The sequence below is a fragment of the Nicotiana tabacum genome, chromosome 7, assembly GCF_000715075.1.
Source record: "Nicotiana tabacum cultivar K326 chromosome 7, ASM71507v2, whole genome shotgun sequence".
NCBI lineage: Eukaryota > Viridiplantae > Streptophyta > Magnoliopsida > Solanales > Solanaceae > Nicotiana > Nicotiana tabacum.
The window spans coordinates 177,338,632-177,410,720 of record NC_134086.1 but is presented as its reverse complement, the minus strand read 5'-3'; the positions used below and the strand labels follow the sequence as shown (position 1 = coordinate 177,410,720).

The window sequence follows — 72,089 nt, the reverse complement described above, 5'->3', positions numbered from 1 at the left end:
TTTTATGATTTTTCAATGGTAGCAGGCTCATGCTTTAATGAAGAGGCATTGTCTGCTTGTGCTGCATTTTCTTTTGCCCCCTTAAGAATGGATGGTTGGACTAAATGCTCGTGCAATTATGTCACAACCGTATAATGCTTCTATTTTTCTGCTGCTCATGCACATTTTCTCTCATTTTTTTATTCTTCATTTGGATAACATTAGGTTCTTCTTTGGTGTTTTAGCACAGTATGGTAAGTAACTTCCTCTCCTAGTGTTGAAGACCATTTTGGTGCATTCTATCCTTCATGTTTGGCATGTCAAATTTCATCGTGGTGCTGTCCCTATTGGTTAGAGGCGTTTGGTATAGGTGTCTTTCTGTTGATATTAAGTAAGAACAGTTCTATATCTCCTTTCTTTTTTATAAAAAAAAAATTATCCTGAATTATCGATGTCTCAGTTGAGTTGTTTTTGGTTAGCATTAGCTGGGAATTGATAGAATTGCTGTTCTGGTTGCAATGCTAGTTTCATGAGAGACGTTAAGACTTTTGATAATGTATTGCTTCACGAGCCATCTCCTTTCCATGATATGGGAACTTGTGAGTTGCACGATACCGGCTTGCTAAAAAAGATGGAACAAAAGTTGGAGACTGAAGGCTAGAAGATGTCAACAGACTGCGTAAATGTGTTGAATAATGGGCTCGATGTATCCTTGAAGTGATTAATCAAGAGATTTTTTCTTTCCTATACCATATATGAAACCTTATTACCAAAAGTGTGCATAATTTCTAATTTACCCATCCTGTTCACATTTTTTCTACAATTATTATATCAATCATTAAATACTAATTAATAGTAGCTGAATCTTCCTAATTTGTCGAGCTAAAATTCAGGAACAGAATCTTCTAAAAAAATTTGGCGTAAATCAGATCAAATCATATCACGGAAATCCTTTATCTTCAATTTATAATCAAATTCTCTTCTTCGATATTTTCACAATCGCTACAAATCAAAATCCCAGTTCGTCATTAAATCAAAATCGCTACAAATCTACCATTGACAACCATTAAAAAGCTTGAAAGCTTTGAATTCAAATTTGGGTTTTCAAAAATCATTATTTGTTTGGATTGGATGTTGTTGAAAATAATTGGGAATATGTTTTGGAGTTTATATCTCAATTTTGAGGGGTTTTGGTGAAGATTAGACTTGGTTTTGACTGAATTTCAAATTGAAACTCGAAGAAGAAGAAGACATATTGCAGAAATTGTAGATAAATTGTAGATATTTTGTAGATAAATTGTAGATTATTTGTATTCTGATTGTAGATGCTTTATTTTCTGTTTTGACAAATAAAAAACGACTAAAACTTCTACAAATCTTCTGAAAAAACGCAATTATATCAAAATTCCCAATTATGCTATAATTGAATGGGAATTGAGACATTAAAATTCAATGTACCCAGTTTGTAGATATTTTGTAAATAATTTGTAGATTTTCAACATAGATTGTAGTTTAATTGTAGTATAAATGTAGTAATTATGTAGATACCCTTACAAATAATACTGCTTTATACATACTTAAACTGATTTGTAGTATATTTGTAGAATTTTTGTAGATGAAGAGAAAAATTTTGTAGTCAACGGATTGTAATTTAATTGTAGTATAAATATAGTAATTTTGTAGATATTTATGAAAATAATATTGCTTTATACATCCTAACACTGATGTGTAGTTTATTTGTAGATAAATGTATGAATTTTATAGATATTACCGTAAAATCAGATTTCCATAGAATTTGAAATATATGTGGCATAGGAATATAAAAATTTCTTTTATTTATTTCAAATTTTGATCAATCCAACTATAACTACTTCATATTTTTGCTGTATCAAATGTGTGTATAAAGTGTGCGAAATCAAGAAACTCAGATTAGAAATAGAAAACGTAAAACAAAAGTAAAAATAAGAAATAGAGAATGGAGAAGTAGAGAACAAAGGAGTTTCCTCGTCGGAAACCGTCAACGGCGGTGAAGGTGTATTTAGTTCAAATTCTGGTCAATCCAACTGTAACTATAATTTATCTACAATTTCTGCAATATGTCTTTTTCTTCTTCTTCTTCTTCTTCGAGTTTCAATCTGAAATTCAGCCAAAACCAAGTCTAAATCTTCACCAAAACCCCTCAAAATTGAGATATAAACTCCAAAACATTCCCAATTATTTACAACAACACTCAATCAAAACAAATAATGATTTTTGAAAACTCAAATTTGAATTCAAAGCTTCAAAGCTTTTTAATGGTTGTCAATGGTGGAATTGCTGCTCTCTTATCTCTTTGAAGGTTTGTTCTTCTTCATTGAGAAAATTTGAAGCTGAAGGTAAATGTGTGTATGAACTTTGAAGAGTTGACTTCAATTTTGATGAACTTTGTTGTTCTTCATTGATGAACTTCCACTGGAGTAAAATGGGGAACCAACTTTGTTGAAGGGTTTCTTTAATTTTCTGTGAATTTAGAGGGAGAATTTGATTTCAGAAGATGGAAAAAGGTAAAAAGAACGTGGGTATAGGTAAAACATGGGTGGGACTGAGGGGTTAGGAGAGAGAAACGTGCAAATTTCTTTAATTAAGGAGTAAAAAATGTACAATTAATTATACCCTTAATTAATTATGTTATAGAATTGGTAATTTGGTATACTAAATGTAATTAAGTCAAACCTTAAACATTGAGGGTAATAAGGTTTCCTATGTGGCATAGAAATGTAAAAATTCCATTAATCAAGCCTTGTTTGGGCTTAGCAGGCTCACGGGAGAAGAAAATAACAAATAGCTACTTTTAATACCGGTAAGCAAAATTCATTTATTGTCACTCGGGCAAAACTTATAACACCCGATAGCCCTAAATTACAATATACATTTTATAGCCCAAAAGTAATTCTAGTGGCTAGCTACCGAATTATTCATCTGACCCACAAGCACCTGATAGATCTTAAAAGGGAAATTTTCATAAAACACTATTTTTTAGTAGTAATTAGCCATTTATAGATATCATTTGCTATATTACGGATTATAGATACCTTTTATGTGGTTATTAGATGTATTTGATGTATTTAAGTTATTGTATTCATGAATACAACAACAAAAATAGCCGTGAAACAAGGAAGTCCAGCTAATTAGTTGTTGTATTCGAGTGTATTTGACTGTATTCATGAAGTGAAACATGGGATTACAGCTGGACAGATTATTGTATTCGACTGTATTCACGGCATGAAATAGGGGATTACACTGTTTTTAAAAGGGAAAGTGAATCAATTAACATAATAGACTCCTAATATAACTCAACAAACTCAATTATAACACATAAATTTTGTTTTTTCAGTTGTAAAAAAGATTTTCAATCGAAAAATACCCCAAAAACATAGCAATCTTCAGAGAAATTATATAATACATTTGAATACATAAATTATATTAATTAAAAAAAAACTTATGAATACATTCATGGGATATAGCGAGACAGTGGATACAATAAAATACAGAGAATACAACGGGATACATTGAAATACAATGAGAAAAAAAGATAGTGAATATAATGAAATACATGGAATATAACGAGATACATTGAATTATAATGAAAAAAAAGACAATGAATACAATGAAATACATGAAAATACATTGACATATATTAACAGAAAATCATCCGACAACATCCATATCTCAATTTTTTCAATTGGCAGGGACGGTATTCACGAAGCTAGTGGAGCCGGCTTATACAGCAGTGAGGAACGAGTTTAGGAGGAGAATGGGAAGGAAAACAACAGTGACAAGCCTTGGCGATTCGACACTTGCTACACAGTCCCCATTACAATTCCAACAATAACGCTAATGTTTGCGGGCATGAACGTAACGCTGTTGCAAGACAACGTCTTGATCCGTAGCAGTTCACGCAGTACCACTCTTTTATTTCAACATTGCCTCCTTCAGTACCATCATAAGCCTCCCCCATCTTCCACCACCTAACCCCATTTATTTGACCCACATTGCTGTGTAAACAACCAATTGCCGAAAATTTTTACTACACACCAAATCCAACAATGTAAAAAAGAAAACTTCATTAACGTTTGAAAGAAATTCAATTAAAGAAAGGAAGAAAAGAAAAGAAAGAAGGTTGAATAGTACCGAATAGAGATAAAGAAAAAGAACTAGATAGAGAAGAGGAAGAAACAGCCACCAACTTACTCCACGATCGATTCCGATTATGCACTATTTCCATTGTTGAAGCCGAGGGTATTTTCTTTTAATCAAAACACATACAGTAATTTCTGAAGTGGACTTTCCACAAATCCGGTAGAAAGAGGAGGAGATCGAAAATTTTAATGGGATGGAGGAAGAGAATGTGATGTATCAAAATACAGAGAAAGAAAATAGTGTAACTGATTAGCGTATTTAGTGGCTTAGGGCTAGGAGGTAACCACAATTGACTATTTTGCTATAAACCTTAAAAATATCTATAAAATATAATATTTTTAAATGGTATTTATTTAAAATAAATATGGTGTTAACCTTTGCTATAGGAGGTAAAAACTCCATCTTAAAAAGGAGATTAAATCTCCAGCATAACAAATTCATAGTAACAACAATCCACAAACAAACAGAGGTTCACTGGAGAAATGATTTCCAGCCCGAAAAGGTTTAGCCGGAAAACTTCATCGGTCGCAGCAGTGGCCGAAAAATTTACGGTAGCTGAAAAAGCTATATACTGGCCAGATCTGCCGAAACCCAAATAGCAAGCAAACCATCTTTTAGATCTAGATTTTCATAATATCAAAAGCCCCCAAAATAGTAAATAAAATAAGAAGTCGTCAGAATGGATCAATAATGACAATAATAAAATCTGAGCCGGTGTTTTCCTTAACTGCTCCCTAATGGAATAGTCCTGCACTTTCATCTTTCTCAAGAACTCCTCTGCTTCTTCCTCGGTCATGGCTTTTTTCACCAACACTGGGTTATCTTTTGAAGTCTTAGCTTTCCTCAACTCTTCGGGGGAAAAACATCTTTCTGATCGAGTTAAACCATGGGCCTCACACACTTCTTCTTTAACCTCTTTCCCCTCGTAAGTTACTGTCACTCGTTCATAATTCCACGGGACTGCCTTGCTGTCAACTATCGATAATTGAGTTACCGGTTTGATAACAACAAGCTTTGTGCGAGCACCCTTCACGACCACAACAGGTTTACTTGTAACCCCAGGTACCACCACTTTAGCTTTCTCTGGTTTCACTGTGACAGCACTTGACGACCCTTTCCCGGCTACCACTGCTGGCTTATTGTCTACCCCTTTCAACTAGACCACTGATTTCCCACTGGTTACCTTTTCCTTTGAACTGGTTTCACTGGAGCAGATCATCATTACCATCTGTGAGGGTTTCTTAGCCTCTCCTCTCTTGTGTATCAACTCAATCATATGGGTCTCATGGTGAGCTGGCAACAGATTCTGGTTGATATTTGGTGCTTCTGGGGCCTGAACCTCGACCGATGAGTATTAATGAGCTCTTGTACAACTGTTTTCAGTTTCCAGCATTTCTCTATGTCATGGCCCGGGGCCCCTGAACAATACTCACAAATCACCGAGCAATCAAGATTTCTAGGAAGGGGATTCAACATTTTGGCATCGATCGAATTCAACATACCCAACTGTCTCAGTCTGTGGAATAGGCTGGTATATGATTCTCCCAATGGAGTGAAAGTCTTCTGCTTCTGCAATCTCTCATTCTTAAAAGCTTGATTGGGCCGAAAACCTTTTCCAGGAGGATTTCTGTAGGCTTTTGGAGGTGGATGGGTATTTTGTGGAGCTTGGTAGGGACTCTGTGAAGCTGGCACATGCCATTGTGCATGAGCGGGGGGTTGGGTATAGGTTTGTGCGTGATGGACAGAAAAATGGGGATCTGGCGGTAGGTAATAGTGTTGTGGTGGGCTATATGGTGTGTGGGGGTAAGTTTGGGGATAGGGTTGAGGCTGGTTGTAGTAACGGGGAAGGTTCCTAGATCCGACCCAAGTTGCCGACTCGATTGTCGCAATATCCTCTTTCTTCTTCTTCTCGAGCACACCCCCAGTACTATTTTGAATGGCTTGGGTGGTTGCTTTGATTGCTGAATAACTCATGATCTTATTGGACTTGAGTCCCTCCTAAACCATGCCTCCCATTGCCGGATTTAATGAAGGATCGCTGATATTTGAGTTTTCGTCCAGATCTAAAGCCAACAAGATCGAGCACATTGGGTTAGACTAACTGGGTTTTGATTTCGATTTCATGATTAGTGGTGAGGTCGAGGCTGGAGCTTGGACACCATTATTATTAATACTACAACTGCTGAGATTTGACAAATCTTGTATTCAATTCTTGAAACCTTGAACTTAAAGGCGAGAAAAAAAATCACTCCAAATCAAGTAGTAGTCTCAAAAGTTTGACCAATGTAGAGGTAGACCCCACGTCTTACATTTTTAGATTATGTATTAGACTAGAGAGCATTTTTTTGAATATTGGTATATTACGACCAAGAGGTTGTGAGTTCGAGTCTCCCCAAGAGCAAGGTGAGAAGTTCTTGGAGGGAAGGATGCCGAGGGTCTATTGGAAACATAGGGTAGAGATAAGGTCTGCGTACACACTACCCTCCCCAGACCCCACTAGGTGGGATTATACTGGGTTGTTGTTGTTGTTATTGTATATTACAAAATATATACAAAATAGGTTGTCACTATACAAAAATTATACAAAATACACTGTTACTATACAATTTGTATATAATAGACTATCACTATACATAATATATACAAAAATAGATTGTCATTATATAAAAATATACTATATAGACTGCCACTATATAATTTATATATAATATATTGTCATTATACAAAATATATACAAAATAGACTGCCACTATATAAACTATATACTAAATAGACTATCACTATACAAAAATTTATACAAAATAGACTATCACTATACAAAAAATATATAAAATAGACAGTCACTATATAAAAAAAATTATACAAAATAGACATTTCGATCTATTAGATGTAATATGTTTGGGACGGAGGGTCATTTCATGTCAATGCAGAAAAACATTGGCTATTAAAATTTTGAGGGGCTACAGAGGGTCATTTTCTCATGAGAAAATGGCACCACGTGACAACACATGACAGGAATTGGTAATTGTTTTAGCATTATATTAGGTTTGACAAAGATAACCCCAAATAATTGGCATTATATAGCCATATCCTAAAAAAAACTACTCTCTTATTGTCTCTCAAACAATTGGCCCCAAACCGTCTGCTCCCCCCTCGCTGTTCAATTCTCTTCACTACTTCATTCTCCCTTTTTACAAATTATGCAAAAAAAATCAGTTGATAAAAAGGTAAGGTTGATCTCACATAAAAAAAATCAAAAGCAAAAACTAAGAGAGAAAAAATATATTTCAACTTTATTTTTCTTCTCTCTTCATTTTTTGGTTAGATTAAACGAGTAGGTGTGATTGAAATTAGTTGAAAATACCTAAATGAGGCTATATACAAAATTTGAGCAAGATTAGAAGTGATTTAGACTAGTTTCAAGTAAAAATCAAACCTAAAAATCCAACTGCGACATGTGTATTTTACGTTGTATATCGTGTAAATCAGTGTATATCACACAATTCTTTAAGGACGTCTGTGTATATCACTTTGTATATCGTGTATACAACATAATTATTGTTACATCCCGCATTTTTGAACGTTAAAGTTTTGTCGTAAGTTAATCGACGTAAGCTCAAGGATGAGATTTTCTTGAGATTATAAGCATTTATACTATTTATAACAAGCAATAAGTAAGTGTTGTGAAGGTTGTCGATTTGGGATAAAATACGATCCGAGCTATAATACCCGATATTTATGAACTAATGCCATATAAGTTACCACATGACCATGATAGTAGGGTATATAAAATGTGTCAAGTCAGTAGTATTTTAAGTAATTTGAGATAATTCTAAATTATGTGGGTAAGTGGTTAATTATTGGATTAATGGGAAATTAATAAGTTGATTAAGGAGTTGATGGATGATTAATTAAGGTCTTTGGATAAAGATTAAGGAACCTAACGTGGCAGCGAATCTTGTCCAAATTATGACTCTTATATTCTAAGTGAAAGGTGGCACATTTAAGTAGTATGTGGCTTAGTCATTAGTAAGTGGACCCACACTATTTAAAGCCTGAAACCTCTCTAATTCAAAGAAAGGTCTTATATCAAAGTGTTAGGCAACGAATATTCAAGCAAGAATTCAAAATTTCAAGCAAAAAAATTCCTTAAGCATCTTAGCAACGTGACTCTAAAGAAGCCTGGTATAATCTTTCTCAAGAATATCATACGGATTTTTTCCTACTCCGATCTTGCCGTTACGAGTTTTGTTGCAATTGTCGTGTGTTAGAAGGATTGTCCAGAGAACCGGCTTAGGTATGTTAAGGCTAAGCCCTTCCTTCATTTTGGCATGATCTCGTAATTACACGAGTTTGATAACGAGGCATAAAGAGAAGCTCGTATTCCTGAATTTATATACATTATCTCAGTCTCATAAGTTACAGTATTCTCCCTTATTAGGACATTATATTCAATTGAGTATTGTCTTCTTCCAATCAAGAAAGAAGTCTCTCTCTCTCTCTCTCTCTCTCTCTCTCTCTATATATATATATATATATATATATATATATATATATATATATATATATATATATATTGAGCAACCTCTGATCAGATGGTAAGTTATATACCGAGCTTATTATGGCCGAGCTCCTATGAGCGAGCCCAACATGGTCGAGATACAGAGCCTACTATGCCCAAGAGCCTATGAGCAAGCTTACTACGGTAGAACAGTTACACGTTCCGAGCCTTATAGGGCTGAACATTTATTTTACTTACTATATATATAGAGTTGAGTCAGTATCAGCAGGTAAGTATATCTCCAGATCATCTTTGACTCCAGTTACTTTCAGTTATTATATTATCAGTTTAGTTTCAGATTTCAGTTATTTTATTGCCTTGCATACTCGGTGCATTATTTCGTACTGACGTCCCTTTTTATGGGGACGCCGCATTTCATGCATGTAGGTTTAGACAGACAGACGGGTAGACCTCCTCAATAGCTGTTGCCCGAGTTCAGCTTTATCAGTAAGCTTCACGTCCTTTGGAGTTGTCGGGTCCAGAGTTTTGTGTACATATTGTGTATATATGTATATAGGTTATAGGTAGGTCTGGGCCCTGTTCCGATCACAGTACATCCATCAGTAAAGGCTTGTAGACATATCCTGCCAGTTAGTGCAGTATGTTGGGCTTGTAGGCGTTGTATATATATTTGGTTGGTTTATTAGCAGTAGTAATTATGACGGGCTTGTCGTCCCAACTTTATATTGATGTTTAGTCAGCATTAGTTTCCATTCAGTTTAATAATTTGCTTTGCAAATTGTTTTACAATGTGAACCATGGTCAAAGTATGACATTATATGTTCAGAGTCACTTAGTTGCAAGTTGGCACGCAAGGATAGGTGAGGCACCGGGTGCCGGTCTTGCCCCACCGGTTCAGGGCGTGACAGAAGTGGTATCAGAGCAGTTCTATCCTAGGGAGTCTACAAGCCGTGTCTAGTAGGGTCTTGTTTATATATGTGTGGTGCACCACATTATATAAGTAGGGGGACTACAGGGCATTTAGGAGTTGGTTACCCTTCTTTCAAATCTAAATCGTGCTGTAGAACTGAGTTATAGGAAACTTGACTTAAACTTATGTATTGGCATTTGCATGCACATATGACGGTGACTAGGAAGACTACGGCTAGCCATATGAAAGATACAACAGTAGGTGAGGGTAATAATAGGGTACCCCAGTAGATGGGGCCCAATTTGAGGCCCAGGAAGAGACCCCTACTCGGCCATTACCGGCTTCTCTACCACCACTTCCATTATATCAGGACTTGAGGAGTGCGGTGTATTTGTTGACACAGTTGGTAGCTACCCAGCAACAGGCTAGGGCATCTGCTAGTGCAGGATCTTCTGAGGGGTATGGAAGTTCAAGGGTCCGAAAGTTTATTGCTTTGAGTCCCTAAGAGTTCACGGGGACATATCAGATGGAGGACCCACATGATTTCATAGATCAACTTCACAGGATCTTCGGGTTATGCATGCCATAGAGAAAGAGGCAATTGAGCTACCAGCTTTTCGACTCTGAGATATAGCCATCTTCAGATGCCTTCCTTGATCAGTACTTACCGCGGGATATCCAACAGGATCGGGTCGATCAATTTCTAGCCCTCAAGCAGGGCAATATGAGTGTTCGAGAGTATAGTCTCCGTTTTGACTCATTGGCTAGATATGCACCATTCATAGTTGCTACTATACGGGCCAGGATTCACAGGTTTATAGCAAGGTCGGACCTAGAGTTGACCAAGGCATGTGCCACTACTGCATTGCAGGATAGTATGGATATATCCCGGATTTAGGCTTTCGCCTAGAATATAAGAGGGGTAGGCATCAGCAGCAGGGTACAGAGAGGACTGAATCAGGGCAGCATAAGAGGATGAGATTTGCTAGGTCTCAAGAGCAGTCTCAAGGTAGTTACATGCCATAGTACTTCGAATGGCCACCTTAGTTACAGGGTTACAGGTATGAATGCTATACTCAGCCATGTCCAGGTGAGAGCTCACGTGCATCGGGTTTGCAGTGACGGCGAGGTTTAGGGAAGATATGGTTATTTATGTTACGGTGTGACATATGTGGTAGAGGACGCTTAGGCCAATGCCAAGATGGTTCCGATGCTTGTTATACATGTGGAAGTCCATGGCATATGATACGAGATTGCCCAAATAGAGATTATGGGGGTATGGCACAACCAACGAATTCAGCAACATGATCATCTATGTCCATGCATCCTTCAGGGCGCGAGTCTTAGTCTTCGACTGTTAGAGATCGAGGCAGAGGTAGAGGTTCTTGTTCAGGTGGTAACCAGAATCGTATCTATGCTTTAGCGGGTTGACAGGACCAGGATACTTCACTAGACGTTGTGACATGTATGTTGACCATTTGCTCTCACGTTGCTTATGCCTTGATAGATCCATGATCAACTTTATCGTGTTTTACCCCATTTGTCGCAGGAAAGTTTGGTATAGTGCCTGAAATACTAAGTGATCTTTTTGTGATATCTACACAGGTCGGAGAATCAATTATTGCTAGACGGGTTTACCGCGGTTGTAGGGTGACAATTTGTAGTCGTCAGACCTCAGCCGACCTAGTTGAGCTTGAGATGTTGGATTTTGATACTATCATGGGCATGGACTGGTTGGCAGCTTGCTATGCCATTGTTGATTGTCGAGCAAAGACAACCAGATTTCATTTTCTGGGTAAGCTAGTCCTTGAATGGGTAGGTAATACAGTGACACCTAGAGGTAGGTTTATTTCCTATCTGAAGGCGAGGAAAATGATTGCAAACAGGTGCATTTATAATATTATGCAAGTTAGAGATACAGATGCTGAGATACCTACACTTCAGTCTATTCCTATTACACCCCATATTTTTGTACATGGAAGTATGCCATAAGTAAATTGATATAAAATCGAAAATGAGATGTTACGTCTCACCTTTTTTTGTACGTTGATGTTTCGTCGTAAGTTAATCGGCGTAAGCGCGAGAATGAGATTATTTTGGAATTTTAAGTATTATGCTATTTCAAACAAGTGATGAGTAAATTCATGAAGGTGAAAGGGGAAGCAAGTCAAAGAAATGAATTTTCGGCCAAGTTTGGCATTTTGGGGTAAAATACGGGCCGAATTAAAATACCTGATATTTATGGACTAGTACCATACAAGATACCATATGGCCATGATAGTAAGGTATATAAGGTATGTGAAAGTGAGTAATATTTTAAGTAAGTGAAAATAATTCTCAATTATGTGAGTAATTGGTTAATTAGGACATTACCTAGTTAATTAATAACTAGTGGTAGATTAATTAATAACTTTGGATAAGGACCCAAAACAATGACGTGGCAACCACCAATTCAAGACTTGTGACTCATATGTCACTAGGCTAGGTGGTAAGTCTTAACAATATGTGTCATTTCTGTTTTAATAAAGGAAAGACACATATAATGTTGTCTTATCTATCCTTAAAAAACATATTACAGACATACATTCTTATGCATTTAAAAATAAATAAAGGTATGTTACATATTCACCAATGTGAGTAGTATTTTAATGAAGGTATAAACTTCATTAGCAATGTGAGTTGCTTAACTCTCACTCAAATGGGATTTAGTAATATAACAACAATGTAGGATTTGCGATTCTAAGGGAGTACGAAATAATCCTTCTCAAGAATATCATATGGATTTATTCTTACTTCAACGCATCATTACGTGTTCGTCACACAAGACATGTGTTAGAGTAATTGTCAAGAAAATTGGTCCAGGTACGTTAAGGCTATCCCTTCTTTCTTTTGACATGATCTATACTGTGAGGTCCCGTGAAAATTTCCACTCAAAACCTGAATCTCGTAGTGCCAAGTTAGGGGCAAGTGTTAGCAACTCATAAAAATTCTTCATGGCGAGCTTGCGAGCCACAGTTCGGACCCTTTGAGTTGATCACATCATTAAGAAGTCAAGAAATAATATTTTCCAGAAAAGCGCGATTCTGCGGCCGAGAATGCGGTCGCATTTCAGGTATGCGAACCGCATAGTCACCGCAAAGTGGGTCAGTTGGTCAAATTTGAGGTCGAATATGCGGTTAAATATGTGATCGCATAATCGATATGCGAACCGCATAATCGTCGCATAATTCCCTTAGGTTTTTGTGAAGAGCAGTTTTGCGGTGCAATATGCGACCGCAAAATGGGTAGGCGGACCACATTTCTATCGCATACCCAGACAGAATGTTCAGATTTTTGGGAGCCTTTTTGCGGTCCATTCTGCAGGCCGCATTTCCACTTTGCGATCGCAGATCCGACTCGGGGCTCTAATTTTCTAAATTTTAAACCCGACCCCCTATCCTTATATTCGGTATAATAGTTCATTTTGAGCATAACTCCTGAAGCTTTTATGGAGAGAGAGAGAGAGAGAGAGAGAGAGAGAGAGAGAGAGTCTTAGAGAGGGGAAGTGCCTTTTATCAATATCAACCCATAAATCCTTGTTAGAGCATTGAAGATAATCAAGTGAAGGCACCTAAATCTTCATCCCAAGAGGTAAGACTTCTTCACCTCAATTCTTATTTCTATACTCAGCTATAAGGGGTCACTAGTGAGCTAATTCATGGGTATAAGAATGGATTCCTTGCATGCATATCAAACCTTAGAGTATTGGGAGATAGTGAACTAAAAAGAAAGCAACTGGGGTATATAATGATAGAAATTTCTCTCAAAAAGGACCTAAGATCACAATGCACCTTTAGTGTTTGATAATATGCTCGAAACAAGCTAGAATCTCAATCTCGTCTCTAATTCTTGATTTAATTTGTAATTCTTACACAATAAATCGAAGTGCTAAGAGTTCCAGAATTTTGTAAAGAGTAAGGAAAGCTATATTGAGGTATGTACGGCTAAAGCCCCCTTTTATTAGAATCTGAGCTCCGTTGGCGTTTACGCAAAAGTGGTGAGACTAGAATTTGTTGATGTACCGATTGTCATTTCCCATGAATTGGTTTGCAATTACATATATATATGCATGAAGGACGTGCCTCAATGTGTGTAATAAAATATCCTTGATACTTAAAGATGTGTGAAGAATACAAATCATGTGTTGACATGCCTAGGCTATAAGCCAAGATTAAAACAGATATTGTCATGCTAACTATGTGAAACCTTACTTATGTTTGCAACTCGAATTACTTCTGTATGTGCCTATGATCACAAATTGCAAGATTGAGATTGAAAATGGAAAAGATGTGATAATTGTGGCCCTAAGTGCCAATGAATTGATATGATATATGTGAAATAAAGATTCAAGTGAGATGATTGATGAGAAAGGAAAAATGCCTAGGTAAGGTGGCTTAGCCAATCGGGCTGTGATCGGATACCATGCCATACACATGGTGGTAATGTGCTAATATTGAATTTCGGAAGAAGGGAAAATGGTAATTGAGTTATATGTCTCAAATGAGGCAACCTAGCCGATTGGGTCGTGATCGGACTTCGCTCAAGGTAGCGGTGATATTGAGAACGGTTATGAACATATGAATGAAATGCCCCAAGCTACGTTATGGAAATTGTGTGAAAGATTATATGGTTCGTCTATTTGATGATGTGGTGTCCGGTTAAAACCTTTGATTTACTCTTGTGATTTTCTTGTTCTTGCTTGAAAGTTCTTTCTAAGTAGATGGTGTTTAGTTATACATACTAGTACTATTCCATGGTACTAATGTCCCTTTTGCCGGGGGCGCTACATTTTTAAATAGGTGTCAGTGGCTCCATAGCGGATAGTGCCGATCATGTGTAGCAGAGCATCCTTCTTCTCATGATCTTTGTGAGCCCCTTTCTCCTTCAAGGGGCTATATTGCACATCTTTTTATTGTGGACTTTCACTTTTAAGGTATAGCCGGGGCCTTGTCACCGGCATTGTCATACTTATCTTTTGTATCCTTAGAGGCTCCGTAGACATATGTGTGGGTTATGTGCGGATGTTGGATGGGTGTACTAACTATGTTTTAATTCTAGCTCTCGCTTCTCTAAAGTATAAATGTATGGAATCTTGGAACTTATCTACGGTTTAAAATGTGAACTAACAATGTAGAATGTACTATCTTTCCTCGTCTAAATAAATGTATGAAATCATAGTTTCCTTATTCATATTGAGTTGGTTAGGTAGTGGTTGATAAGGCTTGCTCAGTTGGGTTCACTCGATTGAGCACCGGTCGCGCCTCCCGAAGTTGGGGCGTGACATATACGACACAATGAAATGAGCAAAATACGCAACTTTCATAAATGACTCTATTCATAGAAATACTAGGGTTGACTATATTCTTGATTCCCCGTGTGTCATATTATTCTATTATCTGTTCATGGATCTAAAAAATACGTAAGATGGTAAAGTTTATTTTATAGGATTAATCAGAGGCATAATGGTCTTATGACGTACCGGGAGATTTTTTATTAACGTATTTCATATGCATTTCATGAATTTATACATGCACATTGACCCATGACCAGATAGCGTTATATACGTGTATATATGTATTTTATATGTATATGGGATATGGGAAAAGGTTACGACGTTATATACGCACCACCACCTGATCAGCTGGTATACGTTGATGATTTTGCCCACAGTGGCCGAGATGATATGATGAGATGCCCTCAGAGTCTTGATGATGTTATGAACACATGTACCTATGCACGACATGACATTCATACACATATGCATGATATTATAATTAGTTCATGATTTTCAAAGTTATTCAGACTTACAGGTGGAGTCATTTACTCTATATTTCCTCCATATCTGTTATGTACATATTTATGTGCCTTACATACTCAGTACATTATTTGTACTGACATCCTTTTTTGCCAGAGGATGCTGGTTTTCATGCCCGCAGTTAAGGAATTCTGATTTCAAACGGGTAGAATACAATTAAGGAAAGAAATTTGATTGAAAACTTTTCAAAGTAGCATAAGAAGAGTAAATACATAGAGTTTATTTAAGGTAAAAGTCCATTGGTACTCGGTTTGTAAAAAAAAAAAGAAATGGAATCAATTAGACAGCTAGTAAAATCAAAGTGACAGGCTCTGTTCGAATGAACCAAGTCGAGAAAAGGTAAAGAAGGCTCAATTAGAGAAAATCAGTAACAATCAGTCAAGACTTATTAAAAGGAATCTGAAGTCAATCAATTAGTTGGTAAAGACCTTTTGAAAGAAGAGTTCTCATATATAAAGCACACAAACATGTGAATCAGGAAGTTATTTAGAAGAGTGTTTAATCAAAGAGAGTTTCAGAATCATAAGCAAGAAAGGGTACAAGTCCAGTTTGCAGACTCACAATGAGTCTGAGAGTCCAGGGTCCCAAAGTGGAGCCCTATCTCAAAATTGCCCAAGGAAACCCTAACTACCGAGGTTTCAAAATTAATCAGACATAGAGACGAGAAGGCAAGTCACTTGGTAGAGGCTCAGAAGTCTTTTCCAAAGACTTATGAGAAACAAACAGACATGATACAAAAAAAGAAAACTGATTCAATGGTCATGGAGACCATGTTTGAGAAAACTCGAAACTTAAACAAGTTCAGAAGAAAGAGGTGATACAAACTTAAACAAACGTAGATGAAACACGTTAATCAAGAACACGAACAGAGTCTAGTAAAGCAAACAAAAATCAAAGAACTCAACGGTAAACACATATAGTAGAAGAGTAAGGAAAACCTAACACGGATTAACGTGTGAGCACATGTATAGTAGAAAAAGAAAAGTAGAAGGACAAGCAAAAGAAGACATACGAGCATAACTCAGACAAACACACATAAAGAAAGAATCAGAAAGATCTTTTTGAAAACTTTTTTTCAGAAATGATTTTGAAAAGAAAATTTGGGGAAAACACTTTAGAAGCTTAGTAGAACACAAACATACCATAGATCTAAGAAAATAAACAAAGGAGAACCTTGAACAGATTAGGGTTGAGAAACCCTAGAAATGAGAAAGTCTTGGAAGAAAAATCAGATCCTGAGTCGAAGAGGTCAGGAATCAGGCTCCTGAGGCTTGAATATGCCGGAGCATGGCCGGAGAAGCCCTAGAACTGAAGATTTGAGGAGATTTGAAAGAAAAACCATCAAAGTCAGCCTTCAAAACCTCGAACACCCAAGGTTTAATGGTGGAGAGGGGTGAGTACGGACCGTCCATGGCATGAGAAGCCATGGATTCCAGTGAAAACACGGTGAAATAAGGTAGTAGGAGGCTAGGGTTTCGAAGAGCTGTTGAGAGGATTTGAGAGAGTTTGGGATTCAAAGGCGGCGGGCCAGGTGATAATGAGGGAGATTAGGGTAGGTTGTTTGGTTTAATTATGGAAGGGTGAGTTATGGCCGTTGATCTTGAGTGATCAACGGCCCAGATTTAAGGGTAGGTGGGAACCGGGTAGGGTCATTTGGATTGGGTTGTGGGTTGGGTTAAGTTAAAGATTGGACTGGTCCAGATGGGGTTAATATTGGGTCAAATAATGGTTAAAATTGAAAGGTAAAAGGGGTTGTAATTGAAATAAAGTGAGGCTAAATGTTAAATAGCCATTTTTTTCCTTTTTCATTTTATAGAAATAATAATAATAATTTTAAAAGTAAATTAAAAGTACTGAGCCAACAAACAATATATAAATATTAATTTAAAAATATTGAAACAAATTTTACAATTATAGAGTACTATTAACCGTAAAATAGGCTATAATTATAATTATACGCAATTTAGTCTTTTAAATACCAAATAAACTTGTAAAAAATGTACAAAAAATCACCTCAACTATATTTTGGTATAAATATAAGAATAAAATAAGTTATTCACCAAAATGATAAAGACTAATAGGCAATCTCTATACTCCTTCCTAAAGTAAAAGTCGATCTTGAATCTTTTATTTTCGCGTAATGAAAGATTTTAGTCATGGGCATTGCTTCCCCTTTTGTAAAATATCTTCTTTCTATAAAATCAACACTCTAATGAATATTTATTCCACAATATAGTAGTTCTTTGACAAGAGGGGTTGCTTTGATGGTAAGTAATCTTCACTTCCAACCAAGAGGTTGTTAGTTCGAGTCTCCCCAAGAGCAAGGTGAGAAGTTCTTGGAGGGAAGGATGTCGGGGGTCTTTTTGGAAATAGCCTCTCTACCCCAGTATAGGAGTAAGGTCTGCGTACACACTACCCTCCCCAGACCCCACTAAGTAGGATTATACTGGGTTGTTGTTGTTGTTGTTGTTGTTGTTGTAATGTAGTAGTTCTTTATTGTAGTAAATATCTCCTTGCTAGATTATGTAGTCCTTGCTAGATTATTTCCGTATAGTCTTTTACTTATTTGTCCTTTGAATTTGAATTCCCAAGATTGCTTCCCTTTCACGATCTTTTAATTTACCAAAAGTATGCTTCCAGCCTTTCCCTACTTATATAGCAAAATTTAAATATTGTAATTATAAGTTCGGAATATGCAATTCTAACAGATTTTTTTCTTCAATTATTAATTAGATCCAAAAGAGTATCAGTTAATAAATATTTTCAATGTTATACAAATTGCATCCAACAAATAGATTCCATAAAATTGCCAAGTGCCATTTTCTTAACATACCACTTGACTTAACCTCATACTTCACTACCTACCTTTTAATATAATATAGAAGATTTACTAGTATTCATTTTAACCTAACCTAATTATAGTAAATATTTTTATACCACAAGGCAACATTATAATAAGCAGGTACGGGTGGGAAGTGGCCAAGTCGTAAAAATAGCACGGGCTAGTCAGTTTTCGGACTAGTTATTCAAAAATAGCTAACGTTTGCAAAGTCATTAAAAATAGTCACTATTTTGCTGCAATACGGAAAGTTCTAGCATAATATACTGGAGATTGGTATATCTGTGTATGAACTTGCAGCATATTATGTTGGAACTCCAACACGCGGAAAGTTCCAGTATAATATACTGGAGATTGAAGTACATGTGTATGAACTTCCAGCATATTATCCTGGATCAGTATATTATACCGAAACTCCAGTATATTATACAGGAAGTTCAGTATATTATACTAGAGTTCCAGTATACTTATGCTGAAACTCCAGTATACTCCAGTATGTTATACTGGAATTCCAGTATATTATGCTGGAGTATTTGTCATATTTTAAACAATATTTTCGTTCAAATTTATCTTTACATAAAAAGTGGCTAAATTTCGACTACTTTTAAAACTATAGCTATTTTTGAAGGATCACTTATAAATCTGGCTATTTTGAATTTCTCTCGCTACCGGCCAGCCCACCAAAAATAGGGGCTGAGTTGGGCTTTTTAATCTTAAGATTTATGCCGCTTCAGGGCCTGGTAGCCAGGACTGGCCAGCACACATAGTGGTATATCGGGCGGCCCAACACACTAATTTAAGGTTTTGAACTTTCTAGGGCTTTTTCTTCAAATTTTATGGAGTAATTCATTAGGCTATTGTGGAAAGTGGAATGTCCTACTTATTCATTAGGCTACTGTTCAGTAGTTGTTCAGCATATAAAAAGGGGGAAAAAGTTGCCATACAGTTCGGTAATTTTTAAGCACGTCGTGCCAAATCTAAATTCCCAGAAATAGTAATATCATCGCCAAGAATTGTGGTAGAGTAGTAAATACTCTTTTATCCTTAATCAAAGGTTCTGACTTTGAGTTTTGGAAAAAAAATCGCCTTTAATAAAAAATATTTTACCCTAGTGTGAAACTTTTCGATGCAAACTACGATTAATTGAACCTCAAAGCAGGTACACAATATTGAATGGTAATAAGGAAAAAAGAAAAAAAAGAAGTATTAGACTATCAGTATCCTGTGGAAGTGAAAATTAATCAGGTGGTTTCTATAATGGACCTTTCTTTGTGTATCATTGTGCTAACATATTCATTCCATCTTTAAAATGAGTGCTTAAACGAATTATTTTTTACAAACTGTGGATCATCATAGATTGGCCCTAGTTTACAATTATAACCATTTCTCACGCCTGCTTTTCTAATAGATTTCGGTTTCCAGTTCTCAATCATCAGGCTAATCCAATAACTCCCCTTTAATTGAAAATGAATCATGAAATTTTCCCCCTAAAGGAACCCACATATGGCCTAAATTAAAGTTTTAAAGTTCTTGGCGTATATATATTACTGATTTTGTCAGTCTATATTAAAGGCCAACTTAACTCATAATTTTTGTTGCTCACTCAGATCCTCTCAAGCAAACATATTGTTTAACTTCATGATTCAACAACGATAATAATTAACAGTTAATCCTGAGACCAACTTTCACAGGCGCTGGCTTTCACGTCTGACAAAAATAGATTGTCACAACCCTAGACAAGCGAGGTTGGCTTCTATTTTCAAAGAGTATATGCCCATCACACAACGTGCTTTCCTTATTTTGCACATACTCAAATTATGATCGGTAAAATTTGATCGGCTATTTGTATAACAATCCCTATATTTTATTCATAACTTGTGCCAACCACTATCCTTTACAAGTAACAATCAATTAACATAAGTACAAATTCTAACCTTAAAAGACTAAAGATGATGAATTAAGGTTTTTATCTAACAATGGATGCTCTTGAATTCACAAACCAGCCAGTAATTACAAATTAGCATAATCATACATTTTACTAAATTATTCCTGCAACGTGTTGCTCTGATGGTTGACAGTGACAGGAAGAGTTGTTGTGATGGTAAGCAACCTCCACTTCCAATTAAGAGGTTGTGAGTTCGAGTCACCCCAAGAGCAAGGTGGGGAGTTCTTGGAGGGAAGGATGTCGATGGTCTATTTGGAAACAGCCTCTCTATCCCAGGGTAGGGGTAAGGTCTGCGTACACACTACCCTTTTCAGATCCCACTAGTAAAATTATACTGGGTTGTTGTTGTTGTTATTCCTGGAACGTATGACGTTTTTAATTCCTTCTTTCTTCCTCCGTTTGAGATAGCCAATGTATTTCCTTGTTTTCAATGTCACGCATTCTCTGTAAAATCTTGGGACTACAAATCTGCAATATTAACTAAAAGAAGTAAAATAATGTTCAGCCCACCACCGCCAGTGACTAGAAACTTCAGTCACCACTAAAATTTTGTCAGCCAAAAGAAGAATAAAATGAAACCAAGTTGAGTTCATATATATAACTAACACTAACAGTAGAATGAAATCAATAGAAATTTAAACTAGTGTAAAATTGTGTGCTACACAAAGACAAAGGAGAATGAACAATTTAGCAGTCAAAAGGGGGACAAAATTACTCAGGGAATGTTTCTGGTCCCATGAATATATGTCATGTCTACAAAGCGTGACATAACATTAGGAGTGCAATTTCTAGATTGAGAGCTCTCCCATTTATTCCAACAATTAACATCAATATGTTTCACTTCACATTAACAATATGCTCTTTTATGTATATCAGCTCAAAAGGGGTTGGCTGTACTCTTTGCTGATAAATTCTATTCCCAGCGTTTCTTTGATTCCATAATCAACAATTACCATCTGTTTCACCTCAGATACAGCCGGTTTCCGACGCGAGTCAGTAGCGGATCTAGAATTTTTAAATAATGAGTGTTTAACTATTTTTCATCTCAAAATTGCTATTAAGACGGGGTGCTCGGTTACTATATTTATAATTTTTTTTGTTTTTATAATAAATACTTTCTCCGGTCCACAATAAGTGACCAATTTGCTTTTTTATTTTGGTCCAAAATAAATGTCCATTAATATAATTAAGAAAAAATTCAATTTGTCTTTTCCAAAATTACCCTTATATACGTATCCCTAAAAAGTTATTTACTCATCACATTTGTGAAGAGAAGTAAGTGCTACTATAACTATGGCGCAACATTTAATGAAGGGTAATTTAGTCACACTAACTATTTTGGTCTAGAATTTTGTATTTTTTTAATGGATGTGCCCAAAGTAAATTGGTCATTTATTATGGACAGGAAGGTGTAATAATGCTTGGTTCCATAAATAATGGGTGTTCAAGCACCCATAATCTATAATGTAGATCCGCCCATGGAGGCGAGTGCGGATTTAGATGGTGGATTCGTCATTATATAAATTTTAGAATTCGGAAGCACAAATTGACACATCGTTTTCTTGAAAAATAAATTATATATTTAAATAATGATGTAAATTAACTCAATTTTTGTTTAATTAAGCTAAATGACCAATGAATATTATAGATGGCTCCTGCATGTTTCACCATCATAACATTACGAATTATTAATGATAACTCTAAGTGATATATTCAAATTTAAAAAAGACATCTGGAAGAAGCAGACGACAGATATAATTAAAGGTTCTTGGAGACTGAATAGTAACAAAAAAAACATCTTGCCTTTTAAATCAAAAAATGTAAGATTAAACCAATCTGAATTTAAGCACTTTTTCTTTTGCGACTTTTGTTTTTGTCTTGCTCTTGTAATCAGTATGCTCCATTTAGTCCCCCTAACTTTTCTGAACGTTACTTAGACATCCCTTATTTCAAGCTTGGGATCTTATGAAAGAATAGTGAAATTCACCAACTTTTGACACCTTTTGCTGTTTCATTTTATGATAAAAGCTTTGTCCTTTTCTTCTTTCTTCTTGTCTTGGTTTTGGGACTTTTGTGTTGCTTTCATTGGTACCTATTACGAAGCATGTTTACAAAATGCAATATTATAAATAAATCTAACATTAGAAAATTTTGGTGGGAAAAGGATAAAGAAGAGATAGAGGGAATTACAAGAAAAAGCTCAGTTCCAAAGGCACATGATCTAACAATTCTCAAAGAAGTTTGTCCTCATGGCTCTAACATGTGTTTAGACTAGTGTTAACACCATACGAGTTTTTATGGGCAATTGGGGGGCATAAAATATTAAAATGTATACTCATAATTGAAAAATTACGAAAGAGTTTAAGTTTCGTAGCGTTAAAAAATATATACCGAGTATAATTAAAACTCGAAAAGATAATTCATGAGGTGAGAGTTGTTGAAGAACATATAATGAGATAATAACTCATTCCTTCAATAAATATAAAATATTTAACATTCTCTCGTACTTTTAGGTCAGACATATGGAACATGAACAACATTACATGGAGTCGTAGTATTAGATCAACCAAGAACAAGGATGAGTTTCATTTTGATACCATGTTAAAAAGATGACCACTTGACCTCATTCAATCTGAAAATTTTGCTCATGAAAAATATCAAGATCATATAAGGAGACAACAACTCATTTATTCTATTGTGCGACACTTAATATATATTAGTTATTACTTATTAAATATATGCTCATGACTTAAAAAGGATGAATTACCTATCTTATTTGGTAAAATTAAACTAAAATATACTCTACTAAACTCAGCTTGATAGTGATCAAAATGTGGGAAATAGAAGAGGGTAAATTGAAAGTAGAAATGAAATATGGAGACCATAAAGGTATTTCCTCCCAAAGCCATGTGAGAAAAGCAGCTTTTTTCTCTTCTTCTCCCTGCTATAAAGCGACCACGCCCCTTTGCTTGTAATCATTTGGTCTATTTTGTTATAATTCCCTCACTCCCTCTTTTTTCTCTTCTATTTTGCTCAATTTTCTTTTCTTTTATAGCCCTCCTTCCTCGTTCTCTTACAATTTGAGATGGCGGAATCAGAATTTTAACCAAAAGGATTAAAAATATAAAGAAGCAAGTACTCAAAAGGAACTCAGCCTCTACTATATATATGATATTTAAAATTTAAATAAGTGAACACTCGGAGAAGTCAAAAGGACTCAATCTCTTCTATCTATATATATAAAAAAATATTTTTAACTTTATATATAGTGTAATTTTCGATGAAGGAGACGAGGAGGAACCCCTTCCGCCAGCGTAGCTACTATATATATTTTTTTCGAATATTGTCAAACTCGAGTGAATTTTATGCCAAAAGAAGGTATTCACATATTTTCTCTAAGACTTGCACCTTGGAATAAATATATCCTTTCTACGTTTTGAGGGGACAAATTGGTGTTAAATGCAAAAAATATTTGAAGAGTTTATTATTCTTATTAATATTGAATTTAACGTCATTATTACATCAGACAAAAACAAAAATTAAGGATGGTTAGATCGAATTATTATAGTATAATTAATGTGAATTAGGCAACGTCTCAATGTTCATCATTTCCTCATTTAGGCACAAGTACTTTAATACTCAATAGTATCACTTTAAAAATAAAATAACAAAACTTAGGTTAAGCCAAATAATTAAATAGTACTATATATTGTTCCATATATATCATGGGAAGAAGAGAAGCCCGCTCGTGCGAAAAAGCCAGTCACGCTCCCATAATTACATTAGGTTCTGCACTAAAAGACAATAATCATGTTTAACTAAATTAAAAAATTTGCTAAAAACTAAGATTTAATCATAGGAACAATTGCTTTAATTTTGGCACGAAAATCACCGTTATTCGTCAAAGCTCGCAAAGTTGAACTGTTTTTACTTGGAAGCTATAAATTCTGATTTTTTATACACTTCCTCAATATCACACCCCTTTGTTAGTTCTAAGAGGTATATATCAGACTGATTCAAAATACTTTAAACAATAAGGAGATATATATATATATCTTTGATAGTTGAAACAATAAGGGTTTTTTTGATTTATCGTATAAGCAAATTAACTCAAACATAAAATTTAATATATAAGTTATACAATATTTAGTGATAATATAAAAGGCCGTGTAACTCAATACAACATCCGGTTACGTTTACTAAATTCTGCATTTATGAATATCACTATACGTTATGCATGAATTTGTGTATTATATATGCAAAATAGAATACGAAATAAGAGTACATATATTAGCAATACATAAATACGAATAACTAAAATCAAAATGCCCTAAAAGTAAAAAGTTATTGCGTAACAATGTTATTTATCGCATAATAATCTTTACACTATCACGCAACCTATAAACCGTTTATGCATAACTAGCACCTGAATCAAATGAACTTTACGGGAAATAGTTTTCAATACTAATAAGCATTCAATAATATATGTCATGTTATAAAATAAAAGTAATGCAGTAAAATGTAAATAAGAAGAGATAGAAAGAAGGGAGAAGTGTTTTCTTCCTTCATTTTGGTGTATTTTTCCATTGCAATTATATGACCTTTTATAGACATAAAAAGTAAAGATGATGAACATAAAGTAGGAAATTTAATCTTTAAGTTATTCACAACATGGGCATCCAATGTAGCATCTAATGTAGCATCCAATGTAGTATCCAAAGTAGTATCCAATGTACAAACTATTCATAACACTTCCCCTTGGATGTCCATGTAAGATAATGTGTCTCATTAAAAACTTACAAAAAAAATATTGGAATGTGCATAGTTATTAAAATCCTTACCAGGAAAACCCAGTGGGACAAAACCTTTGGTTAAGGAAAAGAGTGCAGCGTGTAGTTACTCCCCCTGATGAAAAATCACTTAATGTCTCGAAGACGACGCATTCCAATCATATATATTAGCTTTTCAAAGATTGAGGTTGGTAATGCCTTAGTGAATAGATCAGCCAAATTATCACTTGAACGAACTTGTTGTACATCTATTTCACCATTCTTCTAAAGATCATGAGTGAAAAATAATTTCGGTGAAATGTGTTTTGTTCTATCTCCTTTGATATATCCTCCTTTCAATTGAGTTATACATGCATCATTGTCTTCATACACTATTGTTGGAATATTCTCTTTCGAAGAAAAACCACATGTTTGCTAAATGTGTTGAGTTATAGATCTTAACCAAACGCAATCTCGACTTGCTTCGTGAATGGCTATTATCTCTACATGATTTGAAGAAGTAGCAACCATAGTTTGTTTTGTCGAACGCCGCGATATGGCTATACCTCCACTTGTAAATAAATAGTCTGTCTGAGATCGACCTTTGTGTGGATCAGACAAATATCCTGCATAACCAATAAATGATGACTTGGATTCATTTGAATAAAATAAACCCATATCAATGGTCCCTTGGAGATATATGAATATATCTTTAATACCATTCATGTGTCTTTGTGTTGGCGAAGTACTAAATCTTGCCAATAAGCTTACTGAGAAAGCTATATCTGGTCGGGAATTATTGGCAAGATATATTAATGCCCCAATTGCACTAAGATATGGTACTTCGGCACCAAGAAGCTCTTCATCATTTTCATGAGTTCGGAATGGATCTTTCTTTATATCAAGTGATCTCACAACCATGGGGGTACTCAATGGATGTGCTTTATCCATATAGAATCACTTTAAAATCTTTTCGGTGTATGTTGATTGATGGACAAATATTCCATCTTTCATATACTCAAATTGTAGACCAAGATAAAATTTTGTCTTTCCAAGATCTTTCATTTCAAATTCTTTCTTCAAACAGTCTATTATTTTTGGAAGCTCCCCAAGAGTTCCAATGATATTTAAATCATCAACATACACGACGATTATAACAAATTCAGATCCAGACCTTTTTATAAAGACACAAGGACAAATTGGATCATTCTTGTACCCTTCTTTCAACAGGTATTCACTCAGGCGATTGTACCACATACGACCTGATTGTTTCAATCCGTATAAAGATTTCTGAAGTTTTATTGAACAAGTATCTCGAAAACTTTTATATGCTTCTGGCACTTTAAATCCCTCAGGTACTTTCATAAAAATTTCGTTGTCTAATGATCCATACAAATAGGCTGTAACAACATCCATTAGATGCATATCAAGTTTTTCTTGCACTGTCATATTTATGAGATACATGAAGGTGATAACATCCACTACAGGAGAATATATATATCCATATAATCAATTCCAGGCCTTTGGGAAAACCCTTGTGCCACAAGTCACACTTTATATCTAACGACTTCATTTTTATCATTTCGTTTTGGCACAAAAACTCATTTATACCCTACTGGCTTTATGCCTTCAGGTGTTCAAACTATGGGTCCGAAGACTTCACGTTTTCCAAGTGAAGTTAACTCTGCCTGGATAACGTCTTTCCATTTTGGCCAATCATTTCTCTATCTATATACATTGACTGATTTTGGTTCAAGATCCTCATCATGTTGCATTATTTCAACAGCAACATTATAAGCAAAAATGTTATCGATAACAATATTATTTCGATTCCATCTTTTTTCGGTTGAGACATAACTTATTCATATCTCTTCATTTTCATTATTTTTAGGTACCTGGATCTCTCCAAAGGTCTTATCATTTGTTACGTCTTGGGGCTCTTCTTGAGTCACTACCTCTGTGTTATGTTCACTTTGATCACTTGCTCCTTTTCTTTTTCGAGGATTTTTATCTTTAGAACCGATTGGTCTACCATATTTCAAGCAATGGCTTAGACTCATTTGCTTTAATTAATTGTCCTACCGGGATATCAACTCGAATTGGAGCATTAGCAACTGGAACATGTGACTTAGTCACCCTTGGTAGGTCAGTGAATGCATCTGGCAATTGATTTGCAATATTTTGTAAATGAATAATCTTTTGAACCTCTTGTTCACATTGATTTGTCCGAGGATCTAAATGAGACAGTGATAATGCATTCCAATCTATCTTCTTTTTCAGCTGCTTATTTTCTACCCCTAATGTTGGATATACTCATTTATCAAAATGGCAATCAGAAAATCTTGCCGTAAATAAATCTTCAGTCATCGGCTCTAGATATTTTATAATAGAAGGAGATTCATATCCAGCATACATCCCCAACCTTCTTTGATGACCCATCTTTGTGCGTTGTGGTGGAGCAATTGGAACATATATTGCACAACCAAAAATCCTAAGATGGGAAATATTTGGCCCATGACCAAAAGCCAATTGCAATGGGGAGACTTTATGATAACTTGTGGGCCTTATCCGCACAAGTGCGTGCAAAATAGCATGACCCCATACTGAAATGGGAAGTTTTATTCTCATAAGCATTGGTCTAGAAATTAATTGGAGGTGTTTGATCAATGATTCTGCTAGACCATTTTGTGTATGAACATGAGCAACCGGATGCTCAATTGTTATCCCGGTTGAAATATAATAATCATTAAAGGCTTGGGATGTAAACTCACCAGCATTATCAAGACGAATTGTCTTAATTGCATAATCTAGAAATTGTGCTCTTAGCTTTATTATTTGAGCCAACAATCTCGCAAATGTCATATTGCGAGTTGATAGTAAACACACATGTGACCATCTTGTAGATGCATCTACCAAAACCATATAATATTTGAATGATTCACATGGAGGGTGAATGGGCCCACATATATCACCTTGTATACGTTCCAGAAATGTAGGGGATTCCATCCTAACTTTAATAGTTGATGGTCTAATAATTAATTTTCCTTGAGAACATGCAGCACAAGAGAATTCCTTAAATTGAAGAATCTTCTGATTCTTCATTGCATGTCCATGTGAATTCTCAATTATTTTACGCATCATATTAGAACCGGGATGGCCCAACCGATCATGCCAAATAATAAAATTATCTTGATTAGTAAACTTCTCGTTTACTATGGCATGTGTTTCAATTCTCCTAATACTTGTGTAGTATAAGCCGTAGGAAAGAGTAGGTAACATTTCAAGCACATATTTCTTACCGGACATTATTGTAGTAATATAAAGATATTCAATCTTTTCATTATTTGTAGTCTCAATATGATAGCCATTTTGGCGAATATCTTTGAAACTTAATAAGTTTCTTTGAGATTTACTACAATATAGTGCTTCATCAATAGCCAAATTTGTTCCTCCTGGTAGTAATAAATTGGCTCTTCCAGAACCTTCAATTAATCTTGTACTATCGAATATTGTATTATCATTCGCTTCTTTCATTACCAAATAAGAGAAATATCTCTTATCTTTTAAAATAGTGTGTGTTGTAGCATTATCCAGAAGACATATATCATCTTTATTAATCTTGAGTCCAACTGAAGACTGGGGAATTTTCATATTCTTCATAAAAAAACAAATAATACATCATAAGAAATATGAAAGACAAGCGAAAAAAAACATTAAGAAATACATTAGGAATGTAGAAACTAGCAACACATGATGCATTAGGAAAATACACTCAAGAAAAATAAACTAGTTGCAAACATAAAAATAACAACTTTTATATCTTCATTCCCCAGTAACATGATTAGTTCTTCAGTCAATATCCTCAAAGAAGTCTCCAACTTCTAAATGAGTAATATTTGTTAGGCCTTCAAAATCATCATCTTTATATGCAAGATGTGCCTTAGAATCATATTTATTTGAGGGACATGCTTCATTATCATTATTTTGAAATGTCAAGTGTGCCTCCACATTATTTTCTTTTTTCTTGAGGGAGGCTTGATAAAGTTTGACAAAATGTTCTGGCGTACGACAAATGCGTGCCCAATGACCTCTCATACCACATCGGTGACACATACTAGCTTTACCTTTTGAATGATTAATTTGAGAGCCCTTATTGTTTTCCAATTTATTTCCACCATAATGACGATAATTGTTTCGCCCCCTGCCACGTCCACGTTTACGACCATGTCCACGACCACGGTAATTATTTTGTTTTCTTTCAAACTTATCATGTGTTGCTACAGCATTCACTTCCGGAAATGGAGCTGACCCGGTGGGATGAGCTTCATGATTTTTCATTAATAGAGTATTATTCTGCTCAGCCACAAGTAGGCATGTGATTAATTCAGAATATTTCTTAAAACCTTTTTCACGGTATTGTTGTTGTAACACCACATTTGAAGCGTGAAAAGTAGAAAATATTTTTTTCCAATAAGTCCTCATCTGTGATAGTGTCTCCACATAATTTTAATAGAGAACTTTCTTTAAAGATAGCAGAATTATACTCACTTACGGTTTTAAAGTCTTGCAACCTTAAATGTATCCACTCATACCGATCTTTCGGTAATACCGTAAGTTTTAGGTGGTCATATCGATCCTTCAAATTAATCCATAATTCAAGTGGATCTTTTACGGTTAAATATTCAGTTTTTAACCCTTCATGTAGATGATGACGAAGGAAAATCATGGCATTCGCTTTATCCTGATTTGATGCTTCATATCCTTGTATAATAGTATTCCCAAGACCTTTAGCTTCAAGGTAAATTTCAGCATCAAGAACCCATGATAAATAGTTCCTTCCGGTGATGTCAAGTGCCACAAATTCAAGTTTTGATAAATTTGACATAGTGAAAACTATCATAAAAAATGAATAAGTTAGAGAAATAATTATAATAATAAACAATTAATGAAAACAAAACGATTAAGGTAAAAGAAATGAAAATAGAGCTATATCATGTTAACAATCTACTATTTCATTTTATTCTTGCCATAAAGTAGAAATTACATATTTGTTTCATTTCACTTTATATTATTGATATATGTGTGTTAATAGAATTGAACGTGACTAACATTATTTATATGTTCCAATAAATATAAAGTAATTAAAAAATTATTGCTTGTCAATTCATTTCTCACAGTTCTTCAAAATGCCTTAAAGATATGTTTTGATCCAGGGAGTCCATGACATTAGTGCATAGCTAGTTTGATGACTTTGAGGTCCTCTAAGAGTTTAGCACGAAAGGAAATAGTTATTTAATCACTGCAATGTACTTAAACTATTTAAGATGCTCAAGCGCACAAGTAATATGCAAACAGTGAGCATATGATATGTGCTGCCATAAATAAGATGATTATAATGATACATATCTTAATAAAATATGGCTCAACTTAGCGGGAGTTAAGAATAAAATTAGAGCTTCGTGCTGATAACGTGTTATAAAATAAAAGTAATGCAGTAAAATGTAAATAAAAGAGATAGAAAGAAGGAAGAAGTGTTTTCTTCTTTCATTTTGGTGTATTTTTCCATTGCAATTACATGACCTTTTATAAGCATAAAAAGTAAAGATGATGGACATAAAGTAGGAAATTTAATCTTTAAGTTATTCACAACATGAGCATCTAATGTAGCGTCCAATGTAATATCCAAAGTAGTATCCAATGTACAAACTATTCATAACATGTCATATATATTTTCTTATTTTCATATTTTTATTAGAGACACACCTACATCACGATAATCCCACCTTTGAAACACTTTGCTAATGTTCCCAAATAATGAATCAGAGCACATGAAGCTATTTCCTAATCTTTTTTTCTGTCAAGAAAAAAAATGGCAGACTAACTGATATTTATATTAGTTAAAGAAAGAGTCCAATGCAAAAAAAAAAATGCATGTTGGATCTTTGGGCATGTGGTCGGCTTTCTTATCAGTCCGCCTCCTTTCTCTTGATGAAATATATCGATACCCGAGCTCCAGCTTTGCCTCGATTATCTTATTATCTTGCTGATGTTGCTGTTACTGTTTTATTCTTTATACTTTCTTGAATCGAGGATCTATTGGAAATAACATATCTACCTTCTCAAGGTACGAATATGGTCTACGCACACATTATTTTTCTCAGATCTTATTTATGTTATTATACTGAGTTCGTCATTGCTCGTTGTGTGTAGTTGTTTAACTCTAGTCATTCCCACCTTTCAAAATACACCAATTCCCCATCATTCTATTCACGATTTCACCCCTGAATTTTTTTGAAAAAAAATAGCTAACAGAACTAAAGGAAAAAAAAGTAAAATTAGAAATTGAGAGGCCCACCCACCAAAATTCTTTAACATTCATTTCTCTCAATATAAATATGGCATAGACGAGTAAACTTCCTACTAGCCAGCTGTTTTATAAGTCCATTTCTGTAGTAAGAGATTCAAGAGCTTATCAGTAAGAAGAGAGTGAGCAGAGAAAATACTAAGAAAAAGAAAAAGAAGAAGATGGAATCCTCAGACAAAGTAGTGGAAACAGTGATAGTAGGTAATTACGTGGAAATGGAGACTGAAGGAAAGTCTAATAATGACATGAAATCTAAGATCTCTAATTTATTCTGGCATGGTGGTTCTGCTTATGATGCTTGGTTTAGTTGTGCTTCTAATCAGGTTAAATTAATTAATTTCTCCCCAAATTCTTTCTTAAAATATTTTTTATTAATGCACACATTGATAGATAAATTTGCTTTGTTTTTATTTTGACTTTTTTTTGGTGTACATTCTCAGGTAGCTCAAGTACTATTAACATTGCCATACTCATTTTCTCAACTGGGAATGATCTCTGGTGTTTCATTTCAACTCTTCTATGGGTTATTAGGCAGTTGGACAGCTTATCTCATTAGCATTCTCTATATTGAGTACAGAACCAGAAAAGAAAGAGAAAAAGTTGATTTTCGCAACCACGTCATTCAGGTTTCTCCCTTTCAACAACCTTGTTATTAGTAGCGTACGCAGGATTTTACATAAACAATATCTATTTATTGTCACAATTAACTCATAATTTAATTTTACTTTTCGCTCATTGCACTAAGCTTTCGCTATGCGTATGATTCGGGAAGGACCGGAAGGAGTTTTTTATTCTTGTGTCAATCAAAAATCTTTTCTTGTTTTGAAGGGGTGTATTTCTTTTATTTAACTTAAAACCAAAACACTCCGACAAGATATAGGTTAATAGATATTTTGTCTGTGACAGAAAACCACCACTACTAAAATCTAAATTTACATGAGGAACATGACAACTGTGTAAATCCATTTCTCACATGGTATTCTGAGTTTTCTTTACTATTTTAATGTCTAAATTTTTATATGTAATTTTTGTATTACAGTGGTTTGAAGTTCTTGACGGGTTGCTAGGAAAACATTGGAGGAACGTGGGTTTGGCTTTTAATTGCACTTTTCTTCTGTTTGGATCTGTAATTCAACTTATAGCCTGTGCAAGGTTCGTCCTCTTTAATTTTCTACCTGCCCCTACATATAATATTTTGTCTTTTTTCTACTCATATAAGTAACACAATCTATTTTATTTAAATGTGCAGCAATATATATTACATTAATGATAATTTGGACAAAAGAACTTGGACTTATATCTTCGGAGCTTGTTGTGCTACTACTGTCTTCATTCCTTCTTTCCACAATTATCGAATCTGGTCTTTCCTTGGCTTATTAATGACCACTTACACTGCTTGGTATCTTACTGTCGCGTCACTTCTTCAGGGCCAGGTATGTATTGGTTTAATTCGGACTATTATCACCTTTAGCCCACGACAAAAATTATTTATATTTGGTAGCCGAAAAAATATATAAAATTTGTATATTTTAATATATAATATATAGAATGTATCTACTCCCTCCGTTCAATTTTACTTAGCATCTATACTAAAAATAGATTTTCATTTTTACTTGTCACTTTACGAATATCAAGAGAAAACAAACTTTTTTTTCCTGTTATACCCACATCGTTTGTTACTCATTTTAAACCATTTTCTCAAATCCAATAAAATATGCATCAATTAATATAGGTATCATGGTAAATTATGCACTTCATTTATTATTTCTTAAGGAACGTGAAAAATCAAAACGTGCCAAGTAAAGTGGATGGACGGAGTATATACAAAAATATATATTTTTCAACAATTATTTTGAGAGCGGTTATGCAGTGTCATTTTTTCGTTTAATTTCACATATGATTATTTAACTTAGTTTCGTCGTCGTGTCACGAAATTAAGCATATATCGCATGAGACAATTCGGTTCCCATCTAACATTGGTGTTAAATGGAGAACTATGAGGAGCTGATCCTATGAGAGGACTGAACCGGGCTAACCTATAGTATACCGGTTGTTATTCGGGCAGTTAAGTTGGTATGGTAGCGTCTTTCGAATTGAAAAAACCAGTAACAACAAAGAGATGCTACTTTAGAGTTCCGAATTAGTAGTAATTGGATGTGCCATGGGAATTGAAAACCTTCAGAATTTTTTTTGACTCGTAGCCTACATCAGAAATTATTTATATTCGGCAACCGAAAAAATATCTAAAATTTGTATAATTTTTATATACTCATATAAGATACAGAATGTGTGTATATATATATATATATATATATATATATATAAAATATAAATTTTTTCGACTATTATTTTGAGAGCGGCTATACAGTATCATTTTCAAACCTTTTAATCATATCTATACATATGTGGAGATTTGACTAATTAATTAGATACTTTAGCTTTGAAATGTTAATTACTCTATATTTATGTTTTTTTTTCCTTTAAAACAGGCGGAGGGGGTGAAGCATTCGGGACCAACAAAATTGGTGCTCTATTTCACAGGAGCAACAAACATTCTCTACACATTTGGGGGACATGCCGTTACTGTGTAAGACATATAATTATTTTTATTTGCTTTTGACGAATATATTTAGTTCATATATATAACCTTCTTTTTCTTTTTCTAACATTCAAGTACAAGGGTAAAACTATAAAAATAGGAGATATTTTAGTATCTATAACTTTATGAAAATGACTTTACCTTGACTTCTTTCGACAGATTCTGAAGAAGTAATCTAGTGGACTATTCTTTTGTGTCAAAAAGATTAATATTCTCTCAAAACTTAACATTTACTACGCCATGACCAATCATTGTCAAAACACTATTATTGTTATTATTATTCTCCACAACTGTGCATATCTCTTGTAACTTTTACTTTTAGCTTTTTACATGCATTTGTGGCTAAAATATAAATAGTGGTTCCAGCATCTTTTTTCCATGGCCAGATTCCCTTTTACCCTTTTCGAGTTAGAAAGTCAGAACTATTTTTTCGAATCACTTTTGCTTTTATTGCTGAATCAATGACGGAAAACTGTTGAAGCTCTGAGCACCTCCTTGTTTTAATGTTCATTTTCTGTTTCCTTGGCATAAATTCACAGAACCATTAACCAAGGTAAAAAGTAAAAAAGAAATCTATCATAAATTTGATAGCGAGTACTGCAAAATTAGATCTTGATATTTACTCAACTGGATTTTTTAGCTTCTGTACAACTGTAAAAGCCATTTAATTATGTTGTGGACATGTGGGCATGGAGGTATAGGTCTGTAGCTCATAGGTACATTGAAAAAAAAAACATCTAAAAATATCGTATTTCATGTAGATCAATTCACGTGAACTTATTAATTGGACAAATAGTTTAAGAACAGAAAAATATTTTGAAATTTGCGGTCTTAAATATGCCTATAACATTTGTGTGACTATAATATTTTTGAAACTTGCGGTTTTAAAAATGTCATAACATTTGTTTGTCAATAGACGCATCTCATTAAGTGTAAAATAGTATACTTAAATTAAATTATTTTCAAATTTAAAAAAGGCATCATTCTGTTTCAAACTACTAAAAAAGAAATAAGTTAACATAAATTAAAACCAAGGGAGTGGGATTTTTTCTCTATATAGTAAGAATTTTAACTTACATACATTTCTTGTTAATCTTTTGTATTTTAAGGGAGACTAAAGTTTTGTGGTTTTTTTTGGGCAGAGAGGTAATGCACGCGATGTGGAAACCACAAAAATTTAAGGCAATCTACTTATGGGCAACTCTTTATGTGTTGACACTGACTCTTCCATCAGCAGCAGCAGTCTATTGGGCATTTGGAGATTTACTTCTTGATCATTCCAATGCCTTTTCTCTCTTACCAAAATCACCCTTCAGAGACATGGCTGTCATCCTTATGCTCATTCATCAGGTCCATTTTAAATGTCATTTTAGTCAATTCTATTAACGTTGAGTGATTTTTTAATGAGTGTGTCAAAACTTTAAACGAAATTAACATTGAGTTGTTTTTCTTTTGTGGCAGTTTATAACATTTGGTTTTGCATGCACGCCATTGTATTTTGTATGGGAAAAAGCTATAGGGATGCACGAGTGTAAGAGTCTATGCAAGAGGGCGGCGGCGCGGTTGCCGGTGGTGATTCCGATATGGTTTTTGGCCATAGTATTCCCTTTCTTTGGCCCTATAAACTCCAGTGTTGGTTCACTTCTCGTTAGTTTTACGGTCTACATTATCCCAGCACTTGCTCATATGTTCACCTTTAAATCAGCTGCTGCCAGAGAGGTACCAATCTTTCATTTTCCTATACTTCAAAAATGGAAAAAAAAGTAAAAGAATCTTATACTATGATTCCTAAGGGCCCAACAGAGAATAAAGAGAAAGAATAATGAGGTATTATCATTTTTAACCCGCGACAAAAATTATTTACATCTGATAATCGAAAAAGTGTATAAAACTTATATAATTTTTGTATATAACATACAGAATATATATATATATATATATACAAAAAAATATATAAATTTTATATATTCTATCGGCTATTATTTTTACGGTGGCTATTCAGTCTTATTTTTCTAAGAGTAGAATAAAAGGGAAGTCACGTCTCACACATTAGTACTTTGACTTTAAGTGAAAAAAGAAACTATTTATTCTTGGAGCTATATATATCTAGGAGGAATCGTCCAAACATAAAGATATTCCTATTAATAATGCCATGACTCATCTCAGTCTCCAACTCTCTTTCAATTTTGACTGAAAATCTCAAAGATATTGGTTTAATATTTTAATTTTACGTCGAAAATTAGATAATACTATGAGGGTTAAAAGTGTTAAAGGATATTAATAATTCCTAATTCATTTGTTTATGTTTTTCAAAACTTTTTGTATGTTATGAATATGTGGTGATTGTATACTTTATGTAATGCAGAATGCGGTAGAGCAACCACCAAAATTCGTGGGACGTTGGGCTGGAACATTTACGATAAACATATTTGTGGTGGTATGGGTACTGATTGTTGGGTTTGGATTTGGTGGTTGGGCTAGCATGACCAATTTCATACATCAAATTGACACATTTGGTCTTTTCACCAAGTGTTACCAATGTCCACCTCCTCCGGGATCTCCACCACCGTTCCTCCCTCACGTCGGCGCACCACGGCCGGCTCCGGTCAACATCACGCACCCTCACCACCTATGAATTCTTCGCCATTCATGCTGGGAATTTAACAGGATTAAAAGGCGTAGTTGGCTGATGTTCCCCTCAATTGTCACGCCAATATAAGTTGAACGATAGATGAAAATCATGAGAGATCAAGATGAGTTGTCTGCCCAAATTAGCAAGCCAATTCGAAGCGCCCCCCCAACCCCACCCCCCACGCCTTCGCTTGTATTTTAAATTTTAAATTTAGCTTGATTTAGTTATCTGGTTAGGAGTTGGTATCTGAAATGTAATATGTGACATGATTTGGAGAAGAAGAGATTTGTTATTTTTTGTCCGTCTTTGATAGTTGATTCTTAAATCTATTGCAAAGGTAGTTAGACTAGATTCATGTGTTCCGATCACCTAAGACGCTCCAATTGAACATACCTATGACCAAAAAAAAAACTAAATTTTGTTATGAATATATTATATTATGGATGTTCATTTAGTACTCCGTTGTAAATAAACTTCCTGAAGAAGCTTATCTATATGGAACTCCGCCGTAACTATGTTTATCTATTTAGTACTCTATTGGAAATAAGCCTCCTGAAGAAGCTTATCACTTCGGTACCCGGTTATGGATAAACATTACCCCCGGTAGAAGATTATCCATACCGGGTATAATAAGCTTATCCTTTCGATACTCTGTTATGGATAAACATTACCCCCGGTAGAAGATTATCCATACCGGGTATAATAAGCTTATCCTTTCGATACTCTGTTATGGATAAACATTACCCCCAGTAGAAGATTATCTATACCTGGTACAATGAGCTTATCCTTTCAGTACTCCGTTATAGATAAACATCACTCTCAGTACAAGATTATCCATATCTGGTACAGTAGCAGCTTACACAACAGCTTGCAGAAGCAGCTTACATAGCAGCTTGCAAAAGTAACTTACACAGCAGCTTGCAGAAGCAGTTTACACAACAGCTTCCATTCTTCTATAAATAGAAGAGATTTCAGTTAATTATGTACATCAGTTTGAATTCGAATAATATATCAGTTTCTCTCTATACTCTTCTTTACTTTACAGTCTTTATTTTATAACAAATTTATAGTTTTGAACTAGATTATATCACGAGATCGACTTTGAAAGCACAAGAGGGGGTAAATTGTAATCGATTTAAAAATCTTAGTTGACTAAGTATAAGTTTAGTCGATTAGACTTTGTGCAGTGATTGATTTCAGTAGAGATAAACTAAAGGAACATAAAGGTAAAAAAGACACATCAGTTTTTATACTGGTTCAGCACCGGTATGGTACCTACTTCCAGTTCCCTTGGGTCACAAAGGTTTTCTTAGATCTTTGATGAATGTTTACAGCAGTGATGGTTTTACTATGTTCACCACCAACGATATACAACAACAGTGATTCTTTCCAATGTTGACACAACTTTCGTTTTGTGTTCTAACTCTTCCTATCGTTTGTGACACTCGTAGACTCAAAAATATATTTTTTGTACTAAGAACTAGAAAGGATTAGAAACAGATGATGTAATTGCGTAAATTTGAATGTCCTTCTGTTTTTTCCTTTATAGCTTGACGAGTCTTTTGTTTCCTTGTCTTTTGCGATTGTATTGCAGTAATTCTAGGACTCTGTTCCTTGTGAGGCATATACAATTAAGAGAAAGACCCAAGAATAGCCTCATGAATCTAGCTTGAAATGGTAGCTAGATTCATTCTTAATCTTGACGAATTTCTTCCTTCATTCCTCCTTGATTTGAGCTTCTACAGAATCTTTTTGATTTGATCTATGGCCTTGATTAGCTCTCTTCCCATCCCTGTGCGCTTGAGAATCTTTGGCAAGGCTGACTGATTGACTTTCCTTCTTTGTTCCTTGACTGATTTATTCATTTTTCATGTAAAGAAAAGTTCAAAATACATAGCCGTTGAGTAGGATCTTGTTTCCTTTAATCAATATTATTGCTTATCAAATCTGCATACATGGATATATCATTACTCAAAGCTTTTTTTAGATTATTGATCATTATTAAATTTCTAAACCTAACATTCTCCCCCTTTTTAATGATGACAATAATTTAAAGAGAATTTGACTAATTTTATTGGCACTTCCCTTTTACAAGTGTGCCCCCCCCCGGGTGTACTGGTCAAGCAAGCAAAATAAAAATATTGTCTAAGCATCCTAGACACTTAATTCCTTCCAAGAAAATACTTCAGGGTGTTGATCACTTTAGTGCAAAAACTGTCATAAGAAGCATCAATATCTTTGGTGACTTTGGTCAGCTTCTCAGTTACATCCTGCATGGCCTGATCCCTTGCCTCCTTGTGGCTTGGAGAGTGATCCTTAGCTTAGCCACGTCTGCTCCAGTTTCCTTAGTTACTGCCCTGATCTTGTCCACCTGCTCCTGCGTAGATGTTAGTAATTCCTTGATACCTGCAGTATTCTGCTCAATCTGCAGCAGCTGATCTGAGGAAGAGGATTTGTTGGTTTTAGATTTGATCCTCCCACTGCTCTGAGGAGGACTGAACTCCGGTGATTTGTCTTTCTTAAGCCATGTTCCCTCAATCAAGGTATATCCCATCATGGCAAAAGTAGTCTTGTCATATGTGTTGGAGATAATTTTAGGAGCATAGCGAGAGATCCATTTTCATAACTTTCAAGATGTGAGAGATTAGTAAACCATAGGGCAAACTGTTCGCAGAAGATAAAACATCCTTGATGCTTTCAAACATGTACTGACGTGCCTAGGCAAACCAGTTGATAGCTTTATCATTTACCAAACAATATAGAACAAATACATCTTAGAGAGACACAATACTCAGTGAACCAGTACGGGGTAGCAAAGTGGTAGCAATAATGTGGGTTAGGATACGGTGTTCAAATTTCAAGTTCTTTGGACCTATATCAGAGGGGGTTTTAGACAACACACTCTTGGCTTCCTCAAGCGATACTTCAAAATTATCAGGACAAGAGTGTTGAACAAAAATATCGAACCCAACAAACTTTGTTGCGAAGATTTTCTTAAACTGATAAGAGTCAAGTTTCTGAGTTTCGAAAACTGACATAACAGTTTTGCATAGACTTTAAACTTACAGTGTGGTCAAAAGCAATTGACTTCCTTTGAAGGCAACAAACCTAGCCTTGTCTTCAGGGCCATAGAAGTTCATCTTGTCTTCAGGGCCAAACTCTACACTTTCAGTTTTTCCCCTTTTCTGAGAAGATGGTTTAGGGATGGACTCCATTGGTCGTTTTCCCGTCGTCTTTTGGGAGATGAGAATCTTCTAGAGAGTCACTTGAAACTTCCTCGGTCAGTAGATGGTCTGTGCTTTATGAGGATTCTACATCAACTGGATCATCTTTGATTTCCTTGAAGCGATGGTTTCTTCTGGGTATGGAGGAGAAAGGAGAGGGTTTGGTTTTGGACATGAGTAAAGGAAACAGAGAGATAGAGATAGAGTTTCTTTGAGAGAATGAGAGATATGATCGAGGGAGAAGGGGTTTAAAAGGGTTTGAGAGGACGCCTCGATTCTTTAAGAGAAGTGTGAAGGGCAACTGAAAAGTTTCCTTCTGCAAGCCCGCCTTCAGTTCACTATTAATACGTGTACATACTAACAAGTTCTTAAAAGATTTTTTGAGGCAAAAATTACGAGAAAATATATGGACAAAAATTAAACTTAGACAATTATGGAAAACATTAAACACAACTATAAGGGAATTGTACAAATGCCAATATATTTACAAAGGAAACAAAATCTTTCTTCAAGCAAAGGTTTTGTAAAAATATCTGCTAACTGATTTTCAGTATTTACAAATTCTAACACAACATCTCCTTTAACAACATGATTACGTTTAAAATGATGCTTAATATTAATATGCTTAGCCCTAAAATGATGCAAAAATTTTTTTGGTAGACAGATAGCACTAGTATTATCACTGTCACACCTCCTTTTTCCAACCCCGCAAAGGGCGTAGGGAGTTTTTCCAATTAAAGGACAATCAAAACGGGATTTATTTATTTATTTCAGAGTCGCCACTTGGGAGATTTAGGGTGTCCCAAGTCACCAATTTTAATCCCGGATCGAGGAAAAGAATGACTCCATATTACAATCTGCGTACCAGAAATCCGGATAAGGAATTCTGTTAACCCGGGAGAAGGTGTTAGGCATTCCCGATTTCCGTGGTTCTAGCACGGTCGCTCAACTGTTATATTCGGCTTATTTATCTGATTTTAAATACAATTATGAACCAATGTGCAAATTTAACTTTTTACCACTTTATTATTATTATTATTATTTTTTTTTAAAAAAACAATTGTGAACATCGTTTAAAACATGTCTTTGGATTACGTCACATGAAATGCACCCGCAATCCGGAACACATTTTTATTCAATGTTTTAGGATTTAGATTTGGGTCGCATGAAATGCACATCCGAGTTTAAGAAGGTAAAATTGATTAAATCGCGCCTAAAGAGTTTAACGCGTCATTATCTTTGGGGAAAGAAGTGAAATTCACTAAACAATCCATCCCAAATTCTAAGTAAATTTTTTTTAAAATAATTAAATAAATAAATGAGATTGGAGAATCCTGTAAATTTTTGTATTATTTACATCTATTTATTTTTTAGCGAAATCCTTCCTTATTTTAAGAATATCCTTTAATGACTACCTTTTTATTATTACTAAGTTTGTTTATAAATATAAAATCAATATCTACATTCTTGAAAATGACATATTAAATAGAAGAGAAAAACAAATATTAACAGAAAGTAATAAAAATTATAATCATAAATACAACATGGAATTGTCGAAAAATAAAATAAAAAAAAATAAAAATAAAAAAACTAATTATCCCATAGTTGGATTAAAACTTTAAATTGTTAGTAAGACTTAAGCTTATTGAAACTAATTATTTACAAATACTGAAAATTGAAAGAAAGAAAAATAAAAACTTGATTACTAAACCATATTTCTAACTTTGTTTTAATTCACATCATGTCCTAATACTTGTTCGCAAACTAATTCATGTTATAAATGAAATTGACTACATGATTCTGATTAACTTATCGTTGACGAAAAACCTTATGAATAAGGAACTTAGTTAATTTTTTTGCCAAACTGATTCAATAACGCCATTTTTACGTTATTTCTTCTATTTTTTGTTATTAAACAGTTTTAATTAATAATCAGGCTTAAATATATTTCCTAATAATCTGGTTAAGGCGTTTTTTAATATGTCGTTATAATATGCCTAGTTATGCCAAATGACAGTGATTTACAGAATAATAATACATGAATAACCTAAATACAATACAAAAAAATTAAATTAAACTAAATTAAAAATTTAACACTCCATTCTTCATTTCAGCTTACAAAATGCCAAAATTACAGTTGTGTACCTGATATTGTCAATATAAGAAGAAGAAAGTCAGCAACGTAATACGTAACACAGCAACAACAACAATAACCAGCAATAACCAGTCAACGAAAATCCCAGTGACAGCTTTGAAAAATTCAAAATAAAATCCAGGAATGCCAAAAATAACGGATAGAAACCAAGGGAAATTTTTAGATTTTTGAAAGGCTAATTAATCTTCAACCCTTAATTTCTACACCTGTATACCAGAATATTTATCAGGTGTGTACTACTTTCTCTTCTAATTTTCAGCTTTTCTTTTTTATTTTTCTTTGTATGTTTTTCTTTTCTTGAGAGTTTCAATGTTTTTTTCGGAATAAATGTTCAGCTCCTTTTTTTCTCTAATCTCTCTTTTTTTTTCTGTCCCCTTTTATTCTGATTTCAAGACTTCTTATAACCCATCCCATAAATCTTTTAATCAATTAAAATCAACCCATTTTCTCTACCAAACCCATTATCTTCCCACTCATCCCCATTATATTAAATAAACATATCACACCACCCCATTTCATTTTGTCCCCCATGCTTCTTTTAAAATAATGCAAGATTCCCCTTTAAATTAAATCTTGTCCCCCCTTTATATTAAATAATAATATCACAACCCACCCCATTTTATTTTGTCCCCCATGCTTCAAATAAACAATTACAAAATGTACAATTCCTAAACTACCCCTTCCGACCTTACTGAAATTACCAAACTACCCCTGAACGTATTACAAATTTACCAAACTAACCATCAGCTATAATACATCAATTAATCAAACTTAACCAAAATATAGACAATATGATCAATTTCTAACAATGTTCAAACAACAATATGAACACGGATGAACATCATAACAACAATATCACATGAACATGATTTTAACAACATTTCAACAACAAATCACATGAACACAAATTGAACAACAAAGAACAACTAAAATTTGATTGAACAATATTTTAGCAACAAACAATCCTATTTTCGGATTCAACACCAACAACAAACAAAGTATGAAGATTTCTAAATTCAATCATATTGAACTTAAAATCAACTCTAACAACATTACAACAAACAATTCTTATATTAAACTTTAAACAAGATTATGAGAACAATTCAAGCAATAATCATAAATGGTAAACAAGAAATCAAACTATACAAAATTCGGATTCAAGAACAATCAAACAAAGTATGAACATGGATGAACTATTTTAAACAACAAACATGACGGATTGAACGATTAAAACAATATATTCCTTTAATACAACTAAATTCTTTAAACAAATAACAAGATCGACGAAGAAACAATTATGAACTTAAACTTGAACTTAACAATATTAACAATTTCTAACAATACATAAACACATGAAACAAATTGAAGAAATAGTTGATTAAATTTCAATTTGAATCTAACAAACATCAAACTAACAAATACTTACTTAAACAATAATACAAACATGAAATAAACATGAAAACAACTAATTAAACTTCTATTTTGAAATCTGAAAATTAATTTAACGAAACATATGAACAAACTAAAATTATTTCAACTACGGACAAACAAAACAAACATTGAATCATTTATCGATTTTGAATCCGAAAAACAACGAACAACAAAAAAATATGGACGAAATTTGAAAACATAAACCAACTAACCGATTCGAAACAACGACGAATAAATGAAGAAGATGGAGAGGAAGGAGCAGCAGTCCGCAGATGGCCATGGCAGCATCAAAGCTTGCTCGTCCATGGCGGAAACGTGAGCAGCAGCAGTTGCTGCGTGATCTTGGCCGCGACGGAGACGAAGAAGAACAACGCAGCAGCAACAAATGGAGCAGCAGCTACGACAACCATTGATTCAATGTTTGTTCCTGAAGAAGCTGGACGCGGAGCTGCTCACGTTGATTCAAATGGAGAAGCTGCCGCGAAACAGCAACGTCGGGGAGCTGGACGCGGCGAGAAGTAGTAACAGGCCGGAACGCAGCAGCAGTGGTGGAAACGGGCAGCAGTAGCGCGTTTGAACGATGAGGAAGCAGCTGCGGCGAGCAAAAGGAGTTGAAGAAGAAGCCGCGATAGTAGCGGCGTGGCGCAGGCAGGTTGTTTGTTCGTCGTTGGTGCTCGCGACTGTGGTCGGAGCTCGTGACTATGGTCGCGCTGGCTGGGGTTCGATGACGAGGAATGCAGCCATGGCTGCTAGAGAAGTAGTGGTCGTCCATGGATGTCGAGCTCAAGCTTGAGCTCGACGAAGAAGATGAAAGCAAACGCGGGCAGCCATGGCGCAAAAACAACAACGACAATGGTGAAGCTTGAGGGCAGCCATGGTTATGTGGTGAAGGGGTGGTTGTGGTGGAGATGGTGAAGTATCCATTGATGGAGCTTTGCTTAAGGAAGAAGAAGAAGAAGAAAGATAGAAAGGGGGGGGGGGGGCGGGTGAGTTTTGGTCACTTTTAGGGTTTTCCTTTTATTTTTTGTTTTGTTTTGTGTCTTTGAAATGCAAGATAGGGGTATTGGGTCTTTTGGGTTATGGACTGGGTCGACCCAGTTCGAAATGGACTGGGTCGTAGGGAAGATTGGGCCATTTTTTGGGCCTGTGGCTTGAAATTGAATAAGAGGCCCAATTCCGACTTTCTTTATATTTTCGCTCTCTTTTCTTCTTTTATTTTTCTAAAGCTAAATTATAAAAATACTTAAACTATTATTAAGAACTAAATTAAGTTATAAAAGCGCAAATTAACTCCCAATAACAATTAACGCACAATTAAGTATTAATTAAGCATAAAATTGTATATTTGGACATTAAATGCTAAAAATGCAAACGATGCCTATTTTTGTAAATTTTTTATTTTTGTAAAACAAATTTAATTATTATCAATTGTAGAATTAAATCCTACATGCAAAATGCGACATATTTTTGTATTTTTTATTAATTTAGCAAATAAACACGCACAGACAACTACAAATAATTATTCAAAATATCACAAAATATCACAAAATTGCACACCAAAGAAAAATCATTTTATTTTTGAAATTTTTGGGAGTAATTCTCATATAGGGCAAAAATCACGTGCTTACAGCTGCCCCTCTTTGCCCGGAGACACGAAGGGTTTTCGTGCAAAGATAAATCGAGCGTTTTTAACCCATCTGAGTACTCTGTTGAAGCATTTTTTGAAAAAGATTTGACCGAACCTTTGCTTCAAAGGTTTCCTACATATCCTGGGCTAAACAGGAATCAGGTCAATGTAGTTCGGGAAGTTTTGGTAGCTGGGACTACCATGGGACTGCAATGTTACTGCTGTTGCATGCTACTTTTACTGTTTGCTGACCTCCTTATTACACCATGCTTAAAAAAATAAGAAGCTAGACTAAGCTAGAAATTTCAAAATCTTATCTGTTTTCCCCCTTGCTCCGGTTGCCTTGCTTTTTGTCGGTTTGTGTTTCCTCTGGTGCATTTTTACCAAGACTTCTGGCCCTTGGCTCTTTTTTTTTTTTTTTGAATACCAGTTTTCGTCATTTTGTTCGGTCCGCTGGGGACATGGCTTTCTTCATTAAGCTTTTTGGCGGTTCCTCTGGGGACACGATTATCTTCATCAGATTCATTAGGTTGGACATGATTTAATGTTCACACACCGTTTTTCAAGACGCGTCTTTTCTTTCTTTTGACTCATGCGCTTGAATTTGCGCTGGGACTTCTTGTTGCCACCTTCTGCCTTCCGGTGTTGGGATTTTTATTGTTTCATGCTGGGGATTCTTGTTGTAACCTTCTGCCTTCCGGTGGGGTTACTGACTTCAAAATCTGCAGTATAAGACTGAAAAGTATTCCTCTCGTTATACAGGTGGGCGCCTGGACATGAAATGGAAATGTATACCCGCATTATACTGGTGGGCGACCTGGAAATGAAAAACTGAAATGTATGCCCGCATTATACTGGTGGGCGACCTAGAACAGAAATGAAAAGACAGAAATGTATTCCCGCATTATACTGGTGGGCGACCTAGAACATGAAATGAAAACATAAATGCATACCCGCATTATACTGGTGGGCGACCTAGAACATGAAATGAAAAGATAAATGCATGCCCGCATTATACTGGTAGGCGACCTAGAACATGAAATGAAAAGAGAAATGCATACCCGCATTATACTGGTGGGCGACCTAGAGCATGAAATGAAAACATAAATGCATACCCGCATTATACTGGTGGGCGACCTAGAACATGAAATGAAAACATAAATGTATACCCGCATTATACTGGTGGGCGACCTAGAACATGAAATGAAAACATAAATGCATACCCGCATTATACTGGTGGGCGACCTAGAACATGAAATGAAAACATAAATGCATACCCGCATTATACTGGTGGGCGACCTAGAACATGAAATGAAAACATAAATGCATACCCGCATTATACTGGTGGGCGACCTAGAACATGAAATGAAAACATAAATGCATACCCGCATTATACTGGTGGGGGACCTAGAACTTGAAATGAAAAGATAAATGCATATCCGCATTATACTGGTGGGCGACCTAGAACATGAAATGAAAAGAGAAATGCATACCCGCATTATACTGGTGGGCGACCTAGAACATGAAATGAAAACATAAAATGTATTCCCGCATTATACTGGTGGGCGCCTAATTGGTAAAGAATAATTTGAATTTGTTTCCTCGTTTCTCCGAGAAAATTTCCACTTGTGGCAGAAAATTTTCTGCCCCAATTCTGGCGATCTTTCTTATGGCGTATCTTTAAGCCATCATCAACACTTTATTTTCCTGTTCAAATCAAAGAAAATTTAGTTAGTTTTTTTTTTTTTTTTTTTGAAATATGGCGAGTGGTCATGTCACTTTTGATGGGGATGGTTGTTCCCTTTCCCTTATTCCTGTTCGGCGTTCTCAAAACTTGTTGGGGATGATGTTATTTGCTGGGGATAACATTCTGCTGGGGATGGTTTTTCCATTTATCCCTTCACCATTTTGTATCTCAAAAATTTCTGGAGGTTATTTTGCCGAAGATGGATTTTCCTTTCTTCCCTTCCCCTTCTGTGTTGTCCGACCACCTCGGAGCTTGGTCGATATTCGGTCGGAGTACTCTGGGGATCGTCTTGGAACTTGGCTTACAATTTCTTCAACATGTTTTTTTTTCCGGCTCTTCCCCGTACTTTCCTTGCCATTTTAGGACAGTATTATTCGGCCTAGCAACCAACGTCTTTTGTCTTATTGCCTTGTCTCTTGCCTGCCCTTTTCACATTTTATGTTGTACCATTTTGGCAACTGGTAGTAAGCTCTGAAAGACCTTCCTTAAAACATAAATTTCTAGAAAAATTCTTTTAAACAAAGAAATGAAAAGATAGAAAAAAGAGAAAATCTTTCTGAACAAATGATGGGGAAAAAAATGAACTTATCTGGGTGATATAACCGATTCCAACGATCATGTTGTGCATTCCGGATTAATCAACCCAGTCTATTTGTGTCGATCAAACTTTCTGATGTCTTCACTTGCTGGGGATAAATAGGTGCCCAATTATTCGCAAAATGCGGATCTTTTCCGTCAATCTATCTTGTCGCCTCATAGTGCCCTTCGCGGGGTTTTCACTAACAAGGCTCTCTCATTTCTCACAACTCCCGTCGCCTTATGGTGCCTGTGAAGGTTTTCACCGATAAGACTCTCTCATTTTGTATTTCTCAGCTTACGTCGCCTTATGGCGCCTGTGAAGGTTTTCGCCGATAAGACTCTCTCATCTTATTTTCTCAGCTTGGGATTGGAGTGTTGCCGATAAGATTTTTCTCTGCCGGGAATTCTTTTGGCTATCAATTCTTTCAATTCATGATCCTCATTCAGTCAGGGACCGACGTTTTATTCTTGGTTTTTATTTGCCTATCTTAACACCTCTCGGATACTGATCGGGAGGTCTTTTTTTGGATATCAATATAGGTTTTAGAAGAAAAGGATATAAAATTCAAAATAACTTTGATGGGTAAAGTATTACAACTCTTGGAATCAAACTCTTTTTTTTTTTTCAAAATTTAGAAACATAATTTCTGCCCCAGTTTTCTTACTTGGGGATTTTTCTTTTGATTTTTTTCCTTTTTTTTATTACCTTATGACCGAGCCGTGAGGCGCCTACGTATCCTCTTTGAGGAATCAGGTCGAACGTAGTTCACTGACTCCTTTGTTTTCTTGCGACCTTCAAAAAGTTTTTTTTTCATACATTTTTTCATTAATGATTCCAAGAGAGGGGTATAAAAAGATAAGTATGGCTCAAAGGGGTAAAGCAAAGGTTAAAAGTGTTTGGATAGAAGAAAGAATTGCCTCCGTCATTTCATTATCCGATAAGCACTAAGTACAAACAAACAAATACACAACAAAAGAAATTACACATAATATCTTTTGACTGCCTCAGAATTGATAGCCATGTCGACGCATCTTCCTTCAACATCTGTCAGACGTAAAGCGCCGTTGGATAATACTCTGGTCACAATATACGGCCCTTGCCAATTCGGGGCGAACTTGCCTTTTGCCTCAATCTGATGTGGGAGGATCCGTTTCAATACTTGTTGCCCTACTTCAAATTTTCTGGGGCGCACCTTCTTATTGTATGCTCTTGCCATTCTCTTTTGATATAACTGGCCATGACATACTGCTGCCAATCTTTTTTCATCCATTAAACTCAGCTGCTCTAGTCGGGCTTTGACCCATTCATCATCGTCAATCCCGGCCTCAGCGATAATTCGAAGGGAAGGAATTTCAACTTCTGCTGGTATTACTGCTTCGGTTCCGTATACCAACAAATAAGGAGTCGCACCTATTGAAGTACGAACAGTAGTGCGGTATCCTAACAACGCAAATGGTAGCTTTTCATGCCATTGTCTGGATCCTTCAATCATTTTCCTCAATATCTTCTTTATATTTTTGTTGGTTGCCTCAACTGCTCCATTCGCTTTGGGCCGATACGGGGTGGAATTACGGTGTGTAATCTTAAACTGTTCACATACTTCTCTCATCAAGTTGCTATTAAGATTAGCACCATTGTCCGTGATTATTATTTTTGTACACCCATTTTATTCCAACAATAGATGCATTTGGTGGTTTAGGAATGAGTTCCCATACCTTATTTTTCTCAAATTGATCAAAGCTCTTCCTTTATTGTAGTTATCCAACTTTAGTCCCCAAGGGCCTCATCTACCTTTTTTGGTTAGAACTAGGATATGAGAGCAACGTTCGATGTCTGCTTTAGTGATCTTCTAGTTTTCATTCCTTCCTGGGAGTCTCCAATGATGTACTGATGTGGATATCCAGGCTCACTTTTCCATTCATTTGGAACAACTAATAATAGCTCCTTTTCAACATAATTTGTTGGATCAGTTGTAGAAGATCCCTAATTTTCTGTTGGACTATTAGTCGACTGTCTTGCTGATTAGTCATTTCATCAAAAGTGTTCTCACCTGTTTTGATAGACTTTGGAACAACGGAAATTTTCTCATCTTCAGGAAGTTGTTCATTCCTTAAGCGAGGTTTAGTGTCCACAAAAATAACATGTATAGATTCTTAAAATACACTTATTAAAAACTTTATATACTCTACTAGAGGGAGAGTATCCAAGAAAAATACCTTCATCGTTTTGTCACGACCCGAATTTCGCATCCTCGGGAGTCGTGATGGCGCCTACTAGTAAAACCTAGGCAAGCCGACCATTTGCACAAATTACCTTTTTCTCATTTTAATTCTTTAACAAATGTGAAACAACAATTATAAACAGTGGAAATTTAAAACAAGCGGAAGAAACAATAAAATCATTTAAATAGTTCCAACATGATTCTTAAACAAAATCTACACAGAACTGGTATCACGCTTCACAGACAGTCTAGAATTACTATAAACAAGGTCTAAAAAGTAGATAATACATTGTTTCTCAAATATGTAAATGAAACAGGATGAAGGGATAGAGGGAGACACCAGGGCCTGCGGACGCCTGCAGGACTACCTCGAAATCTCCTACTGGACTGAAGGCAGCCACCCAAGCTAAGGTCCGAATGCTGCTGCTCCAGGATCTGCACACAGTGCAAAGTGTAGTATCAGCACAACCGACCCCATGTGCTGGTAAGTGCCTAGCCTAACCCCGACGAAGTAGTAAGAAGGCTAGGACCAGACTACCCAATAAACCTGTGCAGTTATATCATATACAGCGAAAAATAAAACCGAAATATACAATTAAGGATGGGAGGGGGACATACTGCGGGGGAAATATCATTTACCAACATTAACTCAGGGGAAAATCATAAAGAACAATATAAAATTTGCGCCAAAAAGAATAAGGAAACTATATCCAATCAATAACCACCTTTATCATTTATTGTTGCGGTGCGCAACCCGATCCAAATCATAAAAACATTATTGCGGCGTGCAACCCGATCTATATCATTTATCACTGTTGCGGCGTGCAACCCGATCCAATTATAATATTGTTGCGGTGTGCAACCCAATCCATATATAATATTGTTGTGGCATGCAGCCCAATCCAAATATAATATTATTGCGGCGTGCAACCCGATACCAATATACAATTCAACACCAATCACAAAAAGAGTCCCGACAAGGGAACAGTAAGAAAACAACACTATCCCGACAAGGGAATCAACAATATAAGTAAATACGTCCCGGCAAGGGAGTCAGCTATAACCAAACTTGTTCCAACATTTAACTTCACAAAAGAAACCTCAACTAGTACCAATACTCAACTATAAGCAACCTCCACGAGAGTAATCATAATTCTCATCCAACACAGGAAATCAACTTAGGCATTCGTAGCACTTATTAAGAACACAACGATTTCAATTCAAGACTCACGGGCATGCTTGACACTAACATATAGATACTCGTCACCATGCCTATACGTTGTACTCAACAAATAACATATAACAAATAGGACACAACTCCTAATCCTTCAAGCTAAGGTTAGACCAAACACTTACCTCGAACTTCCACGGCCAACTCAAGCCTCAAACACCGCTTTTCCTTTAGAATTTGCCTCCAAATAACTCGTATCTAGTCCAAATCGATTTCACAACATCAATAAATGCTAAAGAATTCATACCCAATGCTTAATTATAGGTTTTCTATCATTTTTCCTAAAAAGTTAAAAATTGACCCCAGACCCGCTTGGTAAAAATTCGAGGTTCGGACCAAAACCCGATCACCCATTCACCCACAAGCCCGAATATGCAATTAGTTTCAGAATCCCACCCCAAAATGAGGTCTAAATCCCAATTAATCAAAAAGCCCTAACTCTACCCAAATTTTCTAATTTCTACCATGAAAATCCTAGGATTTTAGATAAAAGTTGATGAAATACATTGGAGAGTTGAAAGAAATTAGTTAGTGGACACTTACTTATCATTTGGGAAGGAAATATCTTGAGAAAATCGCCCTAGGCCTTCTATTTAGTTGAAAATTTGAAAGAGAAAACGCTGAAGTTAAAAAAAACTTTAGTGCCCGACTCTCGCACCTATGGTGCTTGGGTCGCACCTGCACAAGCACACTTGCGAAAAGTTGACCGCTTCTGCAGAAATGACTAGGCTCGCTGGGGCCGCACCTGCTACAGGGGATCCGCTCTTGCGGAATCGTTTCTGTGGAAGCTTGTCCGCATCTGCGAGAGGGCTGAACCGCACCTGCGACCCTATATGCGCACCTGTGAGCTCGCACCTGCGGTGCTTGACTCGCAGGTGCGGTTACACCAGAACCGATGCAACAACAGTGTTTTTCCTTAGTCTAAACACCCCGGAACCTACCCGAAACTCACCCGAGCCCTCGGGGCTCCAAACCAAACATGCATACTAACTCAAAAACATCATATGAACTTATTCGTGCTATCAAATCGCCAACTAACACCTTTAACAACGAATTTAACATCAAAATCAAAGAAAAATCTCAAGAACACTTATGTTCCAAATTTCACAACCGAGGGTCCGATTCACGTCATTTCAAGTCCGTTTCTTACCAAATTTTTCAATCTCGACTTAAGTCACATATAAGACTTGTAGCCCGTGCTCCGAAACCAAAATAGGGGCTTGATACCATCTACTTCCAAACATTTTTCATTTCTAATAACTCATATATATTCCAGAAAATAATTTTCTTTAAAAATTCATTTCTCGAGCTTGGGACCTTGGAATTCGATTCCGGGCATACAGCCGAGTCCCATATTTTCCTATGAACCTTCCGGGACCATCAAATCACGGGTCCGGGTCCGTTTACCCAAAATATTGACCGAAGTCAACTTAAATTTATTTTAAAGGCAAAATTCATCATTTTTCACAGATTCTCACATAATGGCTTTTCGGCTACGCCCCCGGACTGCGCACACAAATTGAGGTGAGATAGAAAGAGGTTTTTAAGGCCTCGGATCATAGAATTTATTTCTAAAAATAAGTGATGAACTTTTGGGTCATCACATTCTCCACCTCTAAAACAACCGTTCATCCTCGAATGGACATAACAAGGAAGTACCTGAGTCGGGGAAAATATGGGGATAACGACTCTGTATATCGGACTCAAATTCCCAGGTCGATGCTTCAGCAGGCTGACCTCTCCACTGAATACGAACAGAAGGAAAACTCTTCGATCTCAACTAACGAACCAGTCGGTCTAGAATAACTACCGGCTCCTCCTCATAGGACAAATCCTAGTCCAACTGGACAGTGCTGAAATCTAACACGTGGGATGGATCGCCGTGATACTTCCGAAGCATGGACACATGAAACACTGGATGCACGACTGATTAGCTCGGCGGCAACGCAAGTCTGTAAGCCATCTCTCCCACTCGATCAATAATCTTAAACGGACCAATGAACCTAGTGTCACGACCCAATTTCCACCAAGGGTCGTGATGGCGCCGGACACCGCTATCAGGCAAGTCAACCAAAATACTTAATTAAATTCTCGTTTTAATAATTTTAAAAACTATGATTTTTCTTCAATTTTACCAGTAATAGATAATCGTTTCAAATCAAATATAAATGTTAGGAAGTTAATACAAGATGCCCCATAATCATCTAGAACCCGATGTCACAAGTGCATGAGCATTTACTAAGGAATGACATAAAAATACATTAACTGTCCGGAATACTAGTGGACAGAAATGAAAATACAGTACAATACTCCGAAGGAGACTCTATTGGTTGTGGTCGTCTCGATAAATGCAACTCACCTAAGTCTTCATATCAACCATGTCGCAATGCCACTAAGCTACTAGCCACATATAAACCTGTGCAACAAAAATGCACAGCAAGTGTAGTATGAGTACGGAAACAACGTGTACTCAGCAAGTATCCCATCTAATCTCGAAGAAGTAGAGACGAGAGGTCGACTTCGACACTTGCTAGTGGTCCGATAATAATATAGTAAAAATGTGAGGAAATCATGGATTTATATAGCAATTATAACTCATAAAGACGGAAAGCAGGTAAACACCTTCTCAACTAATAAAGGATGTCCAAGATTTACTCTCCATTATCTTTATCAATTTATATCAGTCAGGAAAGGAAAATATCAATATTTAAAATTCTCAGGCAAGCAATACAAGCACACGCATATCATGCCGAGGTCGTACGACCCGATCCAACAGAAATGTGCACTGTCGAGGGTCAAACGACGCGAACCATAGATGCATCTATTACCCCGCTCGCGAATCATACATGCGACGCGGTCAAATTTAAATAAACAATCACCCTGCTCGCGAATCATACATGCGACGTAGGTACACATAGACACACATGCTCAAACAGCCAATTAAGAATTTATCGGGGAACATTTATCCAAATAAAAGCCAATTCTCTTTTAATGATTTTAAAAAATGAAGTTTAATTCTTTTATAAATTCATTTACTAATTCGATGTGATTTAAGCAAATCAAACTGTCAATAAGATTACAAATATTCCAAGTATAGCATGTTTTTGGGTCCTAGACTACCCGGACTTAAACATAATAGTAGCTACGCACGGACTCTCGTCATCTCGTGCATACGTAACCCCCACAAATAGGAGCACATAACCAATTAACTCACCCATGTGGACAATTTTCTCTTACAAGGTTAGAAAGGAGACTCACTTCGCTTTGAAGATCCATAACCGACATTTCACGCTCTTCCAAAGACTCAAATTGATGCACAATGCTCCAAAACCAGCCAATAATTATGCAAATCCATAAATACATGTTCAATTACTCACTACAATCCGATTTATAGCAATCTCTAACCCCGATCGAAAAGTTGACAAAATTGCCCTCGAGCCCACGTGCCCGGATTCCTAAATTTTTCGAAGATAAACTTTACCCGTAACCTCACGAACTCAAATATATAATTTACTCTCAATTTCATACCCAAAATCGTGGTCAAATTCCAAGAATATCAATTTTCTAGGTTTTCCCTCAAACCCCAAATTTCTACCCATTTACATGCTAAAATCCATACATAATCGATATATTTTACTCAAGATAGGTGGGGTTAGCTTACCTTGTTGATGATGACGAAAAACCTCACTTGAAGCTCTTCAAAATCGTCCACACCAAATGAAAAATGGGGGGAAAATGACCATCTCCCCAGTTTAAAAGAATACACTGCCTCCAGCATTTCCGCACCTGCGGTCACTTGACCGCTTTTGCGGTTCCGCAGGTGCGACCACCTACCCGCTTTTGTGGTTTCTCACCAGGCTGCCCTTTTCTGCTTCAACGTCCTCTCCACCGCAAGTGCGGTCCCACTTCTGTGGTAACCTGACCGCATCTGCAGTCCCAGCATAGCCATCCATTTCCGCTTCTGCGGCACAAAGGTTGCTTCTGCGGCTCCGCACCTGCGACCCTTACCTCGCAGGTGCGGTTATACCAGCAACCAACAACTTCAGCCCTTTCCGAAATTTCATTTTAGATCCGTTAACCACTCGGAATCCACCCGAAGCCCCCGAGACCCCAACTAATCATACCTACCAGTCCCAAAACACATCACGGACTTGATAGAGGCCTCAAATCATATCAAACAACACTAAAACCACGAATCGACCTCCAATCCAAGCTTTATGAACTTTAGAATTTCAAACTTCTATATTCGATGTCGAAACCTATCAAATTATATCCGATTGACCTCAAATTCTGCACACAAGTCATATTTGATATTACGGACCTACTCCAACTTCCGAAATTGGAATCTGACCTCGATATCAAAAAGTCCACTTTTGGTCAAACTTCTCAAAAACCTTCAAATTTTTATCTTTATCCAAATGACTTCAAAATGACCTACGGACCTCCGAATTCACTTCCGATCGCGCTCCCAACTCCAGAATCACCATATAGAGCTACTCCTAGACACGGGAATCCCAAACGGACATTGATAACACTGAAATGCACTTCAAGCCAAACTTATGAAATTTCTTCCAAAATGCTAACTTCCACAATAGGCGCCAAAATGCTCCTAGATCATCCAAAACCCGATCTGGGCATACGCCCAAGTCCGAAATCATCATACGAACCTGCTGGAACCTTCAGATCCCGATTCCGAGGTCGTTTACTCTAAAATCCAATCTTAGTAAATTCTTTCAACTTAAAGCTTCCGAAATGAGAATTCTCTTTCCAAATCAACTCCGAACTACCCGAAATGCAATTCCGACTATGCACACAAGTCATAATACCTGAAGTGATGCTGCTCATGGCCTCAAACCCCTGAACGATACACTAGAGCTCAAAACGACCAGTCGGGTCATTACACCTAGGGCTAAGCTTGCCCTTTTTTCCAAATCTCATTACGCCCTTCATAGGCGATACCCAAAGCAATACCCGCTCACCGACCATGAAAATTTGACATGTGATTTTCTCATCGCGAACCTTACGGTCGGTGTAGACATGTGATTTTTGACCCTCCCCAAGATTTTATATATTTTAGCATTTAAATATTTAGTTAAGGTCTAATATAGTTATTTCAAATAGTTTTGACTCTTTTACTTTATTTTATCACTAAAATGAAAATTACAAAAATAATTTCGTTAATATTTTGTAGTCATACTATTTTACTAGGATTTTTATTTTTTATATAATCTTGAAAAAATACCAAACTAGTCTCACAACGTAATACTGTCTATTTTAATTAATTAAGCTTAGTCTTATATTTTCATGTTATAAATTGTATATAATTTTTAGAAGGAAGAAGTAGTTTTGAGTTGGTTTATCCCATTTTTATGAATTTTGTAGTCCATTTTTAGTCGTTGGCCCAATTTTAAGGCCCAATAAGATCAAACATATACTCCCTTAACCTTAAAAACCCTATACATATACACACTCTAATAAGACCTAGATCCCTAGACAATAGGATTCGCCGTTTTTCTTTTTGGAAAATCAAAGAAAAGCCAAAAATGAAGGACCCCTAACCCAGAACAAAATCAGCCGTTATTCATAATCTTGGACCCTAAAAAACCTTCAGTTCCTTTTCATTTTCTTCAACAAGAACAAAAAAAAAGTCCTAAAGAAGAAGTTGCGCCACAGCATTCCCCAGCAAAAATACATACGCACAATAGATACAACAAAAATGTGTATGTAACGACTATATTTATAGAGAGAAGAGAAACAGAGCCTACCTAGATTGAAGTTGAACGAAGATTTGGGTTCGAAAGAACCGACGGTTCAGTGAAAGTTGGGAGTGTAAATTGATGGCTGTAAACATGTTTGAGAAGGAATATGGAGAAGGCAGAATTAAAACTCAGGGTTCTTGTGTTTCTTTCTATTTCCTTTAACTTTTGCATTATTTAATTTAATAATTTTGTCCTTTCCTGGGTTATTTTCCTTCCATTGTTGTACGGTCAATGAGGATTCAAGTCAACAGCATTCAATTTCAAACGAAATTCGACTCAAACAAAGAAGGAAATAGAAAACGATTTGAAATGCCGGGCTTAGCTTGTAGCGCCTGTAACAAGGAGTTCTTTTATGAAAAATGAGCAAAACTTCATTACAAATCTGAATGACACCGTTACAATCTTGAACGCAAGGAGATTGACGGTCACTCAATTTCGCCGTTAATTACAGTGGAGGTGAGTATGTTCAACTCGGTAGAGCTGCGCTTGGTGGAATTTGTATACAACTTCGAATACGATCGGGTGTTAGGAGTTGGAACATTTTTCGGTGTCGATTCGAGGTTTCGGTTTGTAATTTTGGTGATTCAGCCCAAAGATTGTTGCTTTGTTTAGCCCGATTGAGTTACAATTTCAGGATTTATTCATCAATAAAAGGTCCATTTCTCAATTTTCATTCTCATTTCATTTTGTTATGATATCTTGGTGCGCGTGTTGGTTGATTTGTGATTCTATGTTGTTTGAGTAGCATGTCTTAGTTTTCGTTTAAATTGTTCTTATTAGTTTTTTATTTCGATTGTGATATATGTAGTCTTGGTTCCTGAATAAATGCTTTCAATTGGGTAGATGAAAAAATTGAGTTGTTTCTTTCTTGGCAAGGAATAAGAATGGGACATAAGGAGGGTCTTGAACCATAAGGAATCTAGCCAAGTAATAGATCATGTTAGCTAGTCTATCTGCTCCCCAATAATATTTTGTTCATAAATTTGGCATCACAACAATCTCAAAGACTAGGAAAATAATTAAATGCTCTAGTTGCTTTAGGTGCGATTAATGATAATTATCGTGAATATGGGTACGGTTCCCGTGACATGGTTACGATACGTAAATCTCAATTCGGGTGTGCATTTCATGTAACCCGACCATAACCTCAAACATTAATAAAATATACATGTTGTAGATTGTGGGTACGATTCTCGTGACACGATTCGTAACATGTACAAAAACAAATGAGTGCGAGACAATCGTTACTCGTTCAAATAATTTTCTTAAATCCTAAAAGTGGTTAAATAATTAATTAAGAGCGGTAGGAGGAATAAAATGCATAGTAGGTTCAAAATATGTAATTAATCAGATAATTAGGCCAATATTAATAGTTGAGCGACCGTGCTAAAACCACGAAACCCGAAAATGCCTAACACCTTCTCCCGGGTTAACAGAATTCCTTACCCGGATTTCTGTGTTCGCAGACCGTAAATAAGAGTCAAACTTTATCGATTTGGGATTTTAAACCGGTGACTTGGGATACCATAAATCATCATCCCAAGTGGTGACTCTGAATTTGAATAAATAATCATGTTTTGATTATTGTCACTTTAATTGAAAAAACTCCCCTATACCCCCTTCCGGGGTAGGAAAAAGGAGGTGTGACAGCTCTAGCGACTCTGCTGGGGAGAAGAACCCCGACCTTTGGTTCAAGGTTCAAGAATTCGAGCTTGGAATAATTGTTATATTTGGTTTATTTATTATCTGATTTTATTTACATGTATGGGCCTAATGTGTTAAATGTTGCTTTTTACCGCTTTGATATTATCTAAACTGTATATAAACTACTATGAAACCGCTCTCTTCTAATCTTCTGAGAAGTGCACGCTGGCGTGACTTCTTTCTGTTAGTGTCATACCCTAAGTTAGAACGAGGTTCAGACAAGTTGCAAAGCCGGATGATCTTTTGGTTACCTATACTCTGCCCCCCTCGGCTCGAGTTGTCCGCTCGGATAAGCAAGGTCTAGAACAATACACCCAGGTTTTAAACCTAGAATAACACAGCCTCATGTCGGATCCCTAGTAAGAATGCTTGTTTACATCATGTGCATTTAAATTTGGAGATTCAACACAGGGATTGGTTCCGTCTAGGACAGGTGTACCTCCAAAAATAAAAGACCATCCTGATGCATCCTATATGCTACATTTTGCAATTTTCAAGGGTAAAAAGGTCATTTGGCGGACCAATGAGGTTTGGGAATAAATGAAAAAAGAGGGTGAAGTGTAAAAAATGAACCAAGTAGGGCCCGATTATGTTTTTCTTTCATATTTGTTTTAAAGAAAAAGACAAAAAAAACATGAAAAATCCAAAAAAAGAAAAAAGATTTTGCACTTTCTCAGCATTTTCAAAAAAAAGGAAAAAAAAGGAAATAAAAAAAAATAAAACTCCAAAAAAGAGTTTACATGTTTCATCATTTTTCAAAAAAAAAAGACAAAAATATATTTTCTCTAAATTAGTTATTTTTTTTTATAATTCTCGCTCATATCCAATCTTCCCGAACTACGCGAACATGATTCTCATCTCTCGGGGCGGGATACGTAGGTAACCCACATAGGGTCCGGTCTTCCTATTGAGTCTTAGGTTCTTGTCTTCGCGGGGTCGTAGCCAAATCTTGCATGTCTAGCCACTTTTGGCCACATCGTCATTTTGCAAAATATGGCTATTTTCGCAAAATAGTTTGTTTAATTGTCTGGAGAGTTTTGAATCCACAATTAGGTGTCTCTTTATTTTAATGCACATCATTGTCGATATTTGCATGTCTAGCCGCTTTAGAATACTAATTCTAGGAATAAAAAAATCATTTGAGGTGGTTTTCCTTTATTGAATTAATATCTAGAACTCAAAATAAAAAATTTCTTTTACATTTCCTTTAGTACGTTAAGACTAAAAATTCAAAAAGAAAAGAATTTTCATTTAGTACTTCTTTAAAAGTTTTCTTTAAGATATTAATTTCAAAAATCCAAAAAGAATTTCTTTTGAGGTTTCTCTTTCGGAAATTAATGAAAAAATGAATATATTTTTTCACTAGAACTTTAGGATATCGTACATAGAAGAAAAAAAACATACTTTATATGTTGTTTATCTTTAGAGTTTCTTCCTTAGATAATCAAAAACTGAAATCCAAAAATATTTTTTTTATCTTGTTCATTTCTCGTTTCGAAATCTTTTTTCAGGGATATCAAATGAAAATTCAAAATATTTTTCTTTGGTTTATTCTTTAGATCTCCTTCCTAAAAAAATCAAAAAATATTTTTTTTCTAGGGTTTTTTCCTTAATAATTTCTCATAGAATATTTGTTTTAAAAAAAGGTATATGCTCGTTTAAGCTTGAGTTTAGAATATATTATAGAACATTAAGTCTATAAAATTAAAAAAAAAGATTTGCTTCTTTTATTTCTCTTTTTTCATAAAAGTAGTCATTAAGGTAATAAACTAAAAAAGGTAAAAAAAGAAAAAGAAAAAAAAAGAGAACGTTAGTTTGTTTACTTTATTCACGATCTTCCTGAACTACGCAAAGATTTGATTCATGTGGGGACATGATACGTAGGCAACCTACATAGGGTTCGATCGATTCATTTTCTTTTAAAAAATAAAAAAAATAAAAAATCAAAAAAAGGGAAAAAATAGGATGAAGTTGTGGGATGTGAGAAATGAGAGGAAAGAAAAGAGTGATAATTAGAAGAAAAAAAGGAAGTAAAATGAGCAAGCCTAGAAGTCCTAGAAAAGAAAGAAAAGAAAAGATTGAAATTAACAAAATCGGGATGATGCCAAGTAACCTTGTGACCATCGAAGTCATTCTAGAACCGTTAATTTTTGCTAGGTGCATTGCACACAATGTGATATTTGCAGCTGTTAAATGCCCTAACGTTAACGTGATGACCTCATTTTGTTCCTTTTTGTTATCTCTATTGAGCAGAAGGGTGGTTGGTTTGTGGCTCTTAAGGTAACTCATCCATACAACACAAGGTCAAAGACCAAGGTAGTCATGACTGGCAAAGAGTTGGACACAAGGGTTATTGATCCGTCTAAGGGTATTGTTGAATCAGAATCTGAGTTGAAAGAAGAGGTCTTAAGGGTAAAAGGACAGATGGCCGAAATATACCAAGCCTGGATTAGTGGGCGTCCTCCATCATCAGTTCCCACTAACTACACTGAAAGCCTTGTCACTATTCTGCCACTGTCACAAATCCAGCTTCCTACTGCTGCTTATGTATACCTGCAACCTTTTCACACTCCACCCACCAAAACCACCTCATATCCCGCTCCTTTGGTCACTCATGCTTTTGTAGCTCCTCCACCAGCTACTTTTCGTCGATCCTCTAACGAGACTATGCTCAAAGTCCCTGATGCCCAACACTATGCTCTAGAACCAACTTTCAAGGTCTCAGATTCATACTCTCACGCTCCTCATTTTGAGTCTCCCGGTGAAATTGAGAAGCCTTCTAAGACAGTGGAGCAAGAGGAGATATCCAGGAAGGTGAAAATATTAGAACAATCTTTAAGAAACATGCAAGGGATAGGGAGCCAGATGAGCGTGTCTTTGTCGCGCCCCCTTTTTCTCGCGAAATCGGGCTTGTGACATTTGGGAGGACAACTCGTTCCCTTTTGGGAAATTGGGTTTTGCAACTTGAAGAGTCGCCACCTAATGATTAAGTGCATTAGGACACTAAGAAGGGTTTGAGTTTGAAGAACCAGAGTTTGGGTAAGGGCTAGAAATTATCTCGAGGGGAAGGTGTTAGGCACCCCTCAAGATCCACTAGTGTAGTTCCCGGCCATGTTACAATTGTGACTTCACATAATCAAATAAACAATTAAGGGCTCAAGTAAGAAAGGGTTCACATATTATTGCAAGCAAATTGAAAGTTTGAAGAGAAAATAGAAAGCAGAAATTTTTAAGGAAATAGTTCGGACAATAAAACAAGTTAAAAAGAGAGGGGGTCCTAGGTTTACAAACAATATGGATCACATCAATGCAATACTCGGTAATCACTCCTCAAAAGAGGGGTTACACGTGGTATTAATGCACCGGTCATCATATCCATAGCTACCATTCCCACCCCGTTAAGGTATTAAAGCACAGAATGGTGTTGTTACTTATTGCATGCTAGTACCCGCCCCAATCCTATCAGTCCCGGAGGCATTTGGGGACTACTAGTCCTAAAGGGAAGGGAGATTTGGCTTTTCAGAGTTTTAAAAGGATAAAATTCTAGGGCGACAATCAAAACATATAAGGCAGGTATGGGAGAACATGTAACAGTTAAAGGGCTCAAACAGGCCTCCTCGTTTAAAGAAACAAATTGGCTAGCATAACTTACAAGTACTGGTTATGGTATGAATTAAATTAAAGCGTAGGATAGGCTGATTCATCACATATTTCTCAGATGAGGAGTCCGAATTAGCCTTCCCTGGTTGCAATTTATCAAAGACTAATGCAGTTAATCAATTATCTACTGGCTTGCCTAGGTGAAACTTATAGGCATGGCATCTAACAATGCTTACTCTAATTTTAAAGAAGGCTTATTGATTATATAAAAAAACATAAGATCTGCAGATATTAGACAACATTGCAACTGATTTTAAACTTGTAGATGAAATAAGCGAATCAAATTCAAAGGGTTACTCCTATAGGCATGATTTCTAGGCGTTGTTGGTTTTAAAACGATTATAAAAGTGCAGGAGTCCTATAGACATGGTATCTAGAATGAAACTTATTATTACTTAACCTATAGCTATTTGCCTAATGATAGATGTAAAATACAGAAGTACCGAAGAACTATAGTCATGATTTCTATATGCAGAAGTGCAAAAACTTATAGGCAGGATTTCTATATGATATGCGAAAGTGCAGAAAACCTATAGACATGATCTCTATATATGCAGAGGTGCAAAAAAACCTGCAGACAGAATTTCTATATGATATGCAGAAGTGCACAAACTTATGGGCAAGATTTCTATATGACATGCATGAGTGCAGAAAACTTATAGGCATGATTTCTACATGATATGCATAAGTGCAGAGCTTGTAAATAGTAACGCTTATGAGCATGTTGTCTACCCTTTGCATACATAAATGATCCTCCCCTTTTCACTAGAACCCCATAAGTTATTACAATATATTACAGACCAGAATGAATTAAGAAAAGTAAAATTACATCAGAAACTAAGCTACAACCAATGAGCCTAATTCAGACTCAAGGTCTAACAATATGAGATGAACCAACTTCCAGGATCAGGTTTTCAAAGCCTTTATCTTATTTGGGATGTATCAAAGTTCCCAAAAGTCTCAAAGGGCTTCAGGCAATGCTTACACATTGCAGAATTAAGAGCATAGTGCAGTGTGGAAATGTCATCCCTCAGATGTCCAAGTTCAGAGGAAACTCAAGGTCCCAAAGCAAGGCTCATAAGAGAGGGGCAGAACTTAGAATCTAAGAGGGAGTGTAAGTGCATAGAGGGGGAATTAGGGAGAGCCATGGCAGGCTGGTGGTCATGCCCAGCAATTGGGAATGCTGGCACACCCCTGACCAGCCTGTTAGCCAAACTTGGGAGTTAGGATCCATTGTGGATCACGTTGTGGCCTAGGCAGTAATTTGGGTACTGCCAGGCCAAGAACCTTAACTCAAGCACATAGAAGGGAATAAGGGTAGGAATTCACAATAGAAATAGATGCAGGGAAAGAACATAATTAACATAAATCATTGAACATGAGCAGTAAAGTAAACAAGAGGGTTAGAACTGTAAAGTAAACACATAGGGGTGAGGCAGAAAACTAAATAAAAAAATACCAGTTTTAAGGGAAAACAAGTAAAATAGTAGTCTTGAAGAGAGCCAAGTTGCAAACAAAGTGATTCCAAAAGATCTCAAGCAAAACAGAGTGTTGAATTCAAAACAGTATTGCAAGTGTGCAAGTACTGAGTTGGAAGTTAGGATTTAGTAGTGAAAGTGGTGAAGATGAAATCGTAAGGTGTAAGGTTAAGTTCGGAGGTGTCTTAAAAGTGCAAAAGGGTAGCCCCTTTTATAGTGCAGAGAAGCAAGTAAGAACGACAAAGAAATATCATTGAAATCAGTCTCCCTTTGGTTAAGAGATTCTGATTCCAACAGGTAAAAATTAATTAAGGAAAGACATTTCTAATTAAAACCATTCAAAGTAGCACAAAAGAGGTAAATACATAGAAGTTATTTAAGGGAAAAGTTCAATAGTACACGGCTTGGAAAAATAAGGAAAGGGAATCAATCAAACAGCTAGGAAAATCAAAATTACAAGTTCAATTCGAATGAACCAAGTTAGGAAAAGTGTAAAGGAGGTTTAATCAAAGAAAATCAGTAACAATCAATCAAACCCCCATTAGAGGATTTCAGAATCAATCAATTAGTTGGTAAAAACCTTTTGAAAGCAGAGTCCTTATATATAAAGCACACAAATATGTGAATACCAGAGGGGATTGCCAAATTATTTAGAAGAGAGTTTAATCAAAGAAAGGTTCAGAATCATAAGCAAGAAGAGGTATAAGTCTAGTTTGCAGACTCACAATGAGTTTGAGAGTCCAGGGTCCCAAAGTGGAACCCTAACTCGCACACAAAAGATCAAAATTTGCCAAGAAATCCCCAAATCTTAGGGTTTCGAATTGAGTCAGACAATAGAGATGAGAAGGCAAGCCACTCAATAGAGGTTCAGGAGTCTTTTCCAAAGACTTATGAGAAACAAACAGACATGATACACAATCAAGAGCATGAAGAACATGTTTTGGGAAAAACTCAGAACTTAAACAAGTTCAGAAGAAAAAGTGATACAAACTTAGGTAAAAACAGATGAATCATGCTTAGTAAGAACACAAACATAGTCCAGTAAAGCAAACAACATCAAAGAATTCACAGTAAACACATATAGTAGAAGAGTAAGGAAAACATAACACGGATTAACATGCGAGTACAAGAGAAAAGAAACTAAAAGAACAATACGTGCGTAGTAAAAGAAGTCATATGAGCATAACACAGACAAACACACATAAAGAAAGAACAGAAAGAATCAGAAAGATATTTTGAAGAAACCTTTTAAAAATCCTAAATCGAAAATAAACGATTTTGAAAAGAGAATTTGGGGAAAACCTTTAAAAAGTTCAGTAGACCACAGATATATTCCAGATCTAAGAAAATAAACAAGTAAAGAACCTCGGACAGCTTAGGGTTTTAGAGAAAAGCCTAGAAATGAGAAAGGTCTTGGGGAAAGTCAGACCCTGAGTCGAAAAGGCTCATATTACCTGAATATGCCGGAGTAATGGCCAGAGAAGCCATAGATCTACAGGTCTGAGAAGGATATGAAGAGAGCCATCAGAGTCGGGCCTTAAAACATCGAACATCCAAGGTTGAGTGGTGGAGGGGAGTGAGTACAGGACATCCATGGCCTAAGAAGCCATGGATTCCGGGGGAAACATGGTAGAATAAGGTGGGAGATGGTAGGGTTTCAGAGAGCTTGAGAGTGTTTTGAGAGACGAAGGGTTTCAAGGCGGCGGGTCAGATGAGAATGAGGGAGATTAGGGTAGTCATTTGGGTTTAATTATGGAAGGGTGAATAATGATCGTTGATCTGAATGATCAACGGCCTAGATTTAAGAGGGTAGGTGGGAAACCGGGTAGGGTCATTTGAATTGGGTTATGGGTTGGGTCAAAATTGAAATTGGGCCAGTTCAGTTGGGGTTAGGATTGGGTAAATTAAGGGTTAAAATTGAAATGAAATGGGGCTGTAATTGAAATGAAATGGGGCTAAATGTTAAATAGCCATTTTTTCCCTTTTTATTTATAAAAATAGTAATAATGATTTTAAAAGTAAATTAAAAGTACTGAGCCAATAAATAATATATAAATATCAATTTAAAATACTGGAACAAATTTTACAATTATAAAATGCTATTAATCTTAAAATAGGCTAGAATTGCAATTATATGCAATTTAGCTTTTTTAAATACCAAATAAATTTGTAAGAATGTATAAAAAATTACCTTAATTATATTTGGTATAAATATGGGAATAAAAATAAATTACTCACCAAAATTGATAATTTTGGGAATAATTACTGATTTTTGTGCTGCTAAAAATGGACAATAAATTGATTTTAAAATCTTTGAAAAATACCAAAACTCTTGGGCATGCTTATATATGCATGTACATGATATTTTGAAAGTATTTTGTATATAAAATACATAGGAAAAATTGGGTATGAACAGTCTTACAAAGACCTGTGCTTGTTTCCTAACATCCAACTGCCTGCTGGGTTTAAGATGCCAAAGTTTGATTTGTATGACGGACATGGAGATCCTGTGGCCCATTTGAGAGGCTACTGTAGTAAGATGAGAGGCGCTGGTGGGAAAGACAAATTACTGATGACGTATTTCAGTCAGAGTCTGAGTGGGGTAGCTCTGGAGTGGTACATCCGCCAAGATGTTAGCAGGTGGTACACGTGGGATAATATAGCTCAGGCCTTTGCCAGGCACTTTTAGTACATTATATAAATTGTCCCGGATCGCATGTCCCTCGCCAAGATGGAAAAGAAGCCTAATAAAAGCTTTAGGGAATACGGGCTCAGATGGAGAGAGCAAGCTGCCAGAGTCAATCCCCCGATGGGAGAAAACGAGATGGTCGAGTACTTTCTTCAAGCTCAAGAGCCAACTTACTTTGGGCATTTGATCTCGGTTGTGGGTAGGCCTTTTAATGATGTGGTAAAAATGGGAGAAATGGTAGAAGATGGGCTGAAGTCGAGCAAGATCATGAGCTATTCTGCTTTAAAAGCCACAACATTAGCAATTCAGAACGACATAGGAAGCTTGCTGGGTCAGAAGGAACATGATGATGTTGCTATGGTTGTCTCAGGATCAGGACATGGTTCAACGGTCCGACTCACCAATATACTCAGCATCAACCCCAACCCCAAACCTATCCCCGAGCTCCACATAATCCACCTCAGTATTATCCTCCGAACAATGTACGATCATCTGTCCAACCACCGGGTCACTCCTTATGGCGAGCGTCAGCACCGCATAATGCACTCTTGCCTTCATAACATTTTCGAGCACCCAACAATCCTAGAAAACAGGGTTAGGGAGGGGAACAAAAGCAAAGAAATAGTTTCACGCCTACTGTACGATGCATGTAACACTCTAACGTCCAAGGGCATAGTATTGAAGATTGTCGTGCTTTGAAAAGGGAAATAGAAAGAATGATTCAAGAAGGGGTAATTGTGATCATGGACAGTGACAGGGAGCATGCGAATCCTCTTAGGAATCTACTGACGGAAGTTGTTAATGGTCTTGGCAATATTGATATGGAATCCAGTGGCTAAGATGACGTGCTTGGTAATTGAAAAGACGCTCCATCTCTTGGCCAGCCAGGAAGGGGTCTTGGTAGTTTATTTTGTTGTTATTTCTGTTGTCCAGGCTATTTTCAGGGTTGTAATCTGGATATTGTCCTGTGACTTAAACCCCTCTATCCTTTTATTTTGCCTAGTTTGTTTGGTCGTAGTAGCTTGTTTAGTATTGTCTGGTTTTGTTCCAGGGTTGTAACCCCAACTTATTTTACTTGTTTTGTTGTTCAAACCCTTTCACCATATGTCTAATACAATTTCTTGTTTCTATTATTTTTAGTCAGTGTTTGTTTAGTTCTCTTTTCCTTTTATAGTTCTTTTCCACTGACTCTAGTGATATGACATGCATGCGTAATTCTCATCATGGTTTTAAATAGTTTAATCATGAAGAAATGAAATAATTTTAAAGATGACAGGGACATTTGAGGGAAATAAGTAAAGGCATTTTGAGATCACTTAAAGCCCGAATTGTGTGAAACTAGGGCAGATAGTTTGGGAAGTTAACAGGACGACAAGAATTTATTACAAGAGAGTACGTCGCCTTTTGCTTTGCAGGGTTACCGCACTACTGTTCGCGCTTCAGTAGGTGCAACTCCTTATTTGTTGGTATATGGTACTGAAGCAGTGACACCTACGAAAGTTGAAATTCCATCCCTTCGGATTGTCGCTGAAGTTGAAATTGATGATGATGAGTGGGTCAAAACCCGTTTGGAGCAATTAAGTCCGATTGACGAAAAAAGATTGGCGGTAGTGTATCATGGTCAATTGTATCAGAAGAGAACGGTAAGAGCATACAACAAGAAGGTGTGTCCCCCAAAGTTTGAAGTGGGTCAGCAAGTATTGAAACGCATCATGCCGCATCAGGCTGAAGCTAAAGGCAAGTTTGCCCCAAATTGGCAGGGGTCGTTCGTGGTAACGAGAGTGTTGTCCAATAGTGCTTTGTATTTAACAGATGTAGAATGCAAATGTGTGGATATGGCTATCAATTCTGATGAAGCTAAAAGATATTATGTATGATTTCTTTGGTTTGTTTCATTGTGTTGTTTGTATTTGGCATGCTTTGAAGATTGGAATGACGAAGGTATTTTATTCTGCTATCTAAATACTTTATCCTTTGTTACCCCTTTGAGCCTTATTTATTTTCTTTCGTATACCTCTTTTGGAATCAGAAGCAGAGTTTAGAAATACAGATACAGAAAAAAAAGAGGAAAAGAGAAGAGAAAAAGAGAAAGAAAAAATGGGAAAAGAATAAAGAAAAAAAATAAAAGAAAAGAAAGGAAAAGAAAAAAAAGAAAAAAAGAAGAGAGAAAAGCACAAAAAACAAAGCAATTCCTATATCATGAACTACGTTTGACCTGATTCTTTTTAAGGATACGTAGGCAGCCTCACGGTTCAGTCCCATCAAAATAAAAATTCAAATATTCCCAAGCAAAGAAACTGGGGCAGAAGTTGTGGTTGTTGTAAGAGATCTGATTCTAAAAGTTGTAATTTTGAGCCCTTTTAAGCTGTTTTTAGCCTTTATGATACCCTTTCTTTCTAATCCTATCCAAAATCCTACATTACGGTCCAAAGAAAGACCTTCCGATTAATTTTTGAGTAGTTCCAAGTCAAGCGAGTTAGAGGTATGATTCACATTAGGGAAAACACTCCGTTCTACACAAGGAAAACAAAAATGAGAGAGTCTTATCGGTGAAAACCTTCACAGGTACTATAAGGCGGTGGTAAGCTGAGAGAAAGAACAAAATGAGAGAGACTTGATAGTGAAAACCCTTCAGGCACTACAAGTCGAATAAGGACCGTGAATCAGATGGGATAATCGGAGCATCGAAACCCAGTTTCACGACTCAAAGGTACGACAAGAGTTGAACATTAGACTTGCTTGACAAATTAGGCCACTTAATCAAAAGGTGCATGTCATTGCCATTGTCGCGCTTCCTTTTTCCCTCAGCAGGGAGGAAGTCTGGGTTTCGACATTCATGGGGTGTAATGACTCGTTTCCTTTTGGGAATTGGATATTTGAAGAGTCACCACCTAACGGATTATGGTGCGTTAGGGCACCTAGAACGATTAACTCTTGGGTTGGTTTGCATTAACAGAGTTTAGGGTAAGGGCTCGAAATAACCTCGAGGGGAAGGTGTTAGGCACCCCTCTTGGCCCACAACTGTGGGTCCCCGCCGAACTTATATTCACAAATTAGTCCATACAAATAGTTGAATCAAATAAGTTGTTTGTAAAGCATATTGAACAATTCAAGTAGTGAAGTAAAGGTTTGAACAAATTATAAACAAACAAAGTTTTAAACAAGGAGAGGATTTGGGGTAAGGAGGGGTCCTAGGTTGTTTATCCTATAGGATCACCCCACGCAATGTTCGGTAAACACTCCTGCATGAGGGGATACACGTGACATTAACGCAGAGTCATCATATCTCATGTCTACCCTTCCCATCCCCTTATTGGTCATGCAAAACGAGTGTTTGGTCAATGATTCCTATTGCGTGTTGCTACCCGTCCTTTCTTAATGGTCCCGAAGGGAGTTAGGACCTCTACATATAGGTAATTTTAGAAGTACCCCTAAGGTTTAGAAAGGCAAAAAAATTCTAACGCGACAGACAAAACATTTAGGACTTTCACACATAATGAGAGCAATTAAGAGGCTTAAAGTTTTCTCCTCAAACAAACATACAAGCAGCACGACTCAAATACAATTAAGGTATTTATTAATCAAAGTCCTAAAGCAGGATCTCTAAGTGAATATGTAGAAACAGACCAAACTTTCAAATACAAAAGTTATAACCTAGTAGCTGCCTAGGGCCTCTTCTTTAAAAGCTTATTGAAATCAGAACTTTGAATGACAGAAACAACTTCAGAGAAATGCAGGTTTTGAAAATGCCCTAAGGCTTGCCTATATGCAGTACTGTGTCTATGTTAATGCAGAAACAAATAAGTTTTTGAAATAGACCCTTTTAGTACATATAGGCAGGGTATCTAATGAGATTAAAACAATTTTGAAAGGACTAGTTTAGAAAATGTTGACACATATTAAGACTGGTTTTAAGAAGCAAGCTAGGTGGAATGAAATTGACCTATTGGGCTAATTAAAATTACCAGACAGAATTGCGAGTGTAGATCCCTAGAGACATGATATCTAGGCGTATTACTGTTTTTAGTCAATTTGCAGTAACATATGAAAGGCTTATTAAAGCTGAATCGGAATTAGGTCCTATAGGCATGGTATCTATATTTGAATCGATTTAAAATATGATGGCTTGGAACCTAGAAACATGTTTTCTAACATGACAAATGCAGAATTTATGAACATGGTTTCTATCTAATGCAAACGACGTTAAGAGTAAAGTCTTTATAGGCATGATTTCTATTTGATGCAGAGGAAATTAGAAGTGGAATCCTATAGGCATGATTCTCTATTATGCAAAAGCAACCAGATTCAACAAGAATAAAAACCCTACGGACATGCTTCTAGTGAATGAAGCAGACAGATTTGAAAATAAATCCTAGGAGAAGGATTTCTACCCATGTTACCCCACAAGATATACATCTACCCACCATTTTACTAAATATCCCAAATATCTGTTTACAAATTATTACAGGTCAATAAATGAATTACATAAATGAAATGGAAAACCAAGAAGCTATTCTATAGAGAGCCTGCAATTAGGCCCAAGTTTCCCAAAACCTCCAATGGTCTTACAAGCCTCATTTTCATAGACAAATCAGAGTTTATGTGCATTAAAGTTCCCTAAGGGTCTCAAGGACCCCGGGCAATGCTTACACCTAGATTTAGTAGCCAAGCATTGAACCAGTGCAGTGTGGAAAGGCCAGCCTCAGTATGCCAGAGTTTAGAGGGTTCTCAAGAGGATCCCAAGGCAGTACACATACTAGAGGGCAGAACTTATTAACTAAAAGTAAAGTGAAAGTGCAGGACACATATTAAAAGAAGTTTGTTAAGGACCGGACTTAAAAGTCTGTTTGAAAATAGTTAGTAAAGTAATAGAGATTGTTTGAAAAGGTTGGAGTGATAAACCAAATCAGGAACTCATGATAAGATCACGCACAGAATCCAAATGGATTCAATAGTCACACAAGGGGTCAAAAGGCTTTGGGGATACACAAGCATTTGACTGCAAACATATAACCCTAGCAAAGGTATTTGGATTGGTTTGGACATGCTTAGCAATAACTGAAACTGGCATAATCACAAACTAATCAGGGAGAATATACACACATAGGGGAATAGTGATTTGGGACTCATAAGAATGGTAAGCACACAGTAGATTAACAACAATCGTCCATGCATGCTTGAATCACACAAGGGAACACATGAATTTAAAGGGAGGGGAGTCATACTAGCATGCCTAACTACAAACTTCACAACAGAACCACAAGTAAAAGCAGGCTAGAAATAAAAGAAACTAAAACAAGAAGATAAACATGTTGTTGTTGAGGCTTTAAATTAAACTAGGACATACTAGTGAAGAGAAGTAAGTAGAATGAAAGAACCAAAGAGCACAGACGATTAGCCTTGGCTTGCAGCCAGCTAATAGTAGCAAATAACACAAGGAAGAGAGGAGAACATATATTTTAATAAGAGAGGAGTTTTTTGAAAGACAAGTGTTCGACCCTTGTTTGTGAAAACTTAGAGAATTTATAGTTGAAAGTAGGTAGTAGAATAAGGTAAAAATCATAGTAGTACACTAATTTAAGAATTCAGAATCAATCAATTAGAGAATCAAGGAAGTGCTTCCTTAAGTTAAGGGAATCGAGGTCAAATGGGAAGATTTAGTACCATATAAGGGAGGAAGAGGAATCAATGCATAATTAAATAAGGAAGGATCCAGGGTTCATTAGGCATAAAGTAGTCAATTAGGACCAAATTCAGAAAGACCCAATTAAGGAAAGACTAAGTAAAACAAAGTACCATAGTAAATAAGGTAATGAAATTAGTTAATTCAAATAGACGAGTAGAATTCTAGGGCTTTGAAGGAAAATCTTTCAATTACCAACAATTAAGGAAAATCAGAGTCAATCATGGGGAGTCATGATTCTGCATACTTCAACATATAAATAGAGACAAATGAACAGAAGTAGCAAACAAATAAGGTCAATTATATAG

General features: G+C 36.0%; 2 protein-coding genes across 4 annotated transcripts in view; both read left to right on the top strand.

Moving 5' to 3' along the window:
* Nucleotides 1-65, top strand: part of LOC107790082 (F-box/FBD/LRR-repeat protein At5g56420-like) — a 6,300-nt gene extending 6,235 nt beyond the window's left edge. For all 3 annotated transcript variants that reach the window (XM_016611981.2, XM_016611982.2, XM_016611983.2), the window contains one exon: nt 1-65. This exon is cut by the window's left edge and continues 425 nt beyond it. The gene's annotated coding sequence lies outside the window, so the exon portion shown is untranslated.
* Nucleotides 66-31,405: 31,340 nt separating this feature from the next.
* On the top strand, nt 31,406-36,897 carry LOC107821691 (auxin transporter-like protein 5). Its single transcript, XM_016648132.2, has 8 exons — nt 31,406-31,684; nt 31,802-31,987; nt 32,401-32,513; nt 32,611-32,794; nt 33,851-33,948; nt 35,103-35,310; nt 35,422-35,679; nt 36,326-36,897. The coding sequence occupies exons 1-8, from the start codon at nt 31,523-31,525 to the stop codon at nt 36,593-36,595; spliced, it is 1,479 nt and encodes a 492-aa protein (XP_016503618.1). The 5' UTR covers nt 31,406-31,522; the 3' UTR covers nt 36,596-36,897.
* The last annotated feature ends 35,192 nt before the right edge of the window (nt 36,898-72,089 follow it).

Coding starts and splice junctions, on each gene's coding strand:
- LOC107821691 (XM_016648132.2), top strand. CDS start 31,523: ATGGAATCCTCAGACAAAGTAGTGGAAACAGTGATAGTAGGTAATTAC. Junction 32,514..32,610: donor CAACTTATAGCCTGTGCAAG/GTTCGTCCTCTT, acceptor TTAAATGTGCAG/CAATATATATTACATTAATG. Junction 35,680..36,325: donor AATCAGCTGCTGCCAGAGAG/GTACCAATCTTT, acceptor TATGTAATGCAG/AATGCGGTAGAGCAACCACC.